Source organism: Lathyrus oleraceus, chromosome 2 (assembly GCF_024323335.1).
Source record: "Lathyrus oleraceus cultivar Zhongwan6 chromosome 2, CAAS_Psat_ZW6_1.0, whole genome shotgun sequence".
NCBI classification, from domain to species: Eukaryota; Viridiplantae; Streptophyta; class Magnoliopsida; order Fabales; family Fabaceae; genus Lathyrus; species Lathyrus oleraceus.
The window spans coordinates 5322019-5394107 of record NC_066580.1 but is presented as its reverse complement, the minus strand read 5'-3'; the positions used below and the strand labels follow the sequence as shown (position 1 = coordinate 5394107).

Here is a 72089-nt window from a genome sequence, read left to right as displayed (position 1 = left end):
TATAAGATTCAATATGCCAGCGTGTTATTGCAAAATTACATCTATGTAAAATTCAATTAATAATAGATTGACATTGGAATGACCCTATATTATTGTTCATAATAAGTAACCGATTTTAATTTATAGAGTTTGGATCTCAATTAAATCAAATCAAATCAAATAACAAATATACTATTTAAATTTTAAAAATATTCTTATCATATATGGCGGGTAAATATCAATAATAATAATAACAATAATAATAATTAATTGGTAGGTAAATTAACAATAATATTAAATTACTTAATTAATATTAATCAACTATATTAAATAGTTATTTTTAATTTAAAGTTATAATTTAATAACATATAATTATACAATCAAAACGATGTTATATATGTGTAACATCAAAGGTTGGATCCTTTTCAGCATTTTGCCACACACCTCTATCAAATTTATATACTCTTTTTTTTTCCAGGTTATTAGGTTTGTAATTTTATAGTCATCTAAATTTGCAGTGGAAGGTATGTGATCATTCAAAAAAAATTGTGTTTCTTGGTGGTACCACAATGAATGCAATCGAACTTCAAAATATTCCACCTAAAGGATATTTCTTTAAAGATTTTGGTGAGATACTTCAAGGCAAATGCAAAACCGATAGACTGAAAGGTAATTTAAATTCTATTATAACTTATATAACTTATATATTTGCAAACACATTCAATAATGAACCTTACTTTAATGTAGATATTATTGGTGTTGTTAGTGAGATAAACCATATCCAATCCAACACTCCGGGGAAGAAAGTTGTTGTTTCTGTTGTGCTGAAAGATTTGAAGTAATGCGCATTGTTTTCATAACTTATGTGTTTGATAAATTTATATATTTTGCATCACTGAATCCCATCATATAATATTGTTTATTTATATTGCAAAATAGAGGTAATTGCATAAATTGCAATTTATGAGAAATCTATGGATCAAAATTTTTGGCTTACTACAATGATCATAAAAACAATGGAGCTATTGTAATTCTGCTCACTCATGCAATGGTAAAAGATGGCCAAGGTATTACACTATCAGACTTTATAAATGCATGGAGTGGTTCCAAATTGTTGATGAATGAAGACATCCCTGAAATTCAAGATTTTATGTCTAAGTATGGATTTTATTTATTTATTTATATTCAGATTATTATACATAATTTTTAATTTCAAAAACAATCTTATTTCTATAGGTTGCCTACTAATGAACAGAAGGAGAAGCCTACTCAATCTGCAAAATCTCTTTCTAATTGGTCTGGTGGTTCTCAGTATTCGCCAGTAGAAAGGTTTGTTCATAATGCGAAATGTATGTCCTTAAGTCAGTTCTGCAAAATCAAACATGTAAGTTGAATACTATAGAGCCGAATTTATCTTTACTATTACAATTATATTGTTTGCTTTTTGAAATTAATATCATTTTTGATTTGCTTTTAGGAAACTTTATGTGTTACTGTAGCAACCACATTGAAATTTGCTGTCTCAAAGTATGGATGGTTTTATTATGGTTGCACAAGGTGTTCTTCGAAGGCACCTAATCCTGAAAAAGCTTATGAATGTTCATGTGGGCAAAAAGTCGAACAGTCTATACCAAGGTACATATAATCTATATGAATTGCAAATAAATTTGGTAATGGATTTGTTATTAATCATATTATTTTCTTCGTTTAAAATACTATAGGTACAAGATTGAGATATATGTTAGCAATGGTGAATCAAAATATCGATTTGTATTCTGGGATTCCGAATGTGTTGCTATACTTGGAATGACTGCTGAATTTATGCATAACTCTATAGTGGAGGTACATTGTTATACATAAGTTAAAATGTTAATAGTTTATCGAGTTGTAAAGTTCAGATTATCACTCATGGTTGATATTTTATTTTTCCATTAGAATGGAGAAGATGATCCAATGGTTTATCCTGATGAGCTTGAAATGCTGTTGAATAAGAAAATGGCTTTTAGAGTTAAGGTGCAGCCAACGTTTTCCCAAGCGTCTGTTTGGAAGCTTTGTGATGATGAAGCCTTTGTTAAAGAGATTGAAAATGACTACATAGTAGAAGACGTATAATATTCACTTAATTCATGTATTATTTAAACATTTAACAAGTATAATAAATATTCGATGTTTCAATGTGCAGAATCAGTCTAAAACTGAATATGCAAAGTTGGTCCCTAACAAAGAAAATTTGGAAACTTCCGCAGTAAGTATCTTCATTTGTTAACATAATAATTTTCTATGATAAATATTGTATTATTATAATTCATTTTATATCTGACAATTAATTTTTTATATTGCAAGCAAACATTATCTACATCTGGTGAAAATGATCCAGAATCAATCATTCTAATGACTCTGGCTAAGGATGTTGTAATTGCTGACAAGGGTGAAGAAGTTGATTTTGAAGCGTCTGGCGCTACGCAATTATCAGGCACCAAACCATCTAAGAAATTAAAGATAGAATCATCTTCTTAATAAGAATTTTCGGAAATTTGATATTGAAATATATTTTATGAACTTTTTAGCACCAGAATAAGTTTAAGTATGAAGTTGTTAAGAACATGATATGTTTTGGTTGTAGGATGTGTTCTTACTTTTTTGAAGTGTTTATTTTGTGGGATTACAATTGACATTTATATTTCATGTATGGTTTAAAGGATGATAATGAGTATTTAATTCATGTGTGTGAAATTATTCAAAATCCTATGTTGTTATGTTGAACATTGTGTTTTGTGTGTTCTTTCAACTACAAAATTTATATGAGTATCATATCTTCAAATGTTAATAAGTATTTTAGATTGATAACAAAATACGTTGTCATCTTATGAAATATGTGTATACGACTAAATTATAAATAGATTATTGCATGTCATGTTTGGTTTCAGCATGCCTAATGGTGTTAGAAATTAAAAAAACAATTACATAAAAATTTATTATGAAATCCTTCAAAATTAATTATAGAAAACACATAGAAACACATTTTTTTACAATTTTTTTCAAAGTCTAATACATATGTTAAAATTGCAGGTAGTTCAGAAATGTTGGAGCAATGTTTGAATCTTGCATTCAACTGAATTAAGGATTTATAAAAAAAAACAAGGTATAATTATCATATGCAGTGAATTGTCTTTTGATTGGTAATGGAAAATCTACATTGTTTGTTTGAAATGATTAAGTTAAGCATGCAACTATACTTTTTATCAATGTCACGTCATCATATATAGTACTATAACTCAACATATTTAAATTATTTATTTGCCAAAATATAGTTGAGGGTTGAAATGAATAATTATGTCCACTGCCTCCTTTCTATTGGCTAGGTCAGTGGAGTATTAAAATAATTCAGCCGTAAGATAATTAATGTTATGCATGATTTGTAATAAATCAATAAGAATATCAATTCTTTATACATTTAGTTGTACAAGAAAATGATTGTAAATAATTAAAGTGGGCTAAGAAAATGGACCCCACTAAATCCCACTATATATTATATAAAATATAATTAAAAAATTGATTCAAATATATCAAAATACATTAAAAGAGAGTTTTTCATTGGGTAAGGTGATGTATGATATGAGTAATTTCCAATGGATAAATTATTTTATGGATTTGGGATAAAAAAAGAATTTTGAAATCTTGAATTATGGTGTGGATTTGGAATAAGAGGTGAATTTCCAAAATATGGGGTATTTTGTTGATTTGGGATACAAAGAGGACTTCCATCATTTTGCATAAAATTGGAGCATGTGTTATGTTGATTGAGGTTCATTTTCAAATGAAATGTGTACACAAAAAAAATAAAATTAAATAAAATAAATTGGTCAAATTTAGACTAGATGTGAGTGAAAAATGTGATAAAATAAATTACCTATTTATACTACTAAAAAATATTACCGTTATTTTATTGTTGTTGCAATCTTATCATTCCAAAATGAAATCAATATCCTGAAATCAAATTAGTTATTATTGTAGTTTTTTAAGGTTGCGGGCAGGTTTTGAATCATCACTTCCTAAAAGGTTGCGGGCAGGTTTTGTATAAACCCAGTTTTTTAAGGACCAAAGAATTGTACGAAGTTAAATCATTTTTGTTGTTGGACTTATTTCTCACAATTTTAACTAAAATTGTGAACCTTTTGTTTCAATATCTTTTCTTGCATTAAACCTTACTGTATCAATTGCAATTAATTTCAACATTTGGTAGTATTCATTACTATATTTTAAAACGAATGAGGTTCTGGTATTTCTTTTACATGGTTTATGTATTTTGGTTAAATAATCATTTATTATGAAGGTTAATATTTGCGCTTTTATACCTCAAATTAGTAACAGATTGGAAAATTTCATCCATTACTAAATAAATATATTTTTATTTCTTATGTCCAAAATCTCAATGATAAATGGAATGTTTATTCATAACATTAACAATGGAATGTTTATTATATATCAATATATCAATAAATTGTAAAAATATTTTTGTATTATATTTTTTGATTATTTCCTTAATATAGTATACAAAAAAATTAAGCAAATTATATTACTATAAATTAATAATGTTTTACTTTATTATGTCCCAAACTGGAAAAAGTTATTTGTGGAAATTTTTTGAACCCATTTATGGATCATTTAACATCCATTACATTAAAAAAAACTCTTATGCAATAAATTTGTGTACGTTGATCCAACTATATATATATATATATATATATATATATATATATATATATATATATATATATAAACAAAAAAGTATATTATATTTTAATTTTTTTAAAATAAATTATTGCACTTGCGCGACCCGTGCGAACGCACGGGTCCTTTACTAGTTATTAATAAAAGAGACAAACCAATATTAATAAGTGCAAGACAAGATATTTTGATAACATTGATAATTGGTCAATTGGTACTGGAAGATAAAATATCAATTGAGATATTTTATATTACTACTTAATATTATATGTTATTTATGTATATATTATATAGTATGAGTATGTGTGGTGGAAAAGAAAAGAAGAAAAGGATAAGAAGTAGTAGGAAGAGATAAGAATGAAAGAGAGAGTTATCAGAAAGGAAAAAGAAAGAGAAAAAGGAAGAAGAGAAGAAAATGAAGGAAGGAAGAAGAAGAGAAAGCCATGGAAACATTCACCACCATCATCTCATCTTCATCACCAACTTCACATTTATTTCACCATCTCCATCTCCAAGGTGAGTTCTAGTTAGAACTTTTGATTGTAGACATTAGGGTTTGGACAAACCATAAAATAATTAGAATGGTTAATAATAAGCTGATGAGTTGTTATCTTAATCATGAAAACTTCCATGGATGATGGTGTTGTTATATGTGTCTCATGTGTTGATTGTATGCTAGTGATTTAATGATGTTGTTATTGTTTGATGTGAGAATCAATTGCTTTCTTGTTTGATCTATTTACCAGCTCCTAGGTTTTGTTTATTTCAATTGCTTTGATTTCTTCCTACATAGCTTCTAACCAATTTGAATCTATATTGTATACTAACCCTTACTGTAATATTCCATATTCCCTTAAATGCTCAATTAGTTGTCAGTTAAGACCAATTGAGTTCGTATGTACTCTATCTATTATCAATTGTAACAATTAGAGCTATTATGTACTCTAAGTGTTATCAATTGGGACCAATAGAGTAACCAGAGAACTCTGAAGAGATTAATTATTAATAAAAGAGACAAACCAATATTAATAAGTGCAAGACATGATATTTTGATAACATTGATAATTGGTCAATTGGTACTGGAAGATAAAATATCAATTGAGATATTTTATATTACTACTTAATATTATATGTTATTTATATATATTATATAGTATGAGTATGTGTGGTGGAAAAGAAAAGAAGAAAAGGATAAGAAGTAGTAGGAAGAGATAAGAATGAAAGAGAGAGTTATCAGAAAGGAAAAAGAAAGAGAAAGAGGAAGAAGAGAAGAAAATGAAGGAAGGAAGAAGAAGAGAAAGCCATGGAAACATTCACCACCATCATCTCATCTTCATCACCATCTTCATCTCCAAGGTGAGTTCTAGTTAGAACTTTTGTTTGTAGACATTAGGGTTTGGACAAACCATAAAATAATTAGAATGGTTAATAACAAGTTGATGAGTTGTTATCTTAATCATGAAAACTTCCATGGATGATGGTGTTGTTATACGTGTCTCTTGTGTTGATTGTATGCTAGTGATTTAATGATGTTGTTATTGTTTGATGTGAGAATCAATTGCTTTCTTGTTTGATCTATTTACCAGCTCCTAGGTTTTGTTTATTTCAATTGCTTTGATTTCTTCCTACATAGCTTCTAACCAATTTGAATCTATATTGTATACTAACCCTTACTGTAATATCCCATATTCCCTTAAATGCTCAATTAGTTGTCAGTTAAGACCAATTGAGTTCGTATGTACTCTATCTATTATCAATTGTAACAATTAGAGCTATTATGTACTCTAAGTGTTATCAGTTGGGACCAATTGAGTAACCAGAGAACTCTGAAGAGATTAATTATTAATAAAAGAGACAAACCAATATTAATAAGTGCAAGACATGATATTTTGATAACATTGATAATTGGTCAATTGGTACTGGAAGATAAAAAATCAATTGAGATATTTTATATTACTACTTAATATTATATGTTATTTATATATATTATATAGTATGAGTATGTGTGGTGGAAAAGAAAAGAAGAAAAGGATAAGAAGTAGTAGGAAGAGATAAGAATGAAAGAGAGAGTTATCAGAAAGGAAAAAGAAAGAGAAAAAGGAAGAAGAGAAGAAAATGAAGGAAGGAAGAAGAAGAGAAAGCCATGGAAATATTCACCACCATCATCTCATCTTCATCACCAACTTCACATTTATTTCACCATCTTCATCTCCAAGGTGAGTTCTAGTTAGAACTTTTGATTGTAGACATTAGGGTTTGGACAAACCATAAAATAATTAGAATGGTTAATAATAAGTTGATGAGTTGTTATCTTAATCATGAAAACTTCCATGGATGATGGTGTTGTTATATGTGTCTCATGTGTTGATTGTATGCTAGTGATTTAATGATGTTGTTATTGTTTGATGTGAGAATCAATTGCTTTCTTGTTTGATCTATTTACCAGCTCCTAGGTTTTGTTTATTTCAATTGCTTTTATTTCTTCCTACATAGCTTCTAACCAATTTGAATCTATATTGTATACTAACCCTTACTGTAATATCCCATATTCCCTTAAATGCTCAATTAGCTGTCAATTAAGACCAATTGAGTTCGTATGTACTTTATCTATTATCAATTGTGACAATTAGAGCTATTATATACTCTAAGTGTTATCAATTGGGACCAATAGAGTAACCAGAGAACTCTGAAGAGATTAATTATTAATAAAAGAGACAAACCAATATTAATAAGTGCAAGACAGGATATTTTGATAACATTGATAATTGGTTACAATTATCAATTGGGACCAATAGAGTAACCAGAGAACTCTGAAGAGATTAATTATTAATAAAAGAGACAAACCAATATTAATAAGTGCAAGACAGGATATTTTGATAACATTGATAATTGGTTAATTGGTAGTGGAAGATAAAATATCAATTGAGATATTTTATACTACTACTTAATATTATATGTTATTTATATATATTATATAGTATGAGTATGTGTGGTGGAAAAGAAAAGAAGAAAAGGATAAGAAGTAGTAGGAAGAGATAAGAATGAAAGAGAGAGTTATTAGAAAGGAAAAAGAAAGAGAAAGAGGAAGAAGAGAAGAAAATGAAGGAAGGAAGAAGAAGAGAAAGCCATGGAAACATTCACCACCATCATCTCATCTTCATCACCAACTTCACATTTATTTCACCATCTTCATCTCCAAGGTGATTTCTAGTTAGAACTTTTGATTGTAGACATTAGGGTTTGGACAAACCATAAAATAATTAGAATGGTTAATAACAAGTTGATGAGTTGTTATCTTAATCATGAAAACTTCCATGGATGATGGTGTTGTTATATGTGTCTCATGTGTTGATTGTATGCTAGTGATTTAATGATGTTGTTATTGTTTTATGTGAGAATCATGGATTTGGGGAAACAAGAATATATATGTTGTATGGTGTTTAATGATGTATGTTAGTGATCCTTAAGTGTATTGGTTGTTAGAGGTGAAGGAACATGTTGCATCAATCGATTTTATTAAACTTTTTGAAGAAGTTGGAATTTTTCAAAGTTCAATTTAGTGAATTTTTTTAGAGAAATTCATATGGAATTTTTTTAGAGTGAATTTAGTAAATTAATTTTTTGATAAATTAAAATATGTCACCGATAGGGTTCAAACCCAGGACCTCCTTGGAATGATACAAGCCTTACCACTAGGCCAAAGATGTTGTTGTTGAATACCTATACAATGAATAAATGTAAATCTAAATCTTGATTAAGATAGATTAATGAATTAAGTGAGGGTTATAACTCCGTTATGGACATGGACGGATGCATTAGAAAGATAACGTAAAGGGCTATTATTATTTTTCCATGTTATAAAATATTATGTGATTTATAAATACTATGAATTATATTATGATGAAAGTTAAATATTATTGTTATGTTAAAGGTGAAGTAACATGATTAAAAACCTTACAAAGGTGAGTGAGGAAACCTAGAAGTATAACCTGATTAATAATTTAGAAAGATAATCTAGGTTATGGAACATGTGAGATATATGTATGAGAATACGATATTCATTCGTACAACGCTTATGTGGAGGTCGTGTACGAATTGTTGCCATGATTGAGAATGAGATGCATTGTATGGAACATGCCAAGTTATTATTTGTGTATTGTGGTGAATATAGTCACCTGTGATTGATGAATTTTGTTATGGTTCATGGAACCGATGATTTATGAAACCGATCATGTATTCAGAATGTGTGTTTTTTGTGATGGTACACATCTCTATTGGTATGCTTAGACGTGTAAGCATTGGGATGTGGGACCAATGATTCGAGCCTCAATTGGGTTTGAGCCCCAACCATGGCGGACATGGGGGAAAGGTGGACACCTAGGTGGTTGGATTCCCATACGGTGAAAGATACCCTAGGTGGGTTAGAGTCCCATACGGGTGACGGTCGCTTGAACTGGAGATTAAGCCTCATAGAGGACCCGATATCCATCGTGAAAGTCGAATCATACGAGCATGCATGAACTGGGCCTGACTTAGACGTAAGTATGTTCGGGAATTACTCGTCGTGATCTAAAAATGTTGAACACGTCATGTGATTCATCCTTGGTTCCAAGGAATTTAACCCAAGTTCATATGTTATAGTCATCAACTATGACTAATTCATATTTCTTCCCATTGATTGATATAGTGCCAACTGGATCAAACGAATCAATGTGAAGCAGTTCTAAGAGTCTGGAGGTAGAGACAATGTTCTTAGTTTTAAAAGAATTTTTTATTAATTTTACCTACTTGGCATGCTCCACAAAGAGCATTTGAGTGATAATTAAGTTCTGGAAGTCCTTTAACAAGTTTTAACTTGCTAAATTTAGAAGTTAATCTCTAGTTAACATGGCCTAACTTTCTGTGCCAGGGCCACTTTTCATCACTCACTGATAGAAGGCAAAGTACCTTCTGATCAACCAATTCAGAAAAAATTAATTTTATAAACAATGAGTTTTCTTCTACCTTTGAACATTATGGACTTATCAGACTAATTTATGATTGTACAGTTGTTCTTATTAAACATGACTTCATAACCACTGTCACAAAATTGACTAATGCTCAGTAGGTTACGTTTTAGTTTATCTACTAGCAAAACTTATTAATAGAGATAGAGGAATTACCAATAGTACGCGTACCAATGGTATTTCCTTTCTGGTTTCCTCAAAATCTCATAGTTCCTCCCTCTTTCATAGTTAGGGTTTGAAACATATGATTTTATCATGTCATATGTCATGAGAAGCCACTGTCCAGGTACCATGACAGTTGCTTTGCTTCTCCGCTGAAGCATATCTATAGCAAAAATAATTTCAGATTTAGGTACACATAGCATTTTGGATCCTCTGGGGTCAGTTCTGGCATCTTTCTTCTTACTTTGTACCTTGGCTCTCATATAGTAAGGCTTAGGATAATTCAAGACTTTTGATTTAAAAGTTTGTTATCTTGAATGTATCTTGGCATTTGGTTCTGAACCTTTCAGAACCTTATATCCTGATGTCTTAGGTTCTGGTTTCTTCAGAACATTTCACTTTAGATTTATGGATGCAAGTTTAGTTTTATTAAAACCAGTTATGATACACTCCTGAAGAGCCATTTCATGTTCATCAATGGGTTTGTCAAAAACTTCTTTTACTAGAGCAATATTATCTCTTTCCAAAGCTTCATTTTTGTTTTGAAACTATTTTAATTCATCTTTCAATAGATTATATTTCTTTTTCAATATTTTAATGTTGCTGCATTTTTCTTGACACCGATCCATAAGGTCTTGAATAAAAGTAATTAAATCAGAACGAGATAGTTTAGAAAATACATCATTCTCTTCTTCAGAATCTGAACCAGAATCTGAGTCAAATTTTGTTTCAGAAGATGTAAGAGCCATCAGAGCTATATTTACTTGTTCTTCATCTTTTTCGTAGTCTTCTTAATTGTAAAGTTCATCACATGTTACCATGAGGCTCTTATTGAACTTGTTTCTGAAGTTGTCCTTTTAATAGATTCCTTTCTTTGACTTGTCCTTTTGCACCTCTAGACAATCAGCAATATAGTGATCAGGGTTCTTGCAACTGAAGCATTCGTTATGATCATCTTTCTTTTCTCTAGAGCTTGATCCTCTGAAGTCATTGCTTCTACCAAAGAATTTTTTTTGACAAGTTACTGAATTTTTTTGATAATAAAGATCATCTTCTGAATCTTCTTCAAAACCTTCTACATGAGAAGCTTCTTCAGACTTCAAGACTTGAGGAGCCTTAACATATTTAGAAACATATTTCAAAGCAAGAGGCTTTGACTTTCTAGAAGGTTCATCTCCATTGAGTTCCATCTCATGGCTCTGGAGGTTGCTTATAAGGCTTTCAAGATTTAATGTGTTTAAGTCATTGGCTTCCTGGATAGTTGTCACCTTAGGTATGATATGACAAGAAGACTCCTAAGAATGTTTTTGACATGATCAGAGATTGTGTAGCTTTTGTTTAAAAACTGAAGTCCATACACCATAATTTGAAACCTAGAGAATATGGTTTCAATATCTTCATCTTCATTCATTCTGAATAGTTCATATTATTGAATCAGGAGATTAGCCTTTGCTTCCTTTACTTGTTGATTCCCTTGATTTTTTGTTTGTTTAGGACTATTGAGAAACACTTGAATACATTTTGTCACCGCGAGAGAAAGAAGGCAAACATCGTCTTTCCCTCTTTAAAGTGAAAATTTTATGGCCTTATCGTATCTTAAAATTCATTACCTACTTGTATGATTCAGATGTTGGATATGTTGAATTGGTTCGGTTGGTGTACATGGGATGTTTTCTATAACAATGTAACATAGGAGAATGTCAAAAAAGGATTACAGAGGTTTTATTTATTTCCATTGAAAAGTGATCAAGTTTATACGAATTTTGCATCATATAGTCGTTATAAGCATTAATTTGAGTGTTTTTTTAAATTTATTTACAGTTTTGAGGAAAATGGAATTCCTGCTAAGTTTGTGATAATTGATGATGGATGGCAATCTGTTAGCATGGATCCCAATGGTCTTGAATGGAAAGTCGATTCTGCGGCAAAGTAAGCTTCATTGTCAAAAAAATCGATTACAGTTTTATACATTTTCTTAGTGTTGAATAAGAAAAACTAATTTTCTTTGTTTCTTCTTTAACAGCTTTGTGAATCGGTTAACTCATATCAAAGAGAATCACAAATTCCAAAAAGACAGTAAGGAAGGTCAACGGACCGAGGATCCTGCAAAGGGACTTCATCATATTACAATGAGATAAAAAAAGGATCATGCCCTAAAGTATGTTATTTTTATTTTTCTTTAATATTCTCAAGATATCCAGTTCAATAACTCATGATCTTGGCAAAATTTATATCGTTTTTGTTTATAGGCAAGTGTATGTGTGGCATGCGTAATGGGATATTGGTGAGGTGTTAAACCCGGTATTAGTGGCATGAAACATTACGAGTCAAAGATCACATTCCCTATCTTGTGTCCGGACTCTTGTGTCCGAAGTCAAGTCCAATCAACCAGATTAAGATTTAGATACAATGGCGACCACTGGACTTGGTCTTGTGAATCCTGAGAAATTTTATCACTTTTAGGATGAACTTCACTCGTATCTGGCGTCTGCTGGTATCGATGGTGTCAAAGTTGATGTTCAAAATATCTTTGAAACTCTTTGAGCAGGACATGGTGGGAGAGTGAAACTTGCAAGGAAGTATCATCAAGTCCCGTGATATGAGGGTACATCTTGCTCTTCCACCATTCAAACTCTGTAGAGTCTCCACTAAAAGTTGGAGGTCTAGCAGTATAGTTATTCTATCCAAAAGTACTATAATCATTATTAATAGTAGCATGTGAGTTAGGAGTACCACTACTAGTTCCAGATACTTCGGACATGATTCAATATGTTTTTCTCTCATGATCTTTTATGTTACTATTAAGTGTTTAACACAAACTGTACTCTTATGTCAACTTAAGGTGAGAAAACATAAGAAAGGGGGTTGAGTTGTGTTAGATTTTTGCTTTATTTTTTAAATCTCTAGTCATATTCTAAATACAAAGTATAGAGTCTGAGTCAGAGGTAAGTGATAGATAGCGGATAAGGAAAGAAATATCCTCTCACAAATTAAGAGTAGTCAAGTACCTTGTACTTATAAGATATTTTCACTATATCATACAAGATTGCAACTTTCTCAAGAACACAAGAAAAATACTTTTAATGCTCAAACGCTAAGTAAGATATTTTTATACTTAAGCACACAAGCAAGAGACTTCTAATGCTCAAGCACACAAGCAAAATACTTTATTCTCAAGGACACAAGCAAAAGACTCTATGCTCAAGCACATAAACAAAAGATTTATATGATTTAGCATATAAGTAAGAGACTTCTAACAATCTACCTAACAGATAAAATATTGTTTGGGATAATACACTTGATATGCAATCAGAGGTGTAAACAAAATACAACTCAAGAAGACTCTTTAGACTTAGGAATTTCTAGAATATACAAAATATAAGAGACATTAGAGTAACTGCTCTTTTAATGGCAATGATTCATTTTTGTTTTTCTAGTCTTCAACTCCTTAAATATAGAAGGAAATGAGACATTAGAGAGATTGCACAAGAGAGTCTTTGATAAATTTGAATAATGACGTTGAGGTGTTTCTTCAAATGGTTAATGTTGTTGAAAAGCCCTTTGAAATTCCCTTGCTTCAAAAGGAATTATCAGATACATCCCGACTATCTATATGAAAAATAGTTTAGGTCTTCTTGTGATCAAAAGAAGACAAAATGGCTTTAGAGTCTAACAATGACCTATAAGAGTCACCTTGGTCTTTGCGCTTTGGCTGGTGTCAGATTCTGATCTTCACAAGCAAAGTTTAGTCTTCAGATGATGACTTCTTCAGAGTCTGACCTTCAGACGTTGGTCTCTTCAGAGTCTGATCTTCAGATGTTGACTTTTAATCCTTTAGATTTTGATATTTAAGCTTTTCTTTATATGTTCATTATCAAAATCAATACTTAGATTATTCATGGAATTTTAGTCTATGGTCATGTACACTTGAATAAATATTAATATACTCAATTGTTCTTTAAATACTTTATTATCATCAAAATCTAAGAGATATGATACAAACTAATTTTGTTCCAACATAATCAATCAATATCAAATAAGTTTGGTGTAGTTAAAATCCTAAGCCTCATGAATCATCTTCAAGACTCCACCACTTCAAATCACTTTTAAGAAGATTACATTGTAAAGTGTCAACAACACTAACAAAGAAAACACGTTAAAGGAATTGCAAACCCAATATCCCAATTGTCATAATTTTGATGAAAGTTGAAACTTGAAAATTTTAATGTATCTATAAGGCATCAAACCACATGAACAATTATCTAGATTGCAACTCTGGCACAACATTCTTCTTATGATCTTACAGCATCAAAGAATCAAAATTCCGAAATACGGAAGAGAAAAACGGTTGCATGTGTTGGGTGGATGATACGATCAATAAGAAAGGTTCATTATCTTACAACATCAGATAATCCAAATTTAGAAATATGGAAGAGAAAAACGGTTGCATGTGCTAGATGGATGATGCGATCAATGAAAAAGCAGGAAAAAATGGATTTCTCCATAAAATACAGGGGATTATCCCTCTTGAAGGTGTAAATCAATACTCTTGATATTATGATTCTTGATAAAATTTATAAAATGTATAAAAGAGATAAGATTAAAAAAAGTAATAAAATTTACATTGATCAAAAGAAGGCTTAGTCCATTTTAATGATACAATAAAATTTATATATACTAAACATATAACTAACTATTATTTTGTGTAATTAATTTATAATTAATTTGTAATTAATGTTAATATCTCTAACATTATGAATATGTTGATGAAGAATATTGAACAAAAATCTAACAACCCAAAGAATATTATTATTTGTTCCATCTTGCTTTCATTTTACTTTCACCTACCCTTTTAACAATATAATAAACAATAGGTTCCAAAAAATGAAAATAGAGATGACCACATCCAATGTACATACTTCTGTAACCAATATATAAATTTTATTTATGTGTCATGACACAAAAACCAATCTTTTCTAGATTGAAAATTCATCAATAATCCATGGATGCAAAATGGCACCATTTGTGTTGTAAACGTTATGATGTTACTTAATAAATAATCATCTTTAGCTATTGAAATTTAAATTTAAAAAAAAAACAATATCAAATGAATATGGTACTTCATCTTTAAATTTGTAACCAACATTAATTTTGTCAATGAAATTTTAAACATAGTTAAACCATGTTTAAATTTGCTTCATGTCTATTGAATGAGTCTACATCAAATCCATTCAATCATGTAAGCAAATCATCAATCATGTGAGCAATCATTCAATCATTTTTTATTGTAATCCCAAATTTTACAACATTACTATAAATACCATTTCTATGCTTCATCAAACCTCACACCTCCTCTCATTCTTTCTCATTTGAATTTGGAACAAAAAGCATTGCCATTGTTGAAATCTTTTGAAGAGTTGTTTGAGTTTTCAACAAAAAGATGACTGTAGGAGCAGGAATATCTGTTGCTGATGGCAACTTGATGGTGTTGGGAAAGAAAGTTCTGACTCATGTTCATGATAATGTTCTTGTTACTCCTGCATCTGGTGGTTCCTTGCTCAATGGTGCATTCCTTGGTGTTTCATCTGATCAAAAGGGTAGCCACAGAGTTTTTCCCATTGGCAAGCTTCAGTATGTTCATGACCCCTTTTGGTTTTTGATGTTTATCATGTTTACAGTTGTTAATATTTGAGATGGGTGAAACAAAGTTTTGATTTTTATTTGTGTTTTGGTTTCAGGGGTTTAAGGTTTATGAGTCTTTTTCGGTTCAAAATGTGGTGGATGACACAGAGAATGGGCAACTGTGGAGAAGAAATCCCTGTTGAGACACAGTTTTTGCTTATTGAAGCTCACAAAGGTTGTGATTTTGATGGAGGGATCGACAATGGAGAAGAAGAACATGATGGTTCTACCTACGCGGTTTTGTTGCCTCTTTTGGAAGGAGATTTTAGGGCGGTTCTTCAAGGGAATGATCGAAATGAAATTGAGATTTGCGTCGAAAGTGGTATGTATTCTTCATAACAACACAACATAATATCATAAATTTGTTGATATATTCTCCGCGTCAAACTAGATAGACTAATTCCTCGAGTCAGGTAGGTTTACAAAGTGCAGATACTAATGTTTGTTATGCATATGTGGTGTTTGAAGGATGTCCTGATGTTGAGGAATTTGATGGAACTCATTTGGTGTTTATTGGGGCCGGATCGGATCCTTATGAAGTTATAACAAATGCTGTCAAGTGAGTTTCACAATACTATGTTTGATAACAAAGTTCGGTCAATTGTACTTACGTCTCTATTCGCTCGAGCGATATGAGTAACTACGAGTCTGATTTTTGTTTTGTTTAGGACTGTTGAGAAACACTTGAAGACATTTTGTCACCGCGAGAGAAAGAAGGTAAACATCATTTTTCGCTCTTTAAAGTGAAAATTTTATGGCCTTATTGTATCTTAAAGTTCATTCATTACCTAGTTGTATTATTCAGATGCCGGATATGTTGAATTGGTTCGGTTGGTGTACATGGGATGCTTTCTATACCAATGTGACTTCAGAAAATGTGAAAGAAGGATTACACAGGTTTTATTTTTTTCCATTGAAAAGTGATCAAATTTATGCGACTTTTGCATCATATAGTCGTCATAAGCATTAATTTGAGTGTTTCTTTTTAAATTTATTTACAGTTTTGAGGAAGGTGGAATTCCTGCTAAGTTTGTGATAATTGATGATGGATGGCAATCTGTTAGCATGGATCCCAATGGTATTGAATGGAAAGCTGATTCTGCGGCAAAGTAAGTTTCATCGTCAAAAAGTCGTTTATAGTTCTATACATTTTCTCAGTGTTGAATAAGAAAAACTAATTTTCTTGTTTCTTGTTTAACAGCTTTGCGAATCGGTTAACTCATATCAAAGAGAATCACAAATTCCAGAAAGACGGTAAGGAAGGTCAACGGATCGAGGATCCTGCAATGGGACTTCATCATATTACCAATGAGATAAAAAAGGATCATGCCGTAAAGTATGATATTTTCATTTTTCTTCAATGTTCTCTAGATATTCAGTTCAAGAACTCATGATCTCGGCAAAACTTTCGTTGTTTTTGTTTATAGGCAAGTGTACATGTGGCATGCAATAACAGGATATTGGGGAGGTGTTAAACCTGGTATTAGTGGCATGGAACACTACGAGTCGAAGATCACATTTCCTATCTCATCTCCTGGAGTAAAATCCAATCAACCAGATGAAGCTTTGGATACAATGGCCGTCAATGGACTTGGTCTTGTGAATCCTGAAAAAGTTTATCACTTTTACGATGAACTCCACTCGTATCTGGCGTCTGCTGGTATCGATGGTGTCAAAGTTGATGTTCAGAATATCCTTGAAACTCTTGGAGCAGGACATGGTGGGAGGGTGAAAATTGCAAGGAAATATCACCAGGCCTTGGAGGCATCGATCTCGAGAAACTTTCCTGATAACGGAATCATTTGTTGCATGAGTCACAATACAGATGGATTGTATAGGTAGAGAATGGTTACAAAATCCCTCTAGATTTTATTATAACTTAGTAATGACTTTTTTTAATGAATTTACTTGACGCAGTACAAAGCGTTCGGCCGTTATTAGAGCATCAGACGATTTCTGGCCGAGAGATCCTGCATCGCACACGATTCACATTGCGTCGGTTGCATACAATACTATTTTCCTTGGGGAGTTTATGCAGCCAGATTGGGACATGTTTCATGTAAGTTGTTACCAAAAAAAACTCCAATTATGTGCTAGCTTCTTCATAAGCTAATAAGCTTTGAATTTTTTTTATGCATTTTAGAGCCTACATCCAATGGCTGAATATCATGCTGCTGCAAGAGCTATTGGAGGCTGTCCTATATATGTCAGGTGATGATTTGGCCACTCTTTCCGCAGACAATGCGTATGTTTTAATCTATTTTCTTAATGTTGCGTGCGCTTGTAATGTCGTTCAGTGACAAGCCTCGAAACCATGATTTTAATCTTCTGAAGAAGCTTGTACTTCCTGATGGTTCTATCCTAAGAGCTAACCTTCCTGGAAGACCAACCAAAGATTGCTTATTTGCTGATCCTGCTAGAGACGGAAAGAGGTAAGGAATCGATAATTCTCTAATTACCGAAATATACTTACTCGACCAATTGATGTATTAAATGGTTCTTTACTCTTTTGGATTTTTTTGTTGTTGCAGTCTTCTAAAGATATGGAACATGAATGATTATTCTGGAGTTGTTGGAGTATTCAATTGCCAAGGAGCTGGTTGGTGCAAAGTTGGAAAGAAGAACCTTATCCACGACGAGAATCCAGGCACAGTAACTGGCATCATTCGGGCTAAAGATATCGACTATTTATCCACAGTTGCAGATGATAAATGGACCGGAGACGCCGTTATATTTTCGCATCTTTGTGGTATGTTTCAAGGCTCCACGGCTTGAAGTTGTTAACCGAATATTTCTTTTGTTTAGTAATTGTAATTGTTTCTTTCTTTACGATGTCGATTTGCAGGAGAAGTAGTTTATCTTCCAAAGGATGTTTCTATTCCGATTACCATGAAATCGCGAGGATATGAAGTATTTACAGTAGTCCCTGTGAAGGATTTACCAAATGGTGTCAAATTTGCTCCTATTGGCTTGATCAAGATGTTCAATTCAGGAGGGGCTGTCAAAGAGTTCGGTTCTGGATTTAATGGAAATGCAAATGTTTCGATGAAAGTGCGCGGTTGTGGCATATTCGGAGCTTATTCATCGGCTCGGCCGAAGTTGATAAACATTGATTCAAAAGAGGTGGAATTCAGTTATGAGGAAGAATCAGGATTGGTGAGTATTGAGTTGAGTGTTCCAGAGAAAGAGTTATACCAATGGAATATTTCTATTGATTTTTAAATCAAATACTTTAGGTAGGTCAGTAGCAGGAAAATGAAAGAATATCACAAATCTTGTAGCAACTTTTTTCACTATAACTCAAATCACACTTTTCAATCCATAAAGATGCTGACGTGGTCATTAGGAATACTAACTGAAACAGTAACAAAGGCACCATCAAAGGAAGAATGTTACAATTCTTTCAGCTCAAAAGAGGTCAACCAAATTGAAGTTAGTATAGCTCATTAAGAGATGACACACCATTCATTTTGAGGTTGGTAAAAATTATGTCAGTGATATAAAACCGTGACTAAAGGTTTATTTGAAAAGCTTTGTCGGCGCAAAATGCTACAATGATTGGTCCTGAAAAAAGAAGAAAAAAACAATGTTTTATCTAATTCCTTCATATTGTGAAGAAATAAAGAAAACAAATTCTGGAAGTGTTGCAGAGGTGTTTACCACTTGTGCAGATAACCGTTTTCAAAGATTTTTTGTTTCCTTTTATGTATCAATTCATGGTTTTGTTAATGGTTGCTATTGGTGCAATTACCTTAGCACATTCCCTTCAGCAACTTCTTTTGATGTTGATGGTGGGTTGTTTCCACTTGCTTTCTGCACTTGAGAACAATTAACATTTAGGGGAGGTTTAAAAAAACATATTTGGCATGCCATGTATGCCTCCATTAGTAGTAGAAATTAATGGGAGAGACCAATTTTAGGGACGAAAAAATTTAAGATGACCCTTGTTTGAAGAAAATTTTTAGAGGAACTAAAATTGAATGTTAGCATATTTATGAAAATCTCCGATATATTTAACCATTTTTCCTATTTCAAATCAGATTAGTACACCTTTATTTTATTACATACTTTATGCATCACATTTTTTATAAGTTACTAATATTGATATTGTTTGGGTTATAGAATCGAAACACGCCTCATGCTTATTTCACAGAAACTGAATATGCCCTTAGACATGTTTTTGGATTCTATAAGTCATGACAATGCTGTTGGGAAAAAATAAAATAAAGTATAGAGAAAAAAAAGAAACACAAGAACATTCTAAAATCGAAGAAAAAACCACGATCGTGGTCAATAGACAAATAGAGAATAACACTATATAAAAATTATTACAACGCGGAATATATTGATAACCATGAAATGTATCACATTTCTGACTCGATATACATGTAATTTTTACCCGTCTTATTTCCATTTTATGATTTTATGCTTTTAGGCAATTGATATCTTGTTGTTAATTGCCAATAACATCATGAAGATATTCAATTATGTACCAGCTGTACATATATTCAATTTAGTATCTATAGCATCAATGTCCTTTAATATTAGGAAACTAATTTTGGAATGATTAGCTATTTCCATTCAATCTTGTAATTATATATATAGCATATGAGGACTCAATGAAATATATGATATTTTCCATCTCAGAACAATTCTGTTATGGTATCAGAACAGGTTATACATATAGAATAAAACATTTAAATCATGTCTGACAGTGAAGGTGAAAGTTCTCCTGTGAAGGAATCTTCCAAGTCAGTCAACAATGGCGATGGAGCAGTTATCCGAAAAACCATCTCTCCCTATGATATCACTTCCAATGATAATCCTGGGAGTTTGATAACACAGGTTCAATTAAAGGGAGAAAACTATGACGAATGGGCTCGTTCACTTAGAACGGCACTTCGAGCAAGAAAGAAATTTGGACCTGATGAGGAATCTTCAGATCTTAAAGATTGGTGGACTAACAACTCCTTGTTGGTCTCTTGGATCATGAACACAATTGAACCTTCATTGCTGTCATACGGTGAACTGGACTTTATTGGATTTTTAATCGCAATGTCGCGGTTAGCAAGAGTCGCCACCGACTTTTCTTTTATCCCATAAGGAAAGGTGGAAAAGAACAGGAAAGACCTTAATTTTAAATTCTTAGGTTCGGGAGGTACTTTATACAAAGGGAAGGTATTAGCACCCTTTGTATCCATGGTTATCCATGGGCTCTTAATTGCTCAATTATTTATGTTTTCTAGTTTGAAAAAGGTGGTTGAGAAATGTGTGAAAAATGTTTTGAAAATGAGAATTTAACTTTGTAATGACTCTTGCATGAATGTATACAAAGTGGTTATCTCGTATAGTTTTTGAAAGTAGTTTAGAAAAATATAACTCGGCAATGATCCTAGTACGGATGTATGCTAAGTGATGATTTTCCAAAAGATGTTTGAAAGGTGTGAGGTGTGAAAAGTATTTTTTTGTTATGAATGAGCAATTAAGGTTATACCTGTCCGAGGTCTTTCCAGGCATTTCCTATCCTTATGAGGGTAAAACTGTCCTGACTATTGAGAAGTAAGTAGTTTTATCCTTGGGATGTAGAAGGGTCATCGTAGGGTCATTGATAGGTCATTGAAGGCAACAGTAGTGAGGATACCTTAGCATTCGAAGGGACGATCATCATTTAACCGTAGGCTACACCGAAGGGTCATCGAGGGACAAAATCGTATTTTCGAAGGCAACATCCGAGGGACTATGATGATTTAACCGAAGGGTCTTTGCTAAGGATATCCCCATATTCGTGGGACATGACCGTATTACGTAGTCGTGGGGTAATAAAGAGAGGTCCGATATCATTTATTTAAAGTCCGGATTTTAACAATTAATTAAATAGCCGTAATCAGTTAGGTAATTAGGTCCACAGGAAATCAATGAAATCAATACATTAAAAATCAAGCTTGGTGATTCAAGATGAATCTCCATATTAAACTTAGGTCATCCAAAAGCCATCTCCTCAAGAATGTCCACACCTAAAGCGGCATGCCTAGCCGGTTATTTCTTTGGAAGTATGCTAGCCTTTACATCATGCAACACACGGATTAGAGCATTGAGGCAAAATACAATTGGAAATTGCCCCATAAAATAAATATAACAGTCAGAAATTTAAGCCAAATAATGCAGAATCATGATTAGATGAACATAAAATGGACAACAAAGAGACAAAACAGCCACTGTCCCGTTCGCCTCTGCTTCGCCTAGCGAAGGCTCAGCGAAGGCTCGCTGCAGGCTCGCCTAGCGATGAGCTAGCGAGCGACCACGGGTTTGGAATTTGAGAACAGTATGACCTCAACCTGCGGCATGGCTTATGGCATCCAACACATAATTACATGGTTCAGCATTCACAATATTCAGGCACACTTAAATTCACATGCAAAACTTCAAATATGTTTATGAATTCAATTATAATATCATCCACAAGTTAAGAACACGAAGCGGTACCACATGCCAAATGAGAACACAAAGCGATATCACATGCAGATTAAGAACCTAAAGAGGTACCACATGCAAAATAAGAACATAAAGTGATAATCACATGCAGATTAAGAACCTAAAGCGGTACCACATGCAAAATAAGAACATAAAGCGATATCACATGCAAATTAAGAAAATAAAGTGATAATAGTGATGCAAACATGTTTGCAATCGAATTGCAACCTTGAATTGGCGAGCCGGATTGAGTTGGGCGGCGGTAGCTTCGGAGCGGGTGAGCAGCCTTCAGGGTTTCCGTCTTCCGAATTCTCTGGATCAGCAGGGTTTCAGTGTTTCTCCCTCTGGGTCTGTGTGTGTGTTCGTCCGTCCGTGTTCGTCCGTTTCTGTCTGTCCTTTTTCGTGGCAGAGGAGCTGGTATTTATAGTAGTAGTGGTGGTGACCTAATGGGCTTAAAATGAGGTCCAAAACTTCAAATTTTCGCAAGCTTCGCTAGGCGAAGGAATTGCTCGCCTAGCGAGCAAGCTAGGTCTGGGCTTTTTCTGGACCTGATGCTTCGCTGGGCGAGTGGCATGCTGAGATATTCGCTAGGCGAAGGAATTTCTCGCCTAGCGAGCAAGCTATTTTGGGCCACTTTGGATTAGGCCTGTTGTGAGCTGGGCTTTTGTCCATTTAATATTAGTGCCTTGCAGATCAAGTCAGAGGGTCTTGGAAAATGCTTTGTAATATCAACGGGCAAATTTTGGGGTATGACAATTGCGATCAACTATGTCGCATATGGAGGTAGCCATGGATCTTTGGGAAGACATTAAGGAGCGGTTTTCCATTGTTAATGGACCACGTATTCAACAGCTCAAAGCAGAGCTCGTTGAATGCAAACAAAAAGGACTGACCATTGTGACATATTATGGGAAACTGAAGAAGTTGTGGGAAGAATTAGCGAATTACGATCAGATCCCGGCATGCAAGTGTGGGCGTTGCAAGTGCAATCTAAGCTCTGTGTTGCAAAAGAAACGCGAAGAAGAGAAAATCCATCAATTCCTCATGGGATTAGATGACGCTCTCTATGGAACAGTACGGTCCAATCTTCTCGCTCAGGATCCTCTGCCTACATTGAACAAAGTTTATGCGACATTAATTCAGGAGGAACGATTGCGCACTGTGACCCGTACGGCCGAAGATCGTGGTGAGGTCATGGCGTTTGCAGTGCAGTCCAACTTCAAACGCAAAGAAAAAGAAGGAATGTGCAGTCATTGCAATCGAACGGGCCATGATTCAGATGGTTGTTTTCAGGTAATAGGATATCCTGATTGGTGGGGAGATCGACAACGCGGACAGTTGAAAGGAACCGGGCGTGGGAAACCAGAACAATATAACGTTGTTTCTAACAACAAAAAACGTGGAGGAGTTGTTAAGGCTCATGTAGCACAAGCAAAACCATCTAAAGAAGAGGTTGCTTCTGAAACGTCAAGTTCCGATATTTGTAATCCAAGAAATATTACTAGTGATCAATGGCAAACATTGGTCAGCCTTTTGAACAATGTAAAGCTAGGTGCAACCGAGAAGCTAAGTGGTAAGTGTTCCTTGTTGCCATGGATTATTGATACAGGTGCATCAAATCATATGACCGGTCAACTGGAATGCTTAACCAATGTGCACAATATTTTTGAGTGCTCTGTTGGACTACCAAACGGTGAAGAGACAATGGCGACAAAGGAAGGAATTGTGATGCTCAATGAAAGAATAAGATTAACTAATGTCTTATATGTGCCTAGTCTACACTGCAATCTTATCTCAGTATCGCAGCTGCTAAAAGATTCTAACTACACTGTTAAATTTACTGATAAGTTTTGTCTTATACAGGACCCCACTTTGAGGACGCCGATTGGAGCGGGTGAACAAAGAGAGGGGCTATATTATCTTAAAGAGATGGTCAAAGCAGCTGCAGTGAAAACAAATAAGGAAATTCCTTTGGACCTGTTACATCGCAGACTAGGACACGCATCTTTGAAGGCTCTGCAAATGTTTCCGAATGTTAGTTCTAATAGAAACAATTATCTATGTACCCAATCATGTGAAATATGTCTTAGAGCAAAACAGTCTCGAGATACTTTTCCAATTAGTGAAAATAAAGCAACTTCTGCATTTCATTTAATCCATTGTGATTTATGGGGGCCTTATCGCAACCCAACATTTTGTGGCGCTAGATATTTTTTAACCATTGTTGATGACTACTCGAGAGCGGTGTGGATTTATCTCATTGTTGAGAAAACAGAAGTCTCTAAATATCTTTGTCAATTCTTTGCAATGGTTGAACGACAATTCAATAAACAAGTAAAGATTGTTCGTAGTGATAATGGGACCGAATTTACTTGCATGAAAACATATTTTCGTGACAATGGTATAATTCACGAAGCTTCATGTGTTGGGACACCACAACAAAATGGAAGAGTGGAGCGGAAGCATAGACATATTCTCAATGTTGCCCGTGCCTTGCGCTTTCAAGCTCAATTTCCAATTCAATTTTGGGGTGAATGTGCTCTTGTTGCGTGTTATTTGATCAATCACACTCCTACAAGGAACTTGGATGGTAAGACTCCCTTTGAACTCTTGTATGATAAACGTCCCTCTCTTGAGCACCTTCGTGTCATTGGTTGCCTAGCTTACGCGCATAATCAACATCATAAGGGTGATAAATTTGCTGCTAGAAGTCGAAAATGTGTATTTGTGGGCTATCCATATGGCACCAAGGGATGGCGTATGTATGATTTAGAGCTGGGCGTTTTCTTTAACTCAAGAGATGTGGTTTTCTGTGAAAATGAATTTCCTTTTGCTGCCGAAATTTCGTCTAAAAATGATCACATCTTGCCCGGTGCATCTTTCAGTAATGCTATTGAAGACGATTTTTTCCAGCTTGTTCCTACTATACCTGCTGTCCCCTCAACTCCAGCAATTGAAACTGCAACATTACTTGATAAAGATGTGTCAAGTGTCACGCCACCTGTTTCAATTGAATCTCCTGCTGCATCTTCTTCATTTGACTCCCAAAATATGTCATCATTTGTTGAAACCAGTGAGGAACCACAGACTGCAGACACTATCGAAAATTTGGGACGTGGTCATCGTATCAAATTGCCTTCTACCAAGCTGCAAGACTTTGTGACCAATACCATCACTAAGATATGCCCCTCAAATTGTTCTACTGCTTCGTCACGTCCCTCAGGTACACCTTATCCTTTAGCCAAGTATGTAAATTATGCTAACTTTTCACCACGACACAGGAAATTTTTAGCCGCTGTTTCTGCAGCTACAGAACCTCAAAACTTTGCTGAAGCCGTCAAAAATATTCGATGGCGAGATGCCATGAAGCTGGAAATTGAAGCTCTTGAAAATAATGGCACTTGGACAGTAGAAACGCTTCCTCCAAACAAAAAGGCTATTGGTAGCAAATGGGTGTATCGGATTAAATATCATTCAGATGGAACTATCGAGCGTTATAAGGCAAGACTTGTTATTATGGGGAACAACCAAGTTAAGGGGCTGGATTATCATGAAACCTTTGCACCAGTGGTGAAAATGGTAACTGTGAGAACATTTCTCGCTGTTGCGGCTGCCAAGCGCTGGGAACTTCACCAAATGGATGTTCACAATGCTTTTTTACACGGTGAGCTTGATGAAGAAGTATATATGAAATTACCTCCCGGTTTCAAGACCTCTACACCAAATCAAGTATGCCGCTTGCACAAATCTTTATATGGATTGAAACAGGCACCTCGATGTTGGTTTTATACTTAACTATCACTAGACCAGAACTTTCTTACTCTGTTCATATGTTGGCTCAATTTATGCAAAAACCTTTAGAAGAGCACTGGAACGCAGCTCTCCGTGTCGTCCGTTATCTCAAGGGAAATCCTGGCCAAGGTATTCTTCTCCAAGCTGATTGTGATCTTCAAATTTATGCCTGGTGTGACTCGGATTGGGCAGGATGTCCTTTGACTAGGCGCTCTCTCACTGGATGGATTGTTTTCCTTGGGAATTCTCCTATCTCTTGGAAAACCAAGAAACAACATGTTGTCTCACGTTCCTCGGCTGAGGCGGAATATCGTTCCATCGCTACTACCACATGTGAGCTCAAATGGTTGAAAGCACTTTTGCTCTCTCTCGGTGTCCCCCAATCTCGCCCCGTGAAGATATATTGTGACAGTCAATCAGCATTACATATAGCTGCCAATCCAGTCTTCCATGAGCGCACAAAACACATCGAAGTTGATTGTCACTTCTTACGTGATGAGCTTCTCAAAGGCAACATTTCAACTCACCATGTGTCCACTAATATTCAACTAGCTGATATATTTACTAAAGCATTGGGAAAACAACAGTTTGATTATTTTCTAAACAAGTTGGGCATCCACAATCTGCATGCTCCAACTTGAGGGGAGGTTTTAGGCAATTGATATCTTGCTGTTAATTGCCAATAACATCATGAAGATATTCAATTATGTACCAGCTGTACATATATTCAATTTAGTATCTATAGCATCAATGTCCTTTAATATTAGGAAACTAATTTTGGAATGATTAGCTATTTCCATTCAATCTTGTAATTGTATATATAGCATATGAGGACTCAATGAAATATATGATATTTTCCATCTCAGAACAATTCTGTTATATGCTGATATATTATGTTTATTTAAGGTGTTTTCCAAGTAGGAGAACCCGTAAGAAAAATCGGCACAAAAATAGCAAAGAACGGAGAAAATGGGCAAAATTTGCACTCATGGCGTTGGTCATGACGTGGCAGTCATGACGACACCTAAACACAAAGAAAAGTAAAAAATGGCGCAGTTCAGCACTCATGGTGTTCGTCGGACCTTGAAGGTCGCGTTCTACCAGTTTTGCACTCATGACGTTCGTCACGAGGCCATGGCACCCGCCATGGACTTTGAGAACACAAAAATTGCAACTACCAAATTCAATCCTCTCCCACTTCAACAGAAAAATCTCTCACTCCTCTTACACGATTTTAATCTTTTTTCAGTAATTCCCAGTACTATATATGGTCATAAAATCTAAGTTTTCATTATCCAAATTATTGAAGTTTTAGAGCATTTTGTTTTTAGGTAAAAATTCTATTATTGCAAAAGCTACAGTTTCTCACATTGAGGGACTGCTGCATCTTAGAATTAGAAGTTTTTTTTGTATGTGCTTGGATCAACATTTCAACAATCTTGCTAGAATTTCAAATTTAATTTTGGAATTCATTTTTATTTAGCTTTTATTTTCAGGTTCTGTTTTATTTACATGCTTTAGTTTTTTGCTTTAATTACTTCAGTCTTTATTATTTCTATTTTTATCGTTTTTATTACATTGCAGCTTTTGATTTTCAGTATTAATTATTTTTCATTGTTTCTGCTACGTAGTTTTCAATTTTAGTTCGGATATCATATGATTCCCTGCATTGATCTATTTTAAACACTTACATCAATTTCAATTGTCACTTTTCTTATTGGTTTTATTTATATGTGTATGTGTTTAGTTACTTTTATATATATATATATATATATATATATATATATATATATATATATATATATATATATATATATATATATATATATATAAATCCTTAATAAAGTTATCCTAGCTGGCACCTACTGGTCGATCAAGAAAATAAAGTTTATTGGGCCATTAAGACCCTAAACATGAATTATGAAGCTGCCAGAGGGAACATGGTATTAGATATTCACGAGTTAGACGAACTAAGGTTAAACGCTTATGAAAATGTCCAAATTTACAAAGAGCGAACGAAAAGATGACATGATAAGCGTATTACTAAAAGAAAATTTTATATAAGAGAACTAGTACCCTTTTTAACTCTAGACTAAGATTGTTCCTAGGAAAACTTCGTTCCCGATGATCGGGACTATTTGAAGTAGTAAAGGTTATGCTGTCTAGAGCAGTCGAAATTTGAAGTAAGTCAACTGGGCCGTTTATAGTAAACAGGAAAAGGCTCGAACATTATCATAGTGATGAACTGATAAAAAGTTATCCTAGCTGGAACCTGAGTGAGCCACCTACTAGTTCGCCCAAAGAATGAGTTTACCAAGTACGTCGAGCTAACGACGTAAAACAAAAGCTCTACGTGGGAGGCAACCCACAAATTTCTTTTTGTTTATCCAAATAAATAAACGGAGAAATTTAAAATTTATTAATTATTCACTAACTTTGTTCATGTGTTTTTATTTTTAGGTCCACTACATTCTCCTTAGTGAATTTTTTTCACTAACATTGTTTGAGAATGCAACACGAGGATAACATGAGGACCATTTCCAAGAATGATGCTCAGAGAAGGAATTACAAAGTCTTAGCTTAAAGGATCATATCACCTACCCGATATCATGACTTCTCATGCCTAGTAGCCTTATGACTCAAAGATGACGTCTGATACATGTTTAACCAGATAAGCTGGGATAAATTCTCAGTTATGAAACATCCAACTTACAAACACCCGACCTTGGAGTTCCTAAGCTCTTTTAGTTACCACCCTCACATAGGACTAGGATAAGCTATATGCTTAGCTACATTTAGAATTTTTAGACGAGACTACCGACTTAACCATAGAGAGCTAGCTCAACTCTTAGCATTTCAGCATGGCCCTCATGTTCACACTGAGGTACCCATCGATGATGACATGTAAGTTGAGTTATATTTTTTTCTAGGGTATGATCATAGAGGATTTTCCACCAGATTATGAGAGAATGAATGCCACCCTAATCCACAACCCAACCATTAGGTTTTTCCAGATGGTTGTAGCCCATACATTCTTTGGGAAAGTTGAGAATATTGGACCAGTCAGTAGAGAAGAATTATTCATTATGTTTAGTGTCTTTCAGTCTTGCCCTATAAATTCAGCTGCCTTCTTGCTTTCCAGATTAGATAGAGTTTCTAACCAGAAGATTGAGAACGTTTATGTAGGTGGTACATTTACCCATATAGCCTTAGCTTTATGCCTACGTAACCAAGTAGCTCACTTAACTCCTATGTGTAGATACAACTTGCTATATATACCACTTCCTGAATAAAGGTTTAGTGAGGCGTGAGGGACCTAACGAGTTCAAGATAGTAATTCTAAGTGAATTTGTTCACTAATTCACCCTTCAAAACCCTAAAAAACACAAGTGTGCACAATCGAGAAAACTGACATTACTTACTAGAGGATCAGAACAAGACTCCAACCCCACCCGAGACTCTTCCCGCTCCTGAATATCACCCTACTCCTTCATCAGATGTATCTTCATCATCCTCTTCTGCAAATCCTACTGAGAGGTGCAACATTGGCTATGAGCTCAACACATTACGAAGAGAAGTTATCTCTCTCCGTCATGCCATTCAAGATCAATCAGATAGATCAGCTGAGCAGATGGACCATCTATTCCAAGAAATACATTCCTTGAGGAGAGCATTGGGACATCAAGCCAGACATCATGACACATGAGTTGCAAAGTTGTTTAGTCTACCCTTCCTCCCGCTTAGATGGAAACATTGAGGCCAATGTTGATTTTAAGTGTAGGGGAAGAGAAGAAACATTTCCCGTTTTGTTTAAGTCTTGTTTTTTTTCACTGATTGTTTATCCATTTCACTTTGCTCTCATTAATTTTTAGTTTTTCAGTTATTTAATCCTTATTTAAAAAATATTTCCATTTCACCTGTCGAGCTATCGATGTTAAAAAAAGCGTTGTATGGGAGGTAACCCACTGAATTTTCATTTTTTATGCATTTCATTTGAAATTCTTATTATCTAACTTTGATTTTTCATATTTGCCAAAAGTTTTTGCATCACTAACCATGATGCAGTCCCAAAAAGAAATCTGAGGCAAAATACGGATTAGAAATTGCATGATGCAGTCCCAAAAAGAAATTGAGCTATCGGTTATTTCTTTGGAAGTATGCTAGCCTTTACATCATGCAACACACGGATTAGAGCATTGAGGCAAAATACAATTGGAAATTGCCCCATAAAATAAATATAACAGTCAGAAATTTAAGCCAAATAATGCAGAATCATGATTAGATGAACATAAAATGGACAACAAAGAGACAAAACAGCCACTGTCCCGTTCGCCTCTGCTTCGCCTAGCGAAGGCTCAGCGAAGGCTCGCTGCAGGCTCGCCTAGCGATGAGCTAGCGAGCGACCACGGGTTTGGAATTTGAGAACAGTATGACCTCAACCTGCGGCATGGCTTATGGCATCCAACACATAATTACATGGTTCAGCATTCACAATATTCAGGCACACTTAAATTCACATGCAAAACTTCAAATATGTTTATGAATTCAATTATAATATCATCCACAAGTTAAGAACACGAAGCGGTACCACATGCCAAATGAGAACACAAAGCGATATCACATGCAGATTAAGAACCTAAAGAGGTACCACATGCAAAATAAGAACATAAAGTGATAATCACATGCAGATTAAGAACCTAAAGCGGTACCACATGCAAAATAAGAACATAAAGCGATATCACATGCAAATTAAGAAAATAAAGCGATAATAGTGATGCAAACCTGTTTGCAATCGAATTGCAACCTTGAATTGGCGAGCCGGATTGAGTTGGGCGGCGGTAGCTTCGGAGCGGGTGAGCAGCCTTCAGGGTTTCCGTCTTCTGAATTCTCTGGATCAGCAGGGTTTCAGTGTTTCTCCCTCTGGGTCTGTGTGTGTGTTCGTCCGTCCGTGTTCGTCCGTTTCTGTCTGTCCTTTTTCGTGGCAGAGGAGCTGGTATTTATAGTAGTAGTGGTGGTGACCTAATGGGCTTAAAATGAGGTCCAAAACTTCAAATTTTCGCAAGCTTCGCTAGGCGAAGGAATTGCTCGCCTAGCGAGCAAGCTAGGTCTGGGCTTTTTCTGGACCTGATGCTTCGCTGGGCGAGTGGCATGCTGAGATATTCGCTAGGCGAAGGAATTTCTCGCCTAGCGAGCAAGCTATTTTGGGCCACTTTGGATTAGGCCTGTTGTGAGCTGGGCTTTTGTCCATTTAATATCAGTGCCTTGCAGATCAAGTCAGAGGGTCTTGGAAAATGCTTTGTAATATCAACGGGCAAATTTTGGGGTATGACAGCTGCCCCTGTTCAATATTCTTGCACCGAGAGAGTAGAATGGTATGTGCCGTTCGTGGTCTGGAGGTGAAAGATTATTGAACACTATAATGCCCCGAAAATTTGCGCTTGTCCATTAGGAGCTAGTCTTGATGGAGATGGGCTTAGAGGTGCCATCCAGGAAACCTGATGAGGAGATTTCCAGATTGTGTCGTACGTTAGACGATATCTGGAGACATGGGTGTCACACCGGGTCGTATATCAGACCGTATAGTGAATCATCCATCATGCTGTTGACTTCGCTGGGGAGTCAGAGTATGTTATACACTGCTGGGGATAAGGGATCAGAATGGATCATACACTGGACCATATCTGAGTATCAGAGTGAGCTGTTCGTTAGGCAGATGACTTTGATGGGGATGAAAGATCAGAACGGATCGTACGCTAGATCGTCTCTGAGTTGAAGATCCAAATGGGTCTTATGATAGATTGTATTGGAGTTGCAGGATGAGTCGTCCATTAGGCTGAATCTGACGATAAAAGGGGGTAGTCGTACACTAGACTACACTTCAGAAATGTACCGTACACTAGGTAGCATCTGAGGAGACGAAGGTCTAATTGGGTCGTACATTAGACCGTATCTGAGCAGACTGAGCCGTCCATCAGGCTGAATCTGCTTGAAGAGGGAGTAGTCGTATACCAGACTACCATTCAGGAATGTACCTGTCCGAAGGTAGCACCTGAGCAAGGGAGTAGCCGTATACCAGACTACCATTCAGGAATGTACCTGTCCGAAGGTAGCATGTAACACCCCAAATATTGTTAGAGTAATTTAAATATTATTTAATATGATTATTGGAAGGTAAAAGGAATTATTAAATAATATCGGGAATTATTATTATTATTATTATAGGTGTTATTTATTTTAATAATAATTAAATAATAAAATAAATGGAATATGAAGAGTGGAAGGGTAAAAGTGGAAATTTGATAAGAGGCCAAAGGGAGAACTCAGAGTGTTTTTTCACGTATTTTGCCTCAGAGTCAAAGAAAAGGGGAAACGCTGAAGAGGAAGAGAAGAAAGAGGAAAAAGGCCAAAGATTTGCTCAGAACTTCCTTCAATCCAAAGAGGTAAGGGGTCTGAACCTTATTAAACAATAATATGCTGAAAATGGTGAAATATTGGATGAACGAAATTGGGATTTTAATCGAAGGAATTCGTAGAAATTATATGCAATGATGTTAGGATTTGTGAAATCGAATAGGAAGCTAATTGTATTAGATGATATGAGTGATTTTGCGTGAAATTTAGACTGTGGAAGGATGAATTTGGATAGATCTCGTAGCAGAGAAAGCCATTGCAGATCTGGAAATCTGGTTTCTGGTCATACGCGTATGGCACTAGGCAATACGCGTATGAGATGGCTGGTACGCGTATGGCACTAGGCAGTACGCGTATGGATGAGGAAGATGATGTTTTGAACGTGTCTTGGTCTCTGTTGGTACGCGTATGGGAATGTGATACGCGTAGCATACGCGTATGGACATGGGCAATACGCGTATGGAATTGGTCAGGCGTGGGCAATACGCGTATGGGCATAGGCAATACGCGTATGGGCAGAATTGTGGTCTTTCCTGGACTGTTGTTGAGCAGTTTTATTGTTTAGGCTGAGCGAGGTAACTTAGCTGATGCATGGTATACGAGGGATCATTTCCCGTTGCTTTGAGTGGTATAGATATTAGTAGAGTGTGATAATATTGTGTTTGATTATGTGGCATGATGTGATATGCTTTTGTGATAGAATGTGTTAATGATGATGATAACATGACTATATGATGTTGTTGTTGCTATGTTGATTATGATGCATGCTTGGTGTGCATGTATTCATGAAAGGCCGATGCCTAGTGATGAACGGACTGAGTTCCAATGATGTTGTTGACTCCGGGCTTGTTGAGAGGCTTGGTTCCTTGCGGGGAACTCGGATTCTATGGTGATGAATCTGGGAGTGGTGATCCTGTAGTTGGTCACAAAATGGGTATACCGAGTCGTGTTGAGTCATGCATGGGTGTGTACATTGCATTTGATATGTTGTTTTGTTGATGTTCATGAATATGTTGATTATGATGATTATGATGCGCTGTGTTAGCATCTGTGAAATATATTTATGTTTATATTTCTGTCGTTATATTATTATTTAATAATGTAATTCTCACCCCTTCTGCATGTGTTTATGTTCATCTATGATGAGCAATGTGCAGATAAAGAGGAGTAGCTATTGTTGAGGTTTGAAGAATAAGTGTAGAGTTATTCTACAGAGTCGAGTCAAATGCTCTGGTCATGTGACACCGGGGTTATGGGATTCGATAGATAATTGATTATTATTTAAGTTGTTTATGATGACTAACATGTTGAGATGTTTTGTTGAGATAATGTTGAACCATTATTATGAATTGTTATATGATGAATGATAATATTAATATTGTTGTCCGCTGCGAAGTTTTAATAAAATAAATAATATGTTTTATGTTGTGATGCGATAATTGTTATGTTGTAAGAAATGTAAACTCTTCTACATGTTGTACTCTGATAATCTATTTAAATATGTCGTTTGGGTAGAAGGGTGTTACATTAGTGGTATCAGAGCATGGTCAGTCCAGTCGAGTCATAATGTGATGTTTTCCCTGATGATCGATTAGTGTAAATGACACTGTCGATATTTAACGGTTGTGGTGGTGTTGTGCAGAGTATGGCTGGAGAAAATGACCGTGTGATTGCTGAGGCTTTGGCTGTTATGGCGCAGGCTATGCAGGCGCAGCAGAATCCGCCGGTCGACGAGTTTAAGAATTTGGGAAGGTTTCTGAAGAATAACCCTCCTACATTCAAGGGGCGCTATGATCCAGATGGTGCTCAGATTTGGCTGAAGGAAATTGAGAAGATTTTCCGGGTGATGACGTGTACTGAAGCACAGAAGGTGCAGTTTGGTACGCATATGTTATCTGAAGAGGCTGAAAACTGGTGGGATAACACTCGCCAGAGAATTGTAGTACCAGGTGCTGAGATGACTTGGGAAAGGTTCAAGGCGGCCTTTCTGGAGAAATATTTTCCTGCTGATGTGCGATGTAAGAAGGAGATGGAATTTCTGGGACTGAAGCAGGGTAACATGTCTGTTGCTGATTACGCTTCGAAGTTTGAAGAGCTGGTACAGTATTGTCCTCATTATAATAATGCTGATGCTGAGGAATCCAAGTGTGTCAAGTTTGAGAACGGGTTGCGTCCCGAGATCAAACAAGACATTGGTTACCAGGAGATTCGTAGGTTCCCTACGCTGGTTAACAAGTGCAGGATATTTGATGAAGATAGCAAGGCTAGGACTGCTCACTACAAGAGTCTTAGTGAGAAGAAGAATAAGGATCGTGGTAGTCCTTATGCATCTCCGAATGGTAAGGGTAAGCAGAAAGTGGTAGATGCGAAGAAGCCAAGTGGGGGAGGATCTCCCGTAGCTGGTAAATGTTTCAAGTGTGGCGAGCCAGGCCACCGTGCGGATAGCTGTACCAAGAAAGTGCTGAGATGTTTCCGATGCGGTCAGGCTGGTCATAGAGTTACGGAATGTAAGGATGCTGGTCCGACATGTTTTAATTGTGGCGAGAAAGGCCATATCAGTTGGCAGTGCTCGAAACCGAAGAAGGCGGCTACTGCAGCTCATACTACTGGTAGGGTGTTTGCTCTGAGTGGGGCTGAAGCTCCTAAAGAAGATAATCTGATTAAAGGTACTTGCTTGATTAATAATGTTGAATTGCTTGCTATTGTTGACACTGGTGCTACTCATTCGTTTATTTCGTATGAGTGTGCGACCAGGATTGGTGTGATTATGTCGTCCCTAGGCGGAAGTATGGTGATAGATACTCCTGCTAATGGTTCTGTGAAGACTTCTGTTGTCTGTCGAGGTTGTCGTTTGACGATCTTTGAGAGAGAGTTCGTAGTTGATTTGGTGTGCTTACCCTTGCACCAAATTGATATTATTCTGGGAATGAATTGGTTAGAATTATATGGCGTGTTTATCAACTGCTATAGTAAGACGGTGCGGTTTTCTGAAGTTGGTGAGAATGATGAGGCAAGATTTCTATCTGCTAGGCAGGTGGGGGAATTTGTGAAAGATGAAGCTCAGATATTCGCTTTATTTGCGTCTCTGCAATCGGATAAGAAAGTGGTGAGTGTAGATTTGCCTGTTGTCTGTGAATTTCAGGATGTGTTTCCGGAGGATGTAAGTGAATTACCTCCAGAACGTGAAGTCGAATTTGCCATTGACTTAGTACCAGGTACGAGTCCAGTGTCGATGTCTCCTTATAGAATGTCGGCAACTGAATTAGTTGAATTGAAGAAGCAACTTGAAGAATTGCTTGAGAAGAAGTTTGTGCGTCCAAGTGTTTCTCCTTGGGGTGCACCAGTATTGTTAATGAAGAAGAAAGAAGGTACGATGAGGTTGTGTGTCGATTACCGGCAGTTGAATAAGGTGACTATCAAGAATCGGTATCCATTGCCGAGGATTGATGATTTAATGGACCAGTTGGTTGGAGCTCATGTTTTCAGTAAGATTGATTTGCGGTCGGGTTATCATCAGATCCGAGTGAAGTCAGATGATATTGCGAAGACTGCTTTCCGTACGAGGTATGGTCATTATGAATACACTGTGATGCCGTTCGGTGTGTCTAATGCTCCAGGTGTGTTTATGGAATATATGAATCGTATATTTCATCCGTACCTTGATAATTTTGTTGTGGTGTTCATAGATGATATATTGATATATTCTAAGACGGAAGAAGAGCATGCAAGACATCTGAGAATTGTTTTGCAGGTGTTAAGAGAAAAGAAATTATATGCAAAGTTATCTAAATGTGAGTTCTGGTTGAAGGAAGTGAGTTTCCTTGGCCATGTGATTTCGAGTGGTGGGATTTCTGTTGATCCGGCTAAAGTTGATGCTGTATTACAGTGGGAGACTCCGAAGTCTGCTACTGAGATACGCAGCTTTCTGGGGTTAGCTGGTTATTATCGCAGATTTATTGAGGGCTTCTCTAAGTTGGCATTGCCGTTGACGCAGTTGACTAAGAAGGGTCAAGTGTATGTGTGGGATGCCGCTTGTGAAGCGAGTTTTGTTGAGTTGAAGAGGCGGTTGACCAGTGCTCCAGTGTTGGTCTTGCCTAATCCTGGTGAGTCCTTCGTTGTCTACTGTGATGCTTCTTTGATGGGTCTTGGTGGTGTTTTGATGCAGAATGGTAAAGTTGTAGCTTATGCTTCTAGACAGTTGAAAGTTCATGAGAGGAATTATCCTACGCATGATCTAGAACTTGCAGCTGTTGTATTTGTGTTGAAAATATGGAGACATTATCTGTATGGTTCCAGATTCGAAGTGTTCAGTGATCACAAGAGTCTGAAGTATCTGTTTGATCAGAAGGAGTTAAATATGAGGCAGAGAAGGTGGTTAGAATTACTGAAGGATTTTGACTTTGAATTGAGTTATCATCCCGGTAAGGCTAATGTAGTTGCAGATGCGCTGAGTAGAAAGTCTCTACATATGTCTATGATGATGGTTCGGGAGCTTGAGTTAATTGAACAGTTCCGTGATATGAGTTTGGGTTGTGAAGTTTCCGCTGGTAGTGTAAAGTTGGGCATGCTGAAGTTGACTAGTGGAATTCTGGAAGATATTCGGAATGGTCAGCAAGTTGATGTCGCTCTAGTTGATCATATTACTATGGTTAACCAGGGTAATGGTGGTAATTTTGAGATTGATGAGAATGACATCCTGCGATTTAAAGGTAGAGTTTGTGTTCCTGAGGTGTCTGAATTGAAAAAGAGTATTCTTGAAGAGGGCCACAGGAGTGGATTGAGTATCCATTCAGGTGCAACTAAAATGTATCAAGATTTGAAGAAGTTGTTTTGGTGGGCTGGTATGAAAAGAGATGTTGCTAAGTTTGTGTATGCCTGTTTGACTTGTCAGAAGTCAAAGATTGAACATCAGAAACCGGCAGGTATGATGCAACCTTTGAAGATTCCTGAATGGAAGTGGGATAGCATTTCCATGGATTTTGTGACGGGATTGCCGAGGACGACGAAAGGTAATGATTCTATTTGGGTGATTGTGGATCGATTGACTAAGTCGGCGCATTTCTTGCCGATGAAGATTAATCACTCTTTAGAGAAGTTGGCAGGGTTGTATATTGAGGAGATAGTGAGGCTGCATGGTATTCCATCCAGTATTGTGTCTGATAGAGATCCCAGATTTACTTCTAGATTTTGGGAAAGTTTGTAGAAAGCGTTGGGAACTAAGTTGAGGTTGAGTTCAGCTTATCATCCTCAGACTGATGGTCAGACCGAAAGAACTATCCAATCATTGGAGGATTTGTTGAGAGCTTGTGTGTTGGAGCAAAGTGGTTCTTGGGATAGTTATTTGCCGTTGGTGGAGTTTACTTATAATAATAGTTTTCATGCTAGTATCGGTATGGCTCCATATGAAGCATTGTATGGTAGGAGGTGTAGAACTCCATTGTGTTGGTATGAATCAGGTGAGAGTGTTGTACTCAGACCTGAGATTGTGCAGCAGACGACTGAAAAGGTTAAGATGATTCAGGAGAAAATGAAGATTTCTCAGAGTCGTCGGAAGAGTTATCATGATAACAGGAGAAAGGCACTTGAGTTCCAGGAGGGAGATCATGTGTTCTTGAGAGTTACTCCGACGACAGGTGTGGGTAGAGCTTTAAAGTCTAAAAAGCTTACTCCGAGGTTTGTGGGTCCGTACCAGATTTTGAAGAGGGTTGGGGAAGTGGCGTATCGGATAGCTTTACCGCCGTCGCTTTCTAATCTGCATGATGTGTTTCATGTATCTCAGTTGAGAAAATATATTGCGGATCCTTCGCATGTTGTTCAGTTGGATGATATCCAGGTGAGGGATAATTTGACCGTTGAGGTGTTGCCAATTCGGATAGATGACCGAGAAGAGAAGACCCTGAGAGGTAAGAAGATTGCTCTAGTGAAAGTTGTTTGGGGAGGTCCAGCTGGTGAGAGCTTGACTTGGGAGCGTGAAGATCAGATGAAGGAATCGTATCCGGCTCTATTTGCTTGAGGTATGTTTTCGAGGACGAAAACTTCTAAAGTGGGGGAGAGTTGTAACACCCCAAATATTGTTAGAGTAATTTAAATATTATTTAATATGATTATTGGAAGGTAAAAGGAATTATTAAATAATATCGGGAATTATTATTATTATTATTATTATTATAGGTGTTATTTATTTTAATAATAATTAAATAATAAAATAAATGGAATATGAAGAGTGGAAGGGTAAAAGTGGAAATTTGATAAGAGGCCAAAGGGAGAACTCAGAGTGTTTTTTCACGTATTTTGCCTCAGAGTCAGAGAAAAGGGGAAACGCTGAAGAGGAAGAGAAGAAAGAGGAAAAAGGCCAAAGATTTGCTCAGAACTTCCTTCAATCCAAAGAGGTAAGGGGTCTGAACCTTATTAAACAATAATATGCTGAAAATGGTGAAATATTGGATGAACGAAATTGGGATTTTAATCGAAGGAATTCGTAGAAATTATATGCAATGATGTTAGGATTTGTGAAATCGAATAGGAAGCTAATTGTATTAGATGATATGAGTGATTTTGCGTGAAATTTAGACTGTGGAAGGATGAATTTGGATAGATCTCGTAGCAGAGAAAGCCATTGCAGATCTGGAAATCTGGTTTCTGGTCATACGCGTATGGCACTAGGCAATACGCGTATGAGATGGCTGGTACGCGTATGGCACTAGGCAGTACGCGTATGGATGAGGAAGATGATGTTTTGAACGTGTCTTGGTCTCTGTTGGTACGCGTATGGGAATGTGATACGCGTAGCATACGCGTATGGACATGGGCAATACGCGTATGGAATTGGTCAGGCGTGGGCAATACGCGTATAGGCAATACGCGTATGGGCAGAATTGTGGTCTTTCCTGGACTGTTGTTGAGCAGTTTTATTGTTTAGGCTGAGCGAGGTAACTTAGCTGATGCATGGTATACGAGGGATCATTTCCCGTTGCTTTGAGTGGTATAGATATTAGTAGAGTGTGATAATACTGTGTTTGATTATGTGGCATGATGTGATATGCTTTTGTGATAGAATGTGTTAATGATGATGATAACATGACTATATGATGCTGTTGTTGCTATGTTGATTATGATGCATGCTTGGTGTGCATGTATTCATGAAAGGCCGATGCCTAGTGATGAACGGACTGAGTTCCAATGATGTTGTTGACTCCGGGCTTGTTGAGAGGCTTGGTTCCTTGCGGGGAACTCGGATTCTATGGTGATGAATCTGGGAGTGGTGATCCTGTAGTTGGTCACAAAATGGGTATACCGAGTCGTGTTGAGTCATGCATGGGTGTGTGCATTGCATTTGATATGTTGTTTTGTTGATGTTCATGAATATGTTGATTATGATGATTATGATGAGCTGTGTTAGCATCTGTGAAATATATTTATGTTTATATTTCTGTCGTTATATTATTATTTAATAATGTAATTCTCACCCCTTCTGCATGTGTTTATGTTCATCTATGATGAGCAATGTGCAGATAAAGAGGAGTAGCTATTGTTGAGGTTTGAAGAATAAGTGTAGAGTTATTCTACAGAGTCGAGTCAAATGCTCTGGTCATGTGACACCGGGGTTATGGGATTCGATAGATAATTGATTATTATTTAAGTTGTTTATGATGACTAACATGTTGAGATGTTTTGTTGAGATAATGTTGAACCATTATTATGAATTGTTATATGATGAATGATAATATTAATATTGTTGTCCGCTGCGAAGTTTTAATAAAATAAATAATATGTTTTATGTTGTGATGCGATAATTGTTATGTTGTAAGAAATGTAAACTCTTCTCCATGTTGTACTCTGATAATCTATTTAAATATGTCGTTTGGGTAGAAGGGTGTTACATAGCACCTGAGCAAGGGAGTAGCCGTATACCAGACTACCATTCAGGAATGTACCTGTCCGAAGGTAGCACCTGAGCAAGGGAGTAGCCGTATACCAGACTACCATTCAGGAATGTACCTGTCCGAAGGTAGCACCTGAGCAAGGGAGTAGCCGTATACCAGACTACCATTCAGGAATGTACCTGTCCGAAGGTAGCACCTGAGCAAGGGAGTAGCCGTATACCAGACTACCATTCAGGAATGTACCTGTCTGAAGGTAGCACCTGAGCAAGGGAGTAGCCGTATACCAGACTACCATTCAGGAATGTACCTGTCCGAAGGTAGCGTCTGAGTAAGGGAGTAGCCGTATACTAGACTACCATTCAGAAATGTACTTGTCCGAAGGTAGCATCTGAGGAGATAAAGGTCTAACTTGGTCGTACATTAAACCTTATCTGAGTTGTCCGAGGACTTGACGGTCTAACTTGGTCGTACATTAGACTGTATTTGCAGAATCTGACTTGAAGGTCTAACTTGGTCGTACATTAGACTGTATTTGAGTGGTATTTGAAGATTTGAAGGTCAGAATGGATCGTACGCTAGATCGTATCTGAGTTGAAGGAGTCATGTGTTGAGATGAATCAGGGTGGACCGTATGCTAGGCAGTACCTGAGAAGTGAAGGTCCAACTGGGTCGTACATTAGACCGTGTTGGGAGTAGTTGAAGATCAGAATGGATCGTACGCTAGATCGTATCTGAGTTGTTGTTAAATCTTGAATGTAATAGATAAAGATGCCCGTCTGAATGGACCTTTGTTTTGACTGTGTCAGGAGGATAATTGACCTGAAAAATAAAGTTAGCTTCATGCCATGTCATGATGCATGAGATGCAAATGTTGTATGCATGCGAAATGATGTAATGAATGAATTATGCGTCTGAAATAAATGCGAACATTGTATGCATGTATATGTTACGAAATGATGTAATGTATATGATGCGGAATGAAAATTGTATGTAGGTATGTGATGTGAAATGATGTAATGAATGCACTATGCGTCTGAAACGTTCTTCCAGGGGACTCTACTGGGGAATAAATCTCAGTCTTCTGGCCGGAGATATTTGTATCGATGACCCTTTCTTAGCTGGGGGTACTTGATTTCTGTCTGACGATGAAAACACTCAACAGAGCCTGGCTGGGGATGGAAGAGATGACATGTCTGTCTGGTGGTGCCGACCTCTTCTGGGGAATAATTGGCGTTGCCGGGGAATCGAATTAGCAACGGATTCATTGGAAAGCGTGGTTAGACCTTCTCCTTGGTCCTGAAGTCTTGTAGTAATCGCTATTTCTATTTTAGGCATGTATTTTTGATAAACATTAATCATATTCAAATGCATATATCAATTCAAATTAAATCAATGGACGTTTATGCAATCAAAACGGAAAAAGTAAAAACAAAAGCATCTTTTTTGGAGATAAAATTGTATTGATTTTGAAAGAGGGCCTATAAACAGGCAATTTGTGTACAAGGAGACAGAAATCCTAGTAAGAGGAAATTGTCAAGAACACAAAGAGAAAGCTATGCAGAGAAAGTCCTATTGATTTTAATTCCACTACTGTCATCATGTCTTCAAGCATCTCATCTTCTGCTGTCGGATAGAGGTGATTGGCTTGTTCAGTCCCTTGAACTTGGTTGAAGCTGACAGAGAACGGGACATAGTCATACGCTTGAATCCCTAATTTTTGCCTGGACCGCCTTTTCAGGTTTTCAGTCCACCAGGATACCCGTTTTTGCCCAAGCCGCCTTTTCAGGTTTTCGACTTGCCGGGTGTACATTTTTATATGTTTATCCCTAATTTTTGCCCGAACCCTTTTGGTTCGCCGGGATGCCCTTACTTTTGCCTAGGTACGTCGACCTAGCGGGTCTCTGTTATGCGTAGTATTTTTTAACTATGTCCGCGTTCACAGGATGCGGGAAGTCTTCGCCATCCATTGTAGCAAGTATCATGGCTCCACCAGAGAATACCTTCTTAACCACAAATGGCCCTTCGTATGTGGGAGTCCACTTGCCTCTGGGATCCCCTTGTGGTAGAATGATACGCTTGATCACCAAGTCGCCAACTTGATACACCTGTCTCTTGACTCTTTTGTTAAATGCCTGGGTCATGCGCTTCTGATATATCTGCCCGTGACAAACAGCCGCCAGTCTCTTCTCGTCAATCAAGTTTATCTGATCGAGTCGAGTCTGAATCCATTCATCTTCATCTAAGCCCGCCTCTTTCATGATTCTTAGAGAGGGAATCTGGACTTCCACTGGTAAAACAGCTTCCGTTCCGTAGACTAAAGAGAAAGGAGTTGCCCCTGTCGAAGTGCGTACTGAAGTGCGATAACCATGGAGAGCAAATGGTAACATCTCGTGCCAGTCTTTGTACGTTACTGTCATCTTTTGCATGATCTTCTTAATGTTCTTATTAGCAGCCTCCACGGCGCCATTCATCTTTGGCCGGTACGGAGAAGAGTTATGGTGCTTAATTTTGAACTGCGTGCAGAGTTCAGTAATCATCTTGTTGTTCAAATTAGTACCATTGTCAGTGATAATCCTTTCAGGGATGCCATACCGACAAATAAGGCTATTCTTGACGAACCGTGCCACCACATTCTTGGTGACAGAAGCGAATGAGGCTGCCTCTACCCACTTCGTAAAGTAATCAATAGCGACAAGAATGAAGCGATGTCCATTAGAAGCCGTGGGTTTAATCTCTCCAATCATATCGATGCCCCACATTGCAAAGGGCCAAGGAGCTGTTAACACGTTCAATGGAGCAGGAGGCATATGTACTTTGTCCGCATAGATCTGGCACTTGTGACAGGTTCTGGAGTGATGGTGGCAATCAGTTTCCATGGTAGACCAATAATACCCTGATCTCAGAATCTTCTTAGCCATTGTATGTCCATTAGAATGAGTCCCAAAAATACCGTCATGCATGTCTTCCATAATCTTTTCTGCTTTCGTTTTATCCACACAGCGAAGCAGAGTCGAGTCATGATTACGTTTGTATAACACTCCATTACTCAGAAAGAATTTAGCGGAGAACTTCCTCAGGAACTTTCTGTCGTTGACGGATGCCCCTTCGGGGTATTCCTGAGCTTCTAAATATCTTTTCACGTCGTGGAACCAAGGTTTCCCTTGTACCTTTTCAGTGTGAAGTTCATAACAGTGTGCTGGTTCATCTAATCGTTCAATAGTAATCCTGGGAGCTTCACCGTCCCATCTGACTCTGAACATAGATGACATGGTAGCTAATGCGTCTGCCAATTGATTCTCCTCTCGTGGAATATGTTCAAATGTAATCTCTTCAAAGTATGGGATTAATGTCATCACCCGCTCTCGATAAGGGATGAGATTTGGATGTTTAGTCTCCCATTCTCCGTTGATCTGACTGATTACCAAGGCCGAATCTCCGTACACACTCAAAAACTTGATTCGCCAATCTATAGCAGCTTTGAGTCCAAAAATACATGCTTCATACTCAGCCATATTATTGGTACAATGAAAACATAGTCTAGCAGTGATAGGTGTATGGTAACCTCCGGGAGAAATAAGTACAACCCCAACACCATGGCCCAATGCATTAGAAGATCCATCAAAGACCATAGTCCATCGGGATCCCAGTCCGGGTCCTTCATCCGGTTCAGTTTTTTTCATCATCAGTAACAAGCATGACATCCTCATCTGGGAACTCAAAATTCATAGATTGATAATCATCCACCGCTTGATAAGCCAAATGATCAGCGAGCACGCTTCCTTTGATGGCTTTCTGGGTAGTATACTGGATGTCGTACTCTGTTAAGATCATCTGCCATCTCGCTATTCTTCCGGAGAGGGCAGGCTTCTCAAACATGTATTTGATGGGATCCATCCTAGAAATCAACAAAGTGGTATGATTCAACATATACTGTCTTAGTCGGCGAGCAGCCCAGGCCAAAGCACAGCAAGTTCTCTCGAGCAGTGAGTATCTTGTTTCACAGTCGGTGAACTTTTTGCTCAGGTAGTATATGGCATGCTCTTTTCGACCAGACTCGTCATGTTGCCCCAACACGCACCCCATTGAACCTTCCAACACGGTCAAATACATGATTAGAGGTCTTCCTTCAACTGGTGGTATCAGAATGGGAGGTTCCTGGAGATATTTCTTGATTTTGTCAAAAGCTTCTTGGCATTCGTCATTCCATATCATCTCTTGATTCTTCCTCAATAATTTGAAGATGGGTTTGCAAGTGGCGGTCAAGTGGGAGATAAATCGGGCAATGTAGTTCAAGCGTCCCAAGAAACCTCTGACCTCTTTCTCCGTACGGGGAACTGGCATTTCTTGAATAGCTCTCACTTTAGCCGGGTCAACCTCAATTCCTTTACCACTGACAATAAAGCCCAAGAGTTTACCGGATCTTACTCCAAAAGTGCATTTGTTCGGATTCAATCTCAACTTGTACTTCTTCAACCTCTCGAACAGTTTGTATAAATGATCGAGATGTTCTTTTTCAGTATGAGATCTGGCTATCATGTCATCCACGTATACTTCTATTTTATGATGAATCATATCATGGAATAAAACCACCATAGCACGCTGGTACGTTGCCCCGGCGTTCTTTAGACCGAATGGCATTACTTTGTAACAGAAGGTGCCCCATTGCGTCACAAACGTAGTTTTCTCCATGTCCTCCGGTGCCATCTTAATCTGGTTATAACCCGAGAAACCATCCATGAAGGAGAATACTTTGTGTTGAGCGGTATTGTCTACCAGAACATCGATGTGTGGGAGGGGAAAGTCGTCTTTGGGACTTGCTTTATTCAGGTCTCGGTAATCTACGCACATTCGCACCTTACCATCCTTCTTTGGCACTGGCACCACATTAGCAACCCATTGAGGATAAGAAGTAACGGCTAGAAAATCGGCATTGAATTGTTTCATAACCTCGGCTTTGATTTTCTCAGACATTTCAGGACGCATGCGGCGAACCTTTTGCTTGACAGGACGACAGTCTTCCTTCATTGGCAGACGAGGCACTACTATGTCAGTATCCAACCCGGGCATGTCTTCATAGGACCAAGCAAAAATCTCTACGTAGTCACGTAACATCTGAATCAATCTTTCTTTGATACTGTTTTCCAATCCTGCTCCTATTCTGACTTCTTTTCTTTCCACTTCAGTACCTAGATTTACGACTTCGAGTGACTCTTCATGCGGCTGTATAGTCCTTTCCTCTTGCAGTAATAGTCTGGCAAGCTTTCCAGGGACTTCACAATCTTCCTCACTTCCATCTTCGGCTTGGTAGATTGGATTTTCAAAGTCATAATGAACAGTAGCGGAATTATTATCAATAGGATCCAGAGTGGATACGGATCTGCAATTCGTTACGTGAGTGTGTGTAAGAAAGCATAGCTTGTTTGAAAGACGACAGGAAAAATAAAGAGCGCAATATTTGAATGCGAAAAGGTCCATTGATTTATTGAATATGAATATGCTTATGAAATGACAAAACCCTTAACAAATTAGCTATTGTGCCCCGGGCATAGACACAATGCTTTAAGAAGTTCAATTGAAAAATTAAAATTTGCAATACTAAATGGACAATAACAATTACTCCTGACTAAAGGAGATCGGGATAGTGTCTTCAGCCTTCCAATTATTGAGTCCGTCGCCAATTGTTGGGAAGATCCAGCTATCCAGGTCGCAATCACTGTCAGCATCTTCTACAGCATTGATTTGATCTTTGACCACCTTCTCAGAGCTAAATCCCAGACCAGATTTATCAGACTTGTAGGGTATGTTGATCAGTTGACCCCAGCCAGTACAGCCACCATCTTCAACCACAGCTTGAGCGTCCTTCAGGGAAACCATGGCAGAAGGAGCTCGAATAACAAGGGGAGTTGGCTTAAGGACAGGACTAGGCGGAGGAACCACTTCAAATGACTGAGACGGAGTCTCGAAGAATTCACCATCCATCTCGACATATCTGAAGGTATGCACACTACTGACAATGTATTCTTCTTCCCCACACACAGTGACAATCTTTCCCTCTATTGGATATCTCAGCTTTTGATGGAGAGACGAAGCTACAGCACCTGCCCCATGAATCCAAGGGCGTCCCAGCAAGCAGGAATAGGCGGGGCGAATGTTCATTACATGAAAGGTAGTGTTGAAGACTTGAGGTCCTATCTTGATAGGGAGAACAACTTCACCGTGGACAACACTCTTTGCACCATCGTAAGCACGCACCACAATGTCACTAGGCTTCAATTCAACGCTCTTGTAGTCAAGTTTATCGAGCACGGCTTTCGGTAACACATTCAACGAAGAGCCATTATCGATCAACACATGAGACAAGGTGATCCCCTTACACTCAATGGAGATATGCAGAGCCTTGTTGTGGTTCTTTCCTGCTGGTGTCAGGTCAGCATTGGAAAAACCTAGGCCGTCGTCAACAGTCAGGTTAGCAACATAGTTTTCGAACTGATCGACGGAGATCTCCTGAGGTACATGGGCAGTCTTCAGGAATTTTATCAAGGCATTGGCATGAGATTCAGAAGATAGCAACAAGGATAACATCGAGATTTTGGAAGGGGTATGCCCCAACTGTTCTACAACATCAAAATCACTCTTGCGAATGATCTTCAGCACTTCTTCCATTTCTCGTTTGGCAACGTCTTCAGTAGTAGCTTCGGTCGGTGTCTCTGACTGAGAAGGGTTGACCGGTTCCTTTCCTCGGTTTTCGGGAACTGGAGGTGAGATCTCTGGAGAGAAGATCCTTCCGCTTCGAGTAACTTTACTAGTCCCAACAATGTCATTAGGATTAGCAGAATCACCAACTTGCTTTACGCCATGGATGTAAACATCACCGCCATAATTCCACAGAATAGCTTTGCTTGAGGAATACGGGATCGGGCCAGGTGCAGTAATGATCAGGGGAGCTACTCTGGGCTCGGCGATAATCTTCACAGGTACTCTGATAGCAGTAATCTTCACTGGAACTTTGGACCTTCCAATCACAGATATTTCTTCAACAGGGTTTTCCGTCTTAGAAACCCTTTCAAAGAGAATTGTACGATCGTCCATCAGTCGTTGAATACCATTCTTCAATTTCAAACAGTCCTCGGGCCAGAGTATGCAGAGGTTGCAATCTTCAGTACAACCTGGAAATAAACCAGCTTGCAATAAATTCTTCTTTATGATCGGGAGAGGAGATGTCAAGTCCGCTACAGTAGTAATGAGAGAATCGTCATCGAGAGCATTAACAGCCTTGTCATGATTAGGCATAGGAGCAGTGATGACATTAGGAGTCTCCGGAGGCTCGAACTCAATTTCCCCAGCGTCGATCATGTCCTGAATTTTATTCTTTAACAGCCAACAATCGTTTGTATCATGCCCGGGGCTATCGGAGTGATATGCACACCTGGCATTGGGATTGTAACGAGGCGAAGCAGTGTTGACATTTGCAGGAGGACCTCTGAGAGTGATCAATTTTACCTTCAGCATGCTTTGTAGTGCTTGTGCTAAAGTCATATTGAGCTTGGTAAACTGCCTTCTTGGTCTGTCTTGTCTTTGCTGGAAGTTTTGAGCTGGCGGGGCTGCGATCGTCACTGCTCCAATGGCATGGTCACCATTTTTCTTATTATGATTCTTTTGACCATACACAGCGTTCGATTCATTCTTCCCATGATAGGACTTCTTACTGCTTGTAGAAGTAGCTGCCGGTAACTTTCCACTTCGGATGCCGCTCTCCACCCGTTCACCTGTCAGTATAAGTTCAGTGAAACCTGATGAAGAACTCCCCAGTAGGTGGCTGTAGAATGGGCCAGTCAGGGTACCCATGAATAGGTCTACTAATTCTCGGTCAGTCATAGGGGGTTTGACCCTGCCAGCCAAATCTCTCCATTTCTGAGCATACTCTTTGAAGCTTTCTTTAGATCCCATAGCCATATTCTGCAACTGTAGTCGAGTAGGTGCTAATTCAGAATTGTACTGGTACTGCTTATAGAAAGCCGTTGCTAAATCAGTCCAGGTGCGGATGTCAGAGCTCTCGAGCTGATAATACCATTCCAACTGAGTGCCAGACAGACTTTCTTGGAAAAAATGGATCCACAGTTTCTTATCAGTGGTATGCGGCTGGATCTTTCTCACATAAGCCCTTAGATGCATCTGAGGACAAGACGCACCGTCGTACTTAGTGAAAGTGGGGATTTTGAATTTGCGAGGAATGGTCACATCGGAGACCAGACCCAAGCTTTCGAAATCCAGACCAGGTGTCTTCTGACCCTCCATGGCTAGCATGCGTTCCTCCAGCAATTTATACTTATCATCTCTTGGAGAGTATTGGTCATTCTCATACTCTTCATCATCATCCTCAGGGTTAGAGAAATCAGCATTCTCCTCCTCTGAATCATTCTCCGCCCCCTCTTCTGGACCATTCGGGATTCCAAATTTGATTCCCGTAGCCTGTCCTTTACGCCTTCTGCCCGGGTTAATGAAGCTCACAGCTTTCTTGTCCTTCTTCTTTTCGGCCAAAAGAGCCTTCAGTTCTTCCTGCCCCTTGGATAAGCTTAGCATCATCTCCTTGAATTGAGCATTCTGAGTCTGGAGATCTTTGACAGTCTGTTCGAGATCCATTTTTCTGTTTAAGAGGCAGACCGTGAGAATATGGTCCTTTGGAATACCTGTTATGCAATGTTATGTTATGCGATGCAATGCATGAAATGTTTTCAAGGACTTTTGGAATTTAACTTTGCGTAAATCACCAGCAAGGGAGAAATGTTTATTGCTAAATTTTTTTGATCAATGTTCATTACAAAAGGCATAATAATAAAATACAATGAAAGCTCAAGTCTCCCAAGGGCGACTTCTTTTTGGGCGAAGATATGCATTGAGTCTTCGTTCCTCGTTAAGCTGACTGGTGAGCTCTAGTACTTTCTTCCTTTCTGCATTGAACTGAGCTTCGAAAGTATCTCTCTCCTCTCTCAACTGGGTCCAGGATCTTTTCAATTCCTCAACATCAGTAGGCATATCTGGATAAGGAATGATCTGGGAAGTACCTCCTTCGACCTCTGATTCAACAATCAATAGTCCGACTGCAAGATATGGCATGACAAGTTCGCGAGCTCTGGCGCGTACCCATCTGAGATAAGGCTCCATAGGAATAGAATTTTTCTTTCCTAAATTGCTTCTTTTCACCATGCCCCAAGCTCGTACAAACCTTTGGCGGAGACCTTGAGAGTCATTGTCATAGTCAAACACTATACCTTGAATAATCATTTCATGCGGACCATCCCTTCGAGCATACCCAAACTGACGTAGGGCTAAGGTAGGATTATAAGTAATACCTCCTCTTATCCCCATGAGGGGTACATTAGGGAATTCTCCACAACGGTCGATGATGATAACATTTTCTCTGAGGTTAGAACACCAACGGATGTCTAAATGGGAGAGTGCCATTATCCTTTGGGACCATTTCAGATTTTGATCATTCTTCAAGATTGATTGAGGAAGGTGCGAAATAAACCACCTAGACAACAAAGGTACGCAGCACATGAGAGTCCCTTGCTTCTTCATAGTACGAGTGTGAAGGGAATGCAAGATGTCTCCAAGCGAGGTAGGCACAGGGTTATGAGTGAGGAATATCTGAATAGCATTCATGTCTATGAATTGGTCCGGATTAGGGAATAGCACCAAACCATAGATTAGCAATGCTAGAACATCTTCAAAAGCATGGACATTCATAACTTTTAGGAATTCTCGGGCCTTACTTATCAGAAATTTGGCAAGAAAACCTTTCATTCCACTTCTCGTTACCCAATTTGTCTCAATGTCAGGCTTTGTCATATGTAAAGCTGCGGCAACTTCTTCAGACTTCGGAATCTTTTCCAGACCACTGAAAGGTATTTGATCAAGGATAGGTATCCCAAGCAGCTGGGAGAATTCTTCTAATGTGGGTACCAACTGATAGTCTGGGAAAGTGAAGCAATGATGTTTAGGATCGAAGAACTGGAATAGAACTCTCATCATATCTTCTTTGAAACCAGTGGTAGCTAAGTTGAGAAGATGACCATGTTTCTTGTTGAACTGAGCATGATCGGGGAGTTCTGACACCAAATCCTTGAGTTGAGGAGAGATTGCTACAAGATTGATCCGGATAGTCTTCCTGGAAGCCATAACCTGCTCACCTGTGCAAAGCTAAATTCCTAAGTCCTTGAAATGGTTAGTATGATGTCATGATGTTATGATGTTATGTAAGCGCAAGCATGTCACACAACAATTATTCCTAGGTTTTAAGGCTTGCATGAGTTCCATAGGTGAATACCCTCCCCACTGAAGTTTGGTTGGTTCAACCTGTCCTAGAATAGTAACCGGGTTCTAGAAGGATCTCAGATCATCGACCTTTCTTTAAGTCCACTTCAGTGCAACGCCAAGTGGTTGACCGAAGCTTCCCTAAAGTCCAATCTCAAAGAGTGTAGTATCGAGTATCAACCAACCTCAGTCGGAACCGAAGCCAGTTATCTCACTACTTTCTAATGGCTAGGATGAGTCAATTAGGGTTCTAAAGGTCTGGTTAATGCTTTGATGACACCACGCGGAAGCCAAATTATTCCTCAAGTAACATGAGGAACATCAGGACAACCAAAGTGTCACATTAACCGTAGCTATCATTTTAACCATTCCAGTATACGCCGGATAGTCGCGATGATCTATTGCTACTTACCTAAGGTACACTAGATCCGGGTGTAGGATCTTTCACTTAGACAATCCCTTAAACGAAGGAACAATTTAAAACATAAATGATTTTTTTTTTTTTTTAAGATGGACCTCTCTCTTTAGATCCCCAGCAGAGTCGCCAGTTCTGTCATACGGTGAACTGGACTTTATTGGATTTTTAATCGCAATGTCGTGGTTAGCAAGAGTCGCCACCGACTTTTCTTTTATCCCATAAGGAAAGGTGGAAAAGAACAGGAAAGACCTTAATTTTAAATTCTTAGGTTCGGGAGGTACTTTATACAAAGGGAAGGTATTAGCACCCTTTGTATCCATGGTTATCCATGGGCTCTTAATTGCTCAATCATTTATGTTTTCTAGTTTGAAAAAGGTGGTTGAGAAATGTGTGAAAAATGTTTTGAAAATGAGAATTTAACTTTGTAATGACTCTTGCATGAATGTATACAAAGTGGTTATCTCGTATAGTTTTTGAAAGTAGTTTAGAAAAATATAACTCGGCAATGATCCTAGTACGGATGTATGCTAAGTGATGATTTTCCAAAAGATGTTTGAAAGGTGTGAGGTGTGAAAAGTATTTTTTTGTTATGAATGAGCAATTAAGGTTATACCTGTCCGAGGTCTTTCCAGGCATTTCCTATCCTTATGAGGGTAAAACTGTCCTGACTATTGAGAAGTAAGTAGTTTTATCCTTGGGATGTAGAAGGGTCATCGTAGGGTCATTGATAGGTCATTGAAGGCAACAGTAGTGAGGATACCTTAGCATTCGAAGGGACGATCATCATTTAACCGTAGGCTACACCGAAGGGTCATCGAGGGACAAAATCGTATTTTCGAAGGCAACATCCGAGGGACTATGATGATTTAACCGAAGGGTCTTTGCTAAGGATATCCCCATATTCGTGGGACATGACCGTATTACGTAGTCGTGGGGTAATAAAGAGAGGTCCGATATCATTTATTTAAAGTCCGGATTTTAACAATTAATTAAATAGCCGTAATCAGTTAGGTAATTAGGTCCACAGGAAATCAATGAAATCAATACATTAAAAATCAAGCTTGGTGATTCAAGATGAATCTCCATATTAAACTTAGGTCATCCAAAAGCCATCTCCTCAAGAATGTCCACACCTAAAGCGGCATGCCTAGCCGGTTATTTCTTTGGAAGTATGCTAGCCTTTACATCATGCAACACACGGATTAGAGCATTGAGGCAAAATACAATTGGAAATTGCCCCATAAAATAAATATAACAGTCAGAAATTTAAGCCAAATAATGCAGAATCATGATTAGATGAACATAAAATGGACAACAAAGAGACAAAACAGCCACTGTCCCGTTCGCCTCTGCTTCGCCTAGCGAAGGCTCAGCGAAGGCTCGCTGCAGGCTCGCCTAGCGATGAGCTAGCGAGCGACCACGGGTTTGGAATTTGAGAACAGTATGACCTCAACCTGCGGCATGGCTTATGGCATCCAACACATAATTACATGGTTCAGCATTCACAATATTCAGGCACACTTAAATTCACATGCAAAACTTCAAATATGTTTATGAATTCAATTATAATATCATCCACAAGTTAAGAACACGAAGCGGTACCACATGCCAAATGAGAACACAAAGCGATATCACATGCAGATTAAGAACCTAAAGAGGTACCACATGCAAAATAAGAACATAAAGTGATAATCACATGCAGATTAAGAACCTAAAGCGGTACCACATGCAAAATAAGAACATAAAGCGATATCACATGCAAATTAAGAAAATAAAGTGATAATAGTGATGCAAACATGTTTGCAATCGAATTGCAACCTTGAATTGGCGAGCCGGATTGAGTTGGGCGGCGGTAGCTTCGGAGCGGGTGAGCAGCCTTCAGGGTTTCCGTCTTCCGAATTCTCTGGATCAGCAGGGTTTCAGTGTTTCTCCCTCTGGGTCTGTGTGTGTGTTCGTCCGTCCGTGTTCGTCCGTTTCTGTCTGTCCTTTTTCGTGGCAGAGGAGCTGGTATTTATAGTAGTAGTGGTGGTGACCTAATGGGCTTAAAATGAGGTCCAAAACTTCAAATTTTCGCAAGCTTCGCTAGGCGAAGGAATTGCTCGCCTAGCGAGCAAGCTAGGTCTGGGCTTTTTCTGGACCTGATGCTTCGCTGGGCGAGTGGCATGCTGAGATATTCGCTAGGCGAAGGAATTTCTCGCCTAGCGAGCAAGCTATTTTGGGCCACTTTGGATTAGGCCTGTTGTGAGCTGGGCTTTTGTCCATTTAATATTAGTGCCTTGCAGATCAAGTCAGAGGGTCTTGGAAAATGCTTTGTAATATCAACGGGCAAATTTTGGGGTATGACAATTGCGATCAACTATGTCGCATATGGAGGTAGCCATGGATCTTTGGGAAGACATTAAGGAGCGGTTTTCCATTGTTAATGGACCACGTATTCAACAGCTCAAAGCAGAGCTCGTTGAATGCAAACAAAAAGGACTGACCATTGTGACATATTATGGGAAACTGAAGAAGTTGTGGGAAGAATTAGCGAATTACGATCAGATCCCGGCATGCAAGTGTGGGCGTTGCAAGTGCAATCTAAGCTCTGTGTTGCAAAAGAAACGCGAAGAAGAGAAAATCCATCAATTCCTCATGGGATTAGATGACGCTCTCTATGGAACAGTACGGTCCAATCTTCTCGCTCAGGATCCTCTGCCTACATTGAACAAAGTTTATGCGACATTAATTCAGGAGGAACGATTGCGCACTGTGACCCGTACGGCCGAAGATCGTGGTGAGGTCATGGCGTTTGCAGTGCAGTCCAACTTCAAACGCAAAGAAAAAGAAGGAATGTGCAGTCATTGCAATCGAACGGGCCATGATTCAGATGGTTGTTTTCAGGTAATAGGATATCCTGATTGGTGGGGAGATCGACAACGCGGACAGTTGAAAGGAACCGGGCGTGGGAAACCAGAACAATATAACGTTGTTTCTAACAACAAAAAACGTGGAGGAGTTGTTAAGGCTCATGTAGCACAAGCAAAACCATCTAAAGAAGAGGTTGCTTCTGAAACGTCAAGTTCCGATATTTGTAATCCAAGAAATATTACTAGTGATCAATGGCAAACATTGGTCAGCCTTTTGAACAATGTAAAGCTAGGTGCAACCGAGAAGCTAAGTGGTAAGTGTTCCTTGTTGCCATGGATTATTGATACAGGTGCATCAAATCATATGACCGGTCAACTGGAATGCTTAACCAATGTGCACAATATTTTTGAGTGCTCTGTTGGACTACCAAACGGTGAAGAGACAATGGCGACAAAGGAAGGAATTGTGATGCTCAATGAAAGAATAAGATTAACTAATGTCTTATATGTGCCTAGTCTACACTGCAATCTTATCTCAGTATCGCAGCTGCTAAAAGATTCTAACTACACTGTTAAATTTACTGATAAGTTTTGTCTTATACAGGACCCCACTTTGAGGACGCCGATTGGAGCGGGTGAACAAAGAGAGGGGCTATATTATCTTAAAGAGATGGTCAAAGCAGCTGCAGTGAAAACAAATAAGGAAATTCCTTTGGACCTGTTACATCGCAGACTAGGACACGCATCTTTGAAGGCTCTGCAAATGTTTCCGAATGTTAGTTCTAATAGAAACAATTATCTATGTACCCAATCATGTGAAATATGTCTTAGAGCAAAACAGTCTCGAGATACTTTTCCAATTAGTGAAAATAAAGCAACTTCTGCATTTCATTTAATCCATTGTGATTTATGGGGGCCTTATCGCAACCCAACATTTTGTGGCGCTAGATATTTTTTAACCATTGTTGATGACTACTCGAGAGCGGTGTGGATTTATCTCATTGTTGAGAAAACAGAAGTCTCTAAATATCTTTGTCAATTCTTTGCAATGGTTGAACGACAATTCAATAAACAAGTAAAGATTGTTCGTAGTGATAATGGGACCGAATTTACTTGCATGAAAACATATTTTCGTGACAATGGTATAATTCACGAAGCTTCATGTGTTGGGACACCACAACAAAATGGAAGAGTGGAGCGGAAGCATAGACATATTCTCAATGTTGCCCGTGCCTTGCGCTTTCAAGCTCAATTTCCAATTCAATTTTGGGGTGAATGTGCTCTTGTTGCGTGTTATTTGATCAATCACACTCCTACAAGGAACTTGGATGGTAAGACTCCCTTTGAACTCTTGTATGATAAACGTCCCTCTCTTGAGCACCTCCGTGTCATTGGTTGCCTAGCTTACGCGCATAATCAACATCATAAGGGTGATAAATTTGCTGCTAGAAGTCGAAAATGTGTATTTGTGGGCTATCCATATGGCACCAAGGGATGGCGTATGTATGATTTAGAGCTGGGCGTTTTCTTTAACTCAAGAGATGTGGTTTTCTGTGAAAATGAATTTCCTTTTGCTGCCGAAATTTCGTCTAAAAATGATCACATCTTGCCCGGTGCATCTTTCAGTAATGCTATTGAAGACGATTTTTTCCAGCTTGTTCCTACTATACCTGCTGTCCCCTCAACTCCAGCAATTGAAACTGCAACATTACTTGATAAAGATGTGTCAAGTGTCACGCCACCTGTTTCAATTGAATCTCCTGCTGCATCTTCTTCATTTGACTCCCAAAATATGTCATCATTTGTTGAAACCAGTGAGGAACCACAGACTGCAGACACTATCGAAAATTTGGGACGTGGTCATCGTATCAAATTGCCTTCTACCAAGCTGCAAGACTTTGTGACCAATACCATCACTAAGATATGCCCCTCAAATTGTTCTACTGCTTCGTCACGTCCCTCAGGTACACCTTATCCTTTAGCCAAGTATGTAAATTATGCTAACTTTTCACCACGACACAGGAAATTTTTAGCCGCTGTTTCTGCAGCTACAGAACCTCAAAACTTTGCTGAAGCCGTCAAAAATATTCGATGGCGAGATGCCATGAAGCTGGAAATTGAAGCTCTTGAAAATAATGGCACTTGGACAGTAGAAACGCTTCCTCCAAACAAAAAGGCTATTGGTAGCAAATGGGTGTATCGGATTAAATATCATTCAGATGGAACTATCGAGCGTTATAAGGCAAGACTTGTTATTATGGGGAACAACCAAGTTAAGGGGCTGGATTATCATGAAACCTTTGCACCAGTGGTGAAAATGGTAACTGTGAGAACATTTCTCGCTGTTGCGGCTGCCAAGCGCTGGGAACTTCACCAAATGGATGTTCACAATGCTTTTTTACACGGTGAGCTTGATGAAGAAGTATATATGAAATTACCTCCCGGTTTCAAGACCTCTACACCAAATCAAGTATGCCGCTTGCACAAATCTTTATATGGATTGAAACAGGCACCTCGATGTTGGTTTTATACTTAACTATCACTAGACCAGAACTTTCTTACTCTGTTCATATGTTGGCTCAATTTATGCAAAAACCTTTAGAAGAGCACTGGAACGCAGCTCTCCGTGTCGTCCGTTATCTCAAGGGAAATCCTGGCCAAGGTATTCTTCTCCAAGCTGATTGTGATCTTCAAATTTATGCCTGGTGTGACTCGGATTGGGCAGGATGTCCTTTGACTAGGCGCTCTCTCACTGGATGGATTGTTTTCCTTGGGAATTCTCCTATCTCTTGGAAAACCAAGAAACAACATGTTGTCTCACGTTCCTCGGCTGAGGCGGAATATCGTTCCATCGCTACTACCACATGTGAGCTCAAATGGTTGAAAGCACTTTTGCTCTCTCTCGGTGTCCCCCAATCTCGCCCCGTGAAGATATATTGTGACAGTCAATCAGCATTACATATAGCTGCCAATCCAGTCTTCCATGAGCGCACAAAACACATCGAAGTTGATTGTCACTTCTTACGTGATGAGCTTCTCAAAGGCAACATTTCAACTCACCATGTGTCCACTAATATTCAACTAGCTGATATATTTACTAAAGCATTGGGAAAACAACAGTTTGATTATTTTCTAAACAAGTTGGGCATCCACAATCTGCATGCTCCAACTTGAGGGGAGGTTTTAGGTAATTGATATCTTGCTGTTAATTGCCAATAACATCATGAAGATATTCAATTATGTACCAGCTGTACATATATTCAATTTAGTATCTATAGCATCAATGTCCTTTAATATTAGGAAACTAATTTTGGAATGATTAGCTATTTCCATTCAATCTTGTAATTGTATATATAGCATATGAGGACTCAATGAAATATATGATATTTTCCATCTCAGAACAATTCTGTTATATGCTGATATATTATGTTTATTTAAGGTGTTTTCCAAGTAGGAGAACCCGTAAGAAAAATCGGCACAAAAATAGCAAAGAACGGAGAAAATGGGCAAAATTTGCACTCATGGCGTTGGTCATGACGTGGCAGTCATGACGACACCTAAACACAAAGAAAAGTAAAAAATGGCGCAGTTCAGCACTCATGGTGTTCGTCGGACCTTGAAGGTCGCGTTCTACCAGTTTTGCACTCATGACGTTCGTCACGAGGCCATGGCACCCGCCATGGACTTTGAGAACACAAAAATTGCAACTACCAAATTCAATCCTCTCCCACTTCAACAGAAAAATCTCTCACTCCTCTTACACGATTTTAATCTTTTTTCAGTAATTCCCAGTACTATATATGGTCATAAAATCTAAGTTTTCATTATCCAAATTATTGAAGTTTTAGAGCATTTTGTTTTTAGGTAAAAATTCTATTATTGCAAAAGCTGCAGTTTCTCACATTGAGGGACTGCTGCATCTTAGAATTAGAAGTTTTTTTTGTATGTGCTTGGATCAACATTTCAACAATCTTGCTAGAATTTCAAATTTAATTTTGGAATTCATTTTTATTTAGCTTTTATTTTCAGGTTCTGTTTTATTTACATGCTTTAGTTTTTTGCTTTAATTACTTCAGTCTTTATTATTTCTATTTTTATCGTTTTTATTACATTGCAGCTTTTGATTTTCAGTATTAATTATTTTTCATTGTTTCTGCTACGTAGTTTTCAATTTTAGTTCGGATATCATATGATTCCCTGCATTGATCTATTTTAAACACTTACATCAATTTCAATTGTCACTTTTCTTATTGGTTTTATTTATATGTGTATGTGTTTAGTTACTTTTATATATATATATATATATATATATATATATATATATATATATATATATATATATATAAATCCTTAATAAAGTTATCCTAGCTGGCACCTACTGGTCGATCAAGAAAATAAAGTTTATTGGGCCATTAAGACCCTAAACATGAATTATGAAGCTGCCAGAGGGAACATGGTATTAGATATTCACGAGTTAGACGAACTAAGGTTAAACGCTTATGAAAATGTCCAAATTTACAAAGAGCGAACGAAAAGATGACATGATAAGCGTATTACTAAAAGAAAATTTTATATAAGAGAACTAGTACCCTTTTTAACTCTAGACTAAGATTGTTCCTAGGAAAACTTCGTTCCCGATGATCGGGACTATTTGAAGTAGTAAAGGTTATGCTGTCTAGAGCAGTCGAAATTTGAAGTATGTCAACTGGGCCGTTTATAGTAAACAGGAAAAGGCTCGAACATTATCATAGTGATGAACTGATAAAAAGTTATCCTAGCTGGAACCTGAGTGAGCCACCTACTAGTTCGCCCAAAGAATGAGTTTACCAAGTACGTCGAGCTAACGACGTAAAACAAAAGCTCTACGTGGGAGGCAACCCACAAATTTCTTTTTGTTTATCCAAATAAATAAACGGAGAAATTTAAAATTTATTAATTATTCACTAACTTTGTTCATGTGTTTTTATTTTTAGGTCCACTACATTCTCCTTAGTGAATTTTTTTCACTAACATTGTTTGAGAATGCAACACGAGGATAACATGAGGACCATTTCCAAGAATGATGCTCAGAGAAGGAATTACAAAGTCTTAGCTTAAAGGATCATATCACCTACCCGATATCATGACTTCTCATGCCTAGTAGCCTTATGACTCAAAGATGACGTCTGATACATGTTTAACCAGATAAGCTGGGATAAATTCTCAGTTATGAAACATCCAACTTACAAACACCCGACCTTGGAGTTCCTAAGCTCTTTTAGTTACCACCCTCACATAGGACTAGGATAAGCTATATGCTTAGCTACATTTAGAATTTTTAGACGAGACTACCGACTTAACCATAGAGAGTTAGCTCAACTCTTAGCATTTCAGCATGGCCCTCATGTTCACACTGAGGTACCCATCGATGATGACATGTAAGTTGAGTTATATTTTTTTCTAGGGTATGATCATAGAGGATTTTCCACCAGATTATGAGAGAATGAATGCCACCCTAATCCACAACCCAACCATTAGGTTTTTCCAGATGGTTGTAGCCCATACATTCTTTGGGAAAGTTGAGAATATTGGACCAGTCAGTAGAGAAGAATTATTCATTATGTTTAGTGTCTTTCAGTCTTGCCCTATAAATTCAGCTGCCTTCTTGCTTTCCAGATTAGATAGAGTTTCTAACCAGAAGATTGAGAACGTTTATGTAGGTGGTACATTTACCCATATAGCCTTAGCTTTATGCCTACGTAACCAAGTAGCTCACTTAACTCCTATGTGTAGATACAACTTGCTATATATACCACTTCCTGAATAAAGGTTTAGTGAGGCGTGAGGGACCTAACGAGTTCAAGATAGTAATTCTAAGTGAATTTGTTCACTAATTCACCCTTCAAAACCCTAAAAAACACAAGTGTGCACAATCGAGAAAACTGACATTACTTACTAGAGGATCAGAACAAGACTCCAACCCCACCCGAGACTCTTCCCGCTCCTGAATATCACCCTACTCCTTCATCAGATGTATCTTCATCATCCTCTTCTGCAAATCCTACTGAGAGGTGCAACATTGGCTATGAGCTCAACACATTACGAAGAGAAGTTATCTCTCTCCGTCATGCCATTCAAGATCAATCAGATAGATCAGCTGAGCAGATGGACCATCTATTCCAAGAAATACATTCCTTGAGGAGAGCATTGGGACATCAAGCCAGACATCATGACACATGAGTTGCAAAGTTGTTTAGTCTACCCTTCCTCCCGCTTAGATGGAAACATTGAGGCCAATGTTGATTTTAAGTGTAGGGGAAGAGAAGAAACATTTCCCGTTTTGTTTAAGTCTTGTTTTTTTTCACTGATTGTTTATCCATTTCACTTTGCTCTCATTAATTTTTAGTTTTTCAGTTATTTAATCCTTATTTAAAAAATATTTCCATTTCACCTGTCGAGCTATCGATGTTAAAAAAAGCGTTGTATGGGAGGTAACCCACTGAATTTTCATTTTTTATGCATTTCATTTGAAATTCTTATTATCTAACTTTGATTTTTCATATTTGCCAAAAGTTTTTGCATCACTAACCATGATGCAGTCCCAAAAAGAAATCTGAGAAGCCCAAAAGATCAAGCCCAACGCTAAAAAACACAAAAACAAGTGTAAAAGCGTTTATGCACTACATTACCCTCGCCACGGCCTACATGGCGCCCTCCATGTAGTTCAAATGGATAAAAACATGATTTTCCTTCGTGGCACTCGCCTCGACCCACATGGAGCCTGCCATGCAGTTGGAAATGGGGAAAATCAGTTTTTCAACCTTCAAACTTCCCATTTACTCCATTATTTCATCTTCTCAACCTCTAACTACCCCATTTACTCCTTCATAATTCTAATACAACAACTTACATTAAATTCTTCCACCTTCCCAAAAATCTATCATTATTCCTCCGCCTTTTCACCTTCCACTTCCATTTCTATTTAAAGCCAACCTTACCATCCCCATCTTCACCATATTCAAACTTATCAAACATTCATCCACACTAACTTTCTCTACATTTCTAACAATGGTTCAAGGAGGAAAAGTTAATTTTGATGGAGTAATCTTTTGGGAAGGCAGAGTTGGTCAGAGGAAAAAGAAGAAATATGAAGCTCTGCAGAACCAAAAATTCTCTCAACTAGGTATGCTAATGACTTTTGTCTGTGTGATTTAGGATTATTTTATAGTGTCTATTGGATGCTAGACAAGGTAAGTTTAACACATTTTCTTGCACGTAGGACCCTACATATGTTAGACTGACCTTAGGATACCTTAGTTCTCTGATTTATAGCCCCTCTCCTAACACTGCTAGCACCTCATGCATGGTTAGTTTTCGAATGTTTAATAATTAGTACCAATATAGTTTGAATCAGATTGTTGACTTGTTGCACTTCCCTCATGGGGAAGGTGTAGTTTGTGAAACACCGTTAGAAGCTTATTCATCGTAAGATATTAGTCCGTTATGGGAGGGATTAATAGGGAAAACTACTAATAATTTTGAGCGTAAACTCGCTTCTTTGATACATAACCCGACCATGCATTACTTTCTCCAATTGTTGGCATGCACTATTTTTGGTTGGGAAAATTCCAGCAAAGTCAATGCCAGGGATTTCTTTTACTTATTTGTTGCATTCGCACCTAAGTAAGTTAACCCAACCTCATTCATGTGGCCCATATGCACACGGTTGGCATCGCTAAGAGAGGGCCCATTTATTTTGGAAGATTAATAACCTCCATAGCTTGTGCCATAGGGCTCACCGCACTAGAGCCTCTCCCACCATGATCCCTTAATCTCACTGCCGTTAGACATATGCACCTTATAATAATCAAATGTGACAGGAGATTTGATTTAATGATTAATAATGATGTTGTTCCAAATATTATTTTACCATGCCCTAACTGCACCGATGTGTAAAACGGGGATAATTGGTTCTATGACCTGGATGCCAATCCTGGAGTTGAGTCGGTGCCCATGGACATTCCTGCAAATGTCACTACTGGTAGTGACACCGATGATGAGTATGATCGGAGAGAGCATATCTCTCACGTCCGTAACTCACCCCCTCCTCGTTCTTCACATGGTCATATTCCACCTGCACACACTGCACCCGAATTTTCTAACACTTTTGTAGGTACTTCCTTCGGAAGCGGACAATATGAAGAGATGCTTTAAGAGTTGTGCAATCAAAGATCTTATGATGATGAATGTGATAGCCTATTTTACGCCATGTATCAACAACGACAAGAGATAATGGGCTACATGCAACATATGCAAGCATCACAAGCTCAAACGAATATTCATATGCAAGTGATATGAGAAAACTTTAACATTAACACATGACGAAAAACTTTAACATTATGCAAGAAAACCAAGTGGCCATGCTAGGGAACATGCGTACCATGCAAAATCAGCTTCAACAAATGTAGATATATCAAAATACCTGATGTCGAAGCATGAGTGGTTAGCAAAGATATGAACAACAAGAGCAGGATCAGAGAGGAGTTGGTCGTGGTGGCACACAATAGCATTTTTTACAGGTTATATATTTCCTTTTTCCACCTTTTATCAAAATATTGAGGATAATGTTTGGTTTAAGTGTGGGGGAAGAACTTTACTGCTTTCTAGTGAGATTCATCGTTTCTTTTAGTTTATTCCATGTTGTTAGGATTTTATATGTTTCTAGTTTAATTGTTATTTGTTGAGTCATTGCATGTGTTGTCGAGTCTTTATGCGTGGTTTTATGTTGTTTATTGATTCTCCCATTTTCCTGAGCCATACCAATTTTTTTTGTTGAAAATTTTGACTTAGAAATACAATGCATCTTTTGAAAGTTTTAGGCTACAAATGAAATTAAGGTTAGGTTATGGAGACTTGGGAAAACTCCACAAGATCAGTATCGTTCCAATACCTTAATCCTCCCAATTACGGAGACCGATTTGAGTACTTATTATGTTGTAGCCTTGAATTTTCACCCTTAGTAGTCCTTAAGTAGTTTATTTAGCAATCAACACCATCCTAAGCACACACCATGTAGGAAGCTGATGCAAATAAGTGAATGATCTCATGCTTAAAAAGAAGGAAAAAGAAGAAAAATGAATAAAAAGGAGCGTTCCTTCTAAGTTATGTAATCCTCACCCGGTCACTTAGCCCAACTGTGCAAATTCTTTCGTTTGTTGACACTTAAGCCATTATGCAAGAAAAAGAAAAAATATAATGATATGAGATCATAGTCAATAGCAGGCTATCCTGCTATGATTGTGTAAGAATAATAGGCTTAATGTAATTGCACTAAAATGAAAGAGGACGAAAAGGGGATGAGTGGGTTAGGCTTAAGCATGATGGCATGATTCAGATTGGTTTGTATAAGGGGAGGCTTATGACCGCACAATTGCAGAATTGTGTTCTTACGATATCCTTAGTGTGCAAGCTAGTACCTATCAATACAAATCTTAGGCGAAGTGGAGTTTGTAGCCTAGAATGAGTATCCATATGCTATTGTTTTTCATGAGTCTTGATATTATCTGCTGCAAAATTTTCAAAGTCTTTTTCATATGTATAACAGTTTTCTTAAGGACAAGCAAATGTTTAAGTATGAGGGAGTTTTATAACACTAAAATACATAGTTCATTTTGACTCGATTTGCATATGCTTTAGTGTCATTGTACCATATTTTGTAGTGTTATGCTGTAGTTTATGTATGTTTCAGGTACTTTACAGGTGGAAGTCAATGCATGAAGAAACTGGATGAAAATGACGCAAAACAGAGAAAATATTGCAAAATACACTGGTGGCAACCTCCATGGTGCATGCCATGGTACTAGCCATGACTAGGCAGTCATGGGGTCCAACAGAGAGAGAAAGGAGCAAAGAGATAGAGTTAAGGACCCATGGCGCCCGCCAAAGAGGCCATGGCATCCTCCATGCAATGCCATCCAGTCACGATCTTGAAATTACACCTGTGGCAACCACCATAGTGCATGTCGGCCGCCATGAACTTTGTTTTCTGAAAAACAGCAACGGAAAATGGCCCAGTCTTCCCCCATTCCACCATATTTTTCTCCCACGAGTTCCACACATTTTGACCTCACATTATGCACTTGTAACACTATAAATAGGTAGTTTTATTAGATTTGTAGCAAGGAAATCTTATGCAAGTTCAGAGTTTTAGTTTTAAGTAGAGATTCACCATTGTAAAGTAATAACTTTCTCACATCGAGAAACTACTACACCTTAGTATTTTTAGGCTTTTGTTATATGCTTGGATCAAACAATGTTGTCATCATTTGAGGTTTAATTCAATTTATTTACAACTTTACGTTTCAGGTTTCTTTAATTTACAATTGCTTTACTTTTCAGCTTTTACTTTAAGTCTTTTACAATTCCTGTCTTACCATTTTATTTCCATTGTTATTGCTCTGGGTTCTTATTTTACTCCTTTAATTCATATGCAACCCTTACTATCATTTGTTTTAAAGTATTTATCATGTATCTATTTGAGTTGAACATTTATAATTGCATGTTTATTTCTGTAACCATGTCCGGAAAAACTTATAGAGTCCAAATGTGAGGACCGTCGTTCCGATGCGACTCGGTAAATTAGTTTGGCGTATAATTTCAGTATTTATTTGTTTTTCTGGTTCGAATTTTTAGTTTTAAAATCAAAAAGGTTTTGCACGAAAGCAAAAACACTCAAGCACTGGTCAACAGTGCGACAGTGTGAGACTCATGTCCGAACGTAAAAATTGGATTTAATTTTTAAAAACAGTAACAAAACTTTAGTGATTAATTAGGATTTATTGGTTTTCAAAAATTGTTTCCAAATTGTAACTTAGTGAGCGACAACAAAGCATTTACGGTTTCGAAACATAACACGGGTTGCGCGAAAGTGAGCAGTATTTTTAAGTTGATATTTTATCCCGGAAAATATTTTAAGAATCAAAATAAACGCCAAGAATTTATTGAGTCCTAGAGGTGCGACTAAAATTACATCCCAGACTCGCTTTTATCATTATTCTCACTAGCCAACCTTTATTTCTTGTTTTAAATTTCCTTCTCACAAAAAAAGAAATTTGTTTTAGCCTTAGATTTACATAGCAATAATAAATAGCGGTAAAATTGACGATAGCTCCTAGTGGGTTCGACAACCTTATATATTACTCTGATACGATCCATGCACTTGCGGAAAGTGTCCATCACATCAGAAAGCATATCATCTACTTTATAACACAAGAATGACTATAGACACTGTAAATGGTGACACTTTAATGGATAAACCCTTCAATGAAACTTACCATCTTACTGAGAACATGGCCCAGAACCACTATCAATGGGGAAACCGATGTGCTCAAGTAGAGAAAACTCCACAAAATGGAGGCATGTTTGAAGTAAATGGCCTAGACCACGTGAGTGCTAAGGTCGATGCCCTCACTCAAAAGATCAACAACTTAACCATTACCCCTCCAATTATTATAGATGTCGTAACTCCAAACAGTGAGATTTATGGAATCCAAGGACATATCGCTACTGATTGTCAGCTTTTGACAGAGACAGTGCCAAACCAAGTTAACTATGCCCAAGAAAATACCTATTCAAACACTTATAATCCTGGATGGAGAAACCATCCAAACTTTTCCTACAAAAACAACAACGCTTGGTTTTCTCCCATCCCACCACAACCAACACCTCTAAATTTCTAGAAGGGAGCTACCACTGCTCCCTTTGCTCCTAGAAAATCAAATTTGGAACTAATGATGGATAACTTCATTGCAACTCAAACTCAGCAAAATAAAGAATTTATGAACCAATTATTCACACAAATGAGTTGGTGAAACAATTGGCGAACAAGGTTGATGTCGCGGCCACACATAACAAGATGCTTACGACACAAATTTCTCAAGTAATCCAGCAACAAGCAACCACTGTTGCCTCTGCTAGCACATTTCCAGGCCAACTTTAACCAACCCCATAAAGGACATGCTAACGCCATCACACTACGAAATGGGAAGGAACTAGATGGATCTCTTCACCCAAGAGTTTCAAACTATGCGATGTATAGGAAAGTTGAGAGTGTAACACCCTTCTAAAATACCCCAAATTATTTAATTAAAATAACAATATGTCAATCAGAGTAATATGCAATCAAGGGTGTCACACAGTTACTTCACACCAATCACCAATATAATGGTCATGCTCTTTTATTAAATCAAAACATAAGCATTTGCATAAGACGCAGCGGATAGAAATCTCATCAATCATGTAAAACATTACATGTAAAATGGTTCATAATCAACAATAAAACATTTGAAACGAGTTAAAACACCCCATCCCGATGTTACATCTATCAGAGCACGACCCACTAAGGAGACTACACTAGACTCCAAGCATTAGCTTCTACTCAACTCATTGCTCGTTACCTGAAAAATAGTTGTAAGGGTGAGTTCCTCAATCGATATAACAAGCATTATAAAACATCATGTAATGCTAAGTAAATAACACGTTTCATCACCCAAATCAGATTACACATTCAGTAACAGCAATGTCAACTCAATCATACTCAACATCAACACAACACACAACACATAACACGTGTATAATACTGGAATACATCCATTCATATTATACGCCATATATCAATTATGCAATGAGACTCCATGCATGCGGTACCGACTCTTTATGAACATATAGTTCACCTCACCGTCCAAATCCAGGCACGGCTACCAAGCCCACTAGTCCCACTCATTTGAGACCTAGTGACTCACTCACTAATTCCTCACCATGGGAATTAGCTACCACCCCAAATGGGCCATGCTATGCACGCTATTCACCTAGCATGCTAACATCAACAACAGTCTAAAATGACTAACTCACTAATTCTTCACCGTGGGAATTAGCTACCACCCTAAAGGCCACAATATGCATGCTAATCATCTAGCAATGCAACATCAACAACAAATCCACAATGGACATATGCTCACACTCTAAGCCATACAACAGTCCATTCACAATTGCATACTTACCATGTATATTCACAACATTATGCGTACTATCAACATCATCAACACATGTATCAAAACATCATATCATGTCAAATAATTAACCACAGTATTAGCACACTCTACTAATACCTATACTGCTCAAATAGCGGGAATTAATCCCTATCACATCATACGCTACCATAGGCCAAACATCAATTATGTGCACAACATTAAAATGTCAATTTTCTCACTTTTCAACAGTGTTAACCGGTTAACGCCCTGGGTTAACCGGTTAACGCAGGACAGAACACGCTTTCTGGCAAAACTCAACAGTGTTAACCGGTTAACGCCCTGGGTTAACCGGTTAACGCAGGCAAAACAGCACTAATTTCACAATTCGCAACAGTGTTAACCGGTTAACGCCCTGGGTTAACCGGTTAACGCAGACAAAACAGCAGTTCCTGCGCTAACACAAAGCAGAATGCAGAATTCTCCGTATTTTCCGCCGTTGGAGGACTTCCGGACCTCCGATTCCAATTCCGTAAAAACTATACGTTAGGGAAATTACAACACACTCAATTACAGGTTCAATTTCAGTTTTTACACAACATATCCATCACAATTTTCAGCATTCGACAATCCCAATTAGGGTCAATTCAACGGTTTATCACTACCCATTACATGCTAACCCATAATACCCATTAAACGACGATAACCCCCCTTACCTGAGTTAATCCGGAAATCTCTAAGCTCCAAGCTCTTCTCTTCTCCAATCTTCTTCCTCTTGCTCTGCCTCTTTGCCCTTTCTCCTCTTTCTCAATCGCTTCTCTGTTTCACGTGAAAACCTTTTCTTTACCAAAATGGGCTCTTTTTCTTTATTTCACACTTATATATTTTCCAATTTATTTTATTATCCCAATAAAATAATAATTCAATAATTCCAAAATAATAATAATAATAATCTGTCATACCCCAAAATTTGCCCATTAATATTTCAAGACATTTTGCAAGGCATTCCGACTCATATATAACACTGATCTTGAAGAAACAAAGGCCCAGCTCACGGATGGCCCAATCCAGAAAATGGCCCAAACTGGCCTGTTCGCTACGCGCTCGCCTAGCGAAGCTGACAGACAACAAAAATTTCGGGCTTCATTCTGAGCCCATTAGGTCACCATTATCACTATAAATACCAGCACTTCAGTAAAAAAAAAAAAACAAAAAAAAAAACGAAAAACGAAAAAAAGAGAAAAAAAAAAGAAAAAAGAATTTTTTTTTAATTAATTAATTAATTAATTAATTAATTAATTAATTAAATAATTAAAATAAATAAATAAAATATAACAAATTATTTTGGACTTGGGTCTCCCTCATTCCAAGCCCATTACCCACGAAATCAGTCTATAAATACTGAAGTTTCAGTAGAGGAAAGGACACTTGGAGTTACACTGGGAGATTCACTGAAAAAAAAAGAGGAGGAGAACAGAGAAGAACGAATAGAAGTTTTGGCATAGGAACCCTGCCTACCCGGAGAATTCAGAGTAAAGAAACCCTGAAGGCAGCCCATCTGCACCGAAGCCATCGCCGTCCAATTCCCGCTGCCTAACTTATTCCGATACTACAAGTGGTCAATCCCTTCAACCTTGAATTGGCAAACAGGTTTGCGTATCTCTATTGTTTATACTTTCAATTGGCCATATCTACATATATAATGCATCATGATAAAATGTTGATATATAATTTGCTTTCGTATGGGAATTTAAATATGCCTGGATGCCCTGAATGTTTGACCATGTTATTCCTGTGATAAAATGCCATAAAATTCAAAGTTCCTAACATGGGGCTGTTTTCAAATTCAAAATCCGTGGCCGCTCGCTAGCACCTCGCTAGGCGAGCCTGGGGCGACTATTCGCCTGGCCTTCGCTAGGCGAGGCAGAGGCGAACGAGACAGTAGCTGACTTTTCTATTCTTTTTTTTTTTTTTTAATGTTTTATCATAGCCATGCATTATTCACCCTATCCTATTTATTGTTGTGATATTTCTCCGGTGTAATCTTCGATTGCACCCTGATTTGGTGTTCTGACATGTTTCTTTTTTTTGAGTTTCGTAAAGGTTCACATATCCCAGGAAAAGGTTATTGGCTAGGTATTCCACTTTATTTGTGGGATACCCTTGTGGAGTTTCACCCTAAATTAATTTTTAATGTATTAATTTCTAATGTATTAATTTTTTAATATATTATTTTTAATAATTTTAATGTGGAGTTTCATCCTAATTATATAATTAATTGTAAAACTTTGCCTTTGAATAAGTGATCTTGGACCTCTCTTTGTTGCCTTACGATTACGATATTACGGTCATGTCCCGCGAACGTGGGGATACCCTTAGCAAAGACCCTTCGGTTAAATCATCATAAAATAAATTATAGTCCCTCGGATGTTGCCTTCGAATATACAACTTTGTCCCTCGATGACCCTCCGATGTTGCCTACGGTTAAAAGATGATAGTCCCTTCGAATGCTAAGATATCCTCGTAACTGTTGCCTTCAATGACCTATCGATGACCCTACGATGACCCTTAAACATCCAAAGGATAAAACTACTTATTTCTCAATAATAAGGACAGTTTTACCCTCATAAGGATAGGAAATGCTCATAAAGACCTTGGGTTGGTATAACTCTTAATTGTTGGCTCACAATCTAAAAACAATTTTCACACCTCACACCTTTCAAAATATCTTTAGAAAATCACCACTTGGTATATATTCATACTAGAATCATTACCGAGTTATATTTTTCTAAACAATTTCCAAAACTAAACGAGATAACTACTTTGTATATATTCATACAAGAATCATTACAAAGTTAAATTCTCTTTTCAAAACAATTTTTCTAAACAATTCACAAACACTTTTTTTCAGACAAAAATAATATAAGTGATCGAGCAATTAAGAGCCCATGGATAACCATGGATACAAAGGGTGCTAACACCTTCCCTTTGTATAATGTACCTCCCGAACCCAAAATCTAAATTAAGGTCTTTCCTGTTCTTTTCCACCTTTCCTTATTGGATAAAAGAAAAGTCGGTGGCGACTCTTGCTAACCGCGACATTGCGATAAAAAACACAAAAAGTCCAGTTCACCGTATGACAGAACTGGCGACTCTGCTGGGGACCTTAAAAAGAGAGGTTACCTTAAAAACAAGATCACTTATTCAATTTGTCTGATTTATTTTTAAGGGATTGCTTGGGTATGTTATGCTTGAGTGAAAGATCCTACACCCGGATCTAGTGTACCTTAGGTAAGTAGCAAGAGATCATCGCGACTGTCCGGCGTATACTGGAATGGTCAAAATGATGGCTACGGTTAATGTGGCACTTTGGATGTCCTGATGTTCCTCATGTTAGTTGAGGAAATATTTGGCATTCGCGTGGTGTCATAAAAGCATTAACCAGACCTTTAGAACCCTAATTGACTCATCCTGGCCATTAGAAAGTAGTGAGATAACTGGCTTCGGTTCCGACTGGAGTTGGTTGAGACTCGATACTACACTCTTTGAGATTGGACTTTAGGGAAGCTTCGGTCAACCACTTGGTGTTGCACTGAAGTGGACTTAAGGAAAGGTCAATGATTTGAGATCCTTCTAGAACCCGGTTACTATTCTAAGACAGGTTGAACCAACCAAACTTCAGTGGGGAGGGTATTTACCTATGGAACTCACGCAAGCCTTAAAACCTAGGAATGATTGTTGTGTGACTTGCTTGTGCTTGTTATTTATCTAACAACATGACATCATAACAACATAACATCATAACATCATGGCATTGTACTAACCATTTCAAGGATTTAGGGATTTAACTCTGCTAAAAAAAAACAGAAAAAACAAAAACAAAAACAAAAGCAAAAACAAAAGAGAAAAGAAAAAAAAAAGCTCTTTTTGTTAGTTTATGCAAAGTTAAATCCCGAAAGTCCTTGAAAACATTTCATACATTGCATTGCATCGCATAACAGGTATTCTAAAGGATCAGTGTTCTCACGATTTTCCTATCAAACAGATTCCAGCAGATTCAAACAGATTGAACAATGGCTCTCGAACAAACTGTCAAAGATCTCCAGGCCCAGAATGCTCAATTCCAGGAAATGATGCTGAGCTTATCTAAGGGGCAGGAAGAACTGAAAGCTCTTTTGATGGAGAAGAAGAAGGACCAGAAACCTGTGGGTTACATCAACCCGGGGAGAAGGCTTAAGGGACAGGTTACAGGAGTCAAGATTAGAATTCCGAAGGATTCAGAAGAAGAGACCGAGAATGATTCGGAAGATGAGAATCCTAATCTCGTCAATTCTGAGGACGACGATGAAGATTATGAACATGAACAGTACTCTCCGAAGGATGATAAGTACAAGTTGCTGGAAGAACGTATGCTAGCTATGGAGGGGCAGAAAGTGCCCGGTCTGGATTTCGAAAACTTGGGTCTGGTCTCTGATGTGGTCATTCCCCGCAAATTCAAGGTTCCCATTTTCACTAAGTATGATGGTGCCTCTTGTCCTCAGATGCATCTAAGGGCTTATGTGAGAAAGATTCAGCCGCACACTACTGATAAGAAACTGTGGATCCATTTCTTCCAAGAGAGTCTGTCTGGCACACAGTTAGAGTGGTATTATCAGCTTGAGAGCTCTAACATCCGCACATGGACTGATTTAGCAACAGCTTTCTACAAGCACTACCAGTATAATTCTGAGTTAGCGCCTACTCGGCTACAGCTACAAAATATGACTATGGGCTCTAAAGAAAGTTTCAAAGAATATGCTCAAAAGTGGAGAGATTTGGCTGGCAGAGTCAAACCCCCTATGACTGATCGAGAGTTAGTGGACATGTTCATGGGTACACTGACTGGCCCATTCTACAGCCATCTACTGGGAAGTTCCTCGTCAGGTTTCACTGAACTTATCTTGACAGGTGAACGGGTTGAAAGCGGCATTCGAAGTGGAAAGATACAGGCAGCTACTTCTGCAAGCACCAAAAAGTCCTATCAGGGAAAGAGTGAATCAAATGCTGTGTACAGTGAGAGGAAGCATAACAAGAAGAATCGTGACCATACTGTTGGGGCAGTTACAATTGCCGCACCGCCATCTCAGAACTTCCAACACAGACAAGACAGGTCGAGAAGACAGTTTACCAAGATCAATATGACTTTAACCCAAGCACTGCAGAGTATGTTAAAGGCCAATTTGATTACCCTCAGAGGCCCTCCTGCAAATCCCAACACTACTTCTCCTCGTTATAATCCCAACGCCAGGTGTGCCTATCACTCCGATAGCCCCGGGCATGATACGAATGATTGCTGGTTGTTGAAGAACAAGATTCAGGATATGATCGACGCTGGAGAAATTGAATTTGAT

At 37.8% G+C, this 72089-nt stretch overlaps 1 protein-coding gene across 4 annotated transcripts; it reads left to right on the top strand.

Moving 5' to 3' along the window:
- Positions 1 to 15166: 15166 nt before the first annotated feature.
- On the top strand, positions 15167 to 57278 carry LOC127117539 (probable galactinol--sucrose galactosyltransferase 1). 4 transcript variants are annotated; one of them, XM_051047591.1, is made up of 14 exons: positions 15167 to 15506; positions 15614 to 15879; positions 16026 to 16116; positions 16226 to 16274; positions 16363 to 16454; positions 16559 to 16666; positions 16759 to 16893; positions 16985 to 17395; positions 17475 to 17616; positions 17701 to 17768; positions 17855 to 17989; positions 18089 to 18306; positions 18403 to 18713; positions 57135 to 57278. In XM_051047591.1, the coding sequence occupies exons 1-14, from the start codon at positions 15316 to 15318 to the stop codon at positions 57147 to 57149; spliced, it is 2232 nt and encodes a 743-aa protein (XP_050903548.1). In that variant the 5' UTR covers positions 15167 to 15315; the 3' UTR covers positions 57150 to 57278. The 4 variants fall into 4 exon arrangements, with proteins under 4 accessions (XP_050903548.1, XP_050903547.1, XP_050903549.1 ...); XM_051047590.1 differs by lacking the exon at positions 57135 to 57278 and adding an exon at positions 26727 to 26872; XM_051047592.1 differs by lacking the exon at positions 57135 to 57278 and adding an exon at positions 20273 to 20290.
- Positions 57279 to 72089: the final 14811 nt, after the last annotated feature.

What these genes read in the sequence shown, in the direction of transcription:
- LOC127117539 (XM_051047589.1), top strand. Translation starts at nt 15,316, where the DNA reads ATGACTGTAGGAGCAGGAATATCTGTTGCTGATGGCAACTTGATGGTG. An exon ending in TTTCCCATTGGCAAGCTTCA is followed by an intron (nt 15,507 to 15,613) that starts GTATGTTCATGA and finishes TTTTGGTTTCAG; the next exon opens with GGGTTTAAGGTTTATGAGTC. An exon ending in CCTGCTAGAGACGGAAAGAG is followed by an intron (nt 17,990 to 18,088) that starts GTAAGGAATCGA and finishes TTGTTGTTGCAG; the next exon opens with TCTTCTAAAGATATGGAACA.